The sequence below is a fragment of the Saccostrea echinata genome, unplaced genomic scaffold (genome assembly GCF_033153115.1).
Source record: "Saccostrea echinata isolate AGI-Se365-2 ecotype Australia unplaced genomic scaffold, CSIRO_AGI_Sech_v1 ptg000029l, whole genome shotgun sequence".
Classification (NCBI taxonomy): Eukaryota; Metazoa; Mollusca; class Bivalvia; order Ostreida; family Ostreidae; genus Saccostrea; species Saccostrea echinata.
Genome location: NW_026889778.1, coordinates 10,119,289 through 10,191,377, shown reverse-complemented (window position 1 = coordinate 10,191,377; position 72,089 = coordinate 10,119,289). Strand labels below are relative to the sequence as shown.

Sequence of the window (72,089 nt, the reverse complement as noted above, 5' to 3'; positions counted from 1 at the left end):
GGTTTATACATTTGACATATGCATTGCCTGTTTCAAGACCTTTCCGATTGTATTCTCTGGTTTTTGATATTTTTTTTCACATGTGCATTACTTGTGACAAGACCATTCGGATTGTATGATGATATTTGACCTCATGACCTCGATCTTGAAGTTTGATGTAGTTTTGAGAAGCTATAACCTACACACACAAGGCAGGACTCACAAACAAGACAGTTACAATATGCCATAAATAATGGCATCCCATCCAATAAGACACCGAAAGCGGGGGACCACAATTCTTTGACTTTGCTTGTTGTAATTTCGTTCATTGACACGTACTTCTTCTTTTAAGATACTTACACCGTATTTTCCAAACATTCGTTTTAATTTCTGAAATTTTTCTTACATTTTTTCTTACATTCCTTAGTAAAACACTCTTTTCTTTGGTTGTTCACTGTGACTTTGGCGAGTATTCAGAACCCCAAAAGTTTTGCGTGCCGAATTTATCAATAAGTCTGCAGTGTTTGAAAAGATATCATCTACCTGATTTTGTTTAAATTATTGATATCAATATTACTCAAGATATTTATTTTTAGTTTATCTAGATCATTCAGATCAATATTTTGTCAAAATTCTTCTTTTTTATCGTTATTTCAAGTTTTTATCCTTATCCGAAGATTTTTGTTTTTATTTATCATTTTCCCGCCTGTATTCTGACAAATATTAGTGTCATATGAAGTATATAAATTCACATCTATTTCAAAAAGAGGTACATACGTACATGTATATCAGAGTATAACCTTCTAAAATTCAATATACAAGTAAAACAAAAGGAGCATATTTCAAAAATTCAACTCTACAATAACCAACCACACTTGATTTTGTTGTAGTAAATTCAATTAACTTGAAAGTCTTCCATTCATGAAATACATATTGTTATATTTACAATTTTTTTTAAATTGTTTAGAAAATTAGTCTTTGTCTTATCTATTGACTTTCGTTTCCTAGGTACATCTGTCTTTTTAATTTCAAAACATTTGAAAGACAGAATAAACTGGGATCATTCAAGTCGTATTTTTGATTTCAATTCAATAAAATCATCCTTGACAGACGTTCTTGCATCTAAATCTCCAATCAAACAAATATTGCTAATTTCACTCTCTAAGTTTAAAGACTTACGTTCAATTTCTTCAAAAGCTTCCCTGGTACTATATATAGAACTTTCTGGGGATATGTAAACAAAACTCCGAAAATCAAATCGTCATCTGAATTAATTAAAGAAGAATTTAATCTTAACCAGTGAACATACTTAAAATTTATGTGAAAAATAGTTACATAATCTTTAATAGACTTTTTATATCCAACTACAATACCACCAAAACGTCTGTTGAAAAAATTGTCTAGTTTTGGCATCAACAAAAATTCAGTAAGATCAGTTAGTATAGTATCGTCGATTTTTGTCTCATTAAAACATAGAATATCATAAGAAGAAATAATTGTAGAAAATTCTGGGTAGTTTAAAAGTCTATTTAGACCACAGATATTTAGTCCTAAGATGTTAAGTTTACTAGCATTTTCAATGGATGTAAACGTTAAAGACCGAAAACTTTCCATTCTGTGAGAAGAAATAACTGTTGGAGGTTCACTTTGAGTTTAATTAAGGAATGTTTTTAAGTTTTATGTGATTTATTGGTGTGTAAATCACACAGACTTGTCACGTAGGCATATTTCATGAAGAGCGCTAGCGCTTCATGAAAAATATGCCTACGTGCAAGTCTGTGTGATTTACACACCAATAATTCACACTAAACTTAAAAACATTCCTTATATTTACATTTTACATATTCAAAAGCACCAATAATGTACTTAATATTTGAATTTCTTGCTGCCCTATATCGTTACATTTTTATTTACGTCTCTGTAGCCTCATTGTGACGTCACTTTAGCGCGAGTTTCACCGTGTATATTTCTACGCATGAGTATACACAAAAATGACTTTCAAATCAATTTCACAGTTAGCTTAATAGAAAAACACAGCAAATGTAAATATAATATATTATCTTCACAATCCTAAGCTCAAATAAAAAATATCACTTGAGAATGATATCTGTATCATTACTACATTGGTCATCATATCTCAATTTGTTTTGCATCGGAAATATGCTTTCGGACTCTTTCACAGTCCTTGAAATTTACAAATTTTGCTACAATTGTTCGAGTTTTTGCATCTTGTTTCCGCCCCATACATGTACGATGAACTCGATGGAAAGGAATTTCATCTGTTACACCGAGTTTTTGATTATGAATTTTTTAAGCGATTGTTCGCATTGTTCAGCACTTTTTTTGGTTCATTAATACCTATGAATATTGTCTCTGATAGATCTTGCTAGCGCTTGTTACTCATTCTGTTGGTCTCTTAGGTTTGTCAATTTATTTGTTATCTTTTAGTGCCGCATCCTTGTTGTCAATATTTTCGATTTTTTTGTTTTGATTTGTTTTTTGTTTTTGTTTTTATTTCTTCATTTCTGGCACTTTTTATGCAACCTGATTAGAGATCAATACACTTCTGTGCACTTCAACTCAAAATATTAAAAACATGCAATATGGATATCCGTTATATAATCATAACAAATATTTATATTTAGATAAAAGAGACACCCATAGAACGCCAACTATATATAGTTAAAGTTATCAAGACTGAATTATGACAACACAGCACTTGTCTTTGCAACAATTTTAATCCTGAAAAAAAAAATTCTTGTCATGTCGAGATAGTTATTGCAACAAAATCTGATGACTTATAACCATCATAGCTAAATAAGATAGAAGTTGTGTGTCAACAAAACCAGAAAGTTATATTGACTTGGCGAGTACGTTATCCCGACTTGACGTGATATTTTATGGTGACAGAAAATATGTGGATATCATAAATAAGCAAACATAAAAATGTTTCACCCTATGCATGTTTTCTATTTCAGCAAACCGTCGCCGAACGTGGTCAAAAGTGAAAGTTTGAAATATTTCTTTCTTTTTTGTCTTTTTCCTTTGTTTTTAACAGTTTGATAGATTTTCAAACAGCTTTGCAAATCTAGACTCTATATAATATGTACATCTCATCAATGGAAATCTAATTTTGATGTTTAGGACTGAGGTATAAAGGGATGCTAAATGACTGCAATTGAATTTAGCAATTTTTTCCCTTAGACCAACGAGATTGCATTTTTTAAAAATTGATATACATTCATTATATCGAAATGCAGATTCATCATAACATTGTTAAATGCGTATAACATCAATGAAAGGTATGAACCTTTATAAATACTGTATGTGCAATGGGGAAAAAGAAATATTTATTCTGTAATGTATAATTAAAAATTCCGACTGTCTTAAATCAATGTGAATTAAATATGAATTTTAAATAATGTATGAGAGTGCGAACCCAGGTGATTATGCTGTTTCTTTTAACTCCAGGTTAAAAACTCCATGAGATACAGAACATTGTGTACATCAAAAATAATGTATTGATTAACAAATCTTTATTAAGTTTGACTCTAGGGAATATCTCAAGGATTCAAATCATTTAATCTTCATATTCAATATGACGTTACTTTATTATAAAAACATGTGATGACAAAAAATCAAAAATTGAATATTTTGGAAATAAAATAAATGGTATATTAGCAATGTAATTTTTCTCGACGTATTATTAACTTAATTCACGACAAAACCTGAATGCATTCAATGTTTATGCAAACATCGTAATGTAGTTAATATCTTTATACAGTAGGCATTTAACGTCGAATAGATGCATAATGAAATTTGCATAACGACAGAAACGACTAGATCTTATGTCATTTTCGGGGCAAAACATATATTTAAATTCACATTTTGCAAAAGGCATGTTCCTTTGCGGGGTCAGCCTAGCCTAAAAAGGGGGAAGAAACGACATTTCTCCTCCTTATGCTACCAAACGTTTGGGCGTGCTCCGATAAATCCATTGTGTTTAATATTTTTCTTTCAATGTATGGATAGGCCCAACCTGTGGTACGTATACATGTGTACATGGATTCACGATGCAGAATTTTTTTTCCATTAAAACTTCTAAGGCTACGATGAGATTGAGGATTCAATGTTTTCTTCAAAGATGGCGACCAAGGGACATGACTTCTGAAAAGTGTGGTTTCGGCTATATTTTACGCCAGTGATAATCGAATGACTGAATGATTCGAACAATGAGTTTGTTGAAAGTACAATGTATTGCCAGTCGTTGCCAATATTCAGACAGGAAGGAATTATATTCGTAATGTATAGACTTCCTAAAGTAACCCTTATCATAAAGAAATGGTTGAATTCATTTAGAAGAATCGGTTTAGCGGTAAATATCTACAAGAATGTAATTCAAGAGAACTAGCATATCTTAAATCTTATCAGCGTGGTTACCTAACATTTAGCTATATATTTCACCAGGACTTCTTTCTTATATGTTCTTTAAAAATCGACAGTGATCGATCTCAAAATGTATTCAACGGCACATTGCCCCTAGCTACATGTAAATGATGTTTCCTACCTCCAACGCGAAAGATTTCCGTTAAGTAATTGCAGTTTCAAGTAATTCGATGAGGGATTATACGAATCTCTCTGAGAATTTTGTTTTTATTATGATCTTCCTAAACAACAACTCGTTCACATAGAATGTTGTCCAGTTTACATCCACATGCTTCGTCATCCCAAGCATAATCAGATGAGGGATGCAATGATAAGCAATGGTCTGGTCCTCCGTAATCAGGTTTCGAGGGGGCCCAATCAGTGAAATCTATGGTCTTCAACGTGGAATACCAAATCCAGCTGCCCTCTTCAAAGACGTCAATGCCGCCCAAGAAAATAGAATCTTAAAATGTAAGGTTACATACTTATGAAATCACCCCAATTTGAATCGCTAGTTGAAGGTTTATACAATAAACAAACTTTTCCCCTTGTTTATGTTTTGAAAAGAGAAAAAAATGCAAAAATGGTCGATACCTTGAATAGATGTTCTAGTTAGACTTTGTAAGAAAACGTTTTCTTCCATGTTTTCAATTTCAGCCAACCGGGCACCGAATGTGGCACATTCAACCTTAAAACAGTTTTAAAACTAATTATTTTTGTTTGGTCAATTTTTCACCATTTGAGGAAAAACTATGTGACGTCATAGCTACGTCAATTGGGGATTATTATGCACTTTACGGTACAAAGTTAAAAACACCACAAAGAAGGTGGATTATGCTTTCAATCCAAAATATATATCAAATCTTTGTTGTTGTTTTTTAAATTCAAACCGAACAAAGGTTACAGTGTCCCCCTTTTTTCACCAGAAGTAGAAATGAGGGGTGCACAAAATCTACTAGGTAAATAGTATTCTTATTTTTTAGTTTTACAGCCTTACACCCATATGCCATCGGGGAAAATATGATATAGTTAATTAAGATTACAGTTATTCGATAAAATGAATTAATTTCTTTAATTGTATTTATTTATCAAAGACATATCCGATTAATATGTCAAGATGAATGAATTTGTATGAATTTTGAAAAAAAGGGCAATATATATGCATATGATTATAATGAATTTATCATCATCATCATCATCACTCTGATAAATATCATGTTTTCTACGATTATAGAGAGCAAACAAGATTGGATGACCCTAATATTTGAAAATTCAACCTATCATTGGGTCTAACTGTGACTAACATATTTCATAATTATTAATAGGCCAATATTTTTTTCATATCACTTGTAAAAAATTAACTATGGGTTACCCTGTGTATCTGCTGAATACATGGAATCCGGAGGATGTGACCTGTCGACAGGGGATACTTACTCCTCAAGGGCATCTAATCCCACCTCTGGTGTGTTCCAGGGATCCGTATTTTTGCCCTGTTCACGATTTGTATTGTTTACAGGCTTTGTGTAACTCTTCATTTTTCATTGTCTCATCTTTATCATATAAAGGATTGACTTTATATCGGGGTTGATGTGATATCGATTTAGTATTTTAAGTATATTTTTTGAATGATGTTTCTTCAGGATAAACTTACTTCAACATATACAAGACTGTATTTGGAGATATATTTATGCTTAAGATAGTCCAAAACGAACTATCTATCAAGTTCAATTTTGACTTGAGCTTTTGTTAGAATTTCTCTTTTCCTATCTTCTTTGTTAATGGGTGAAACCACATTTGACTCTCAATAATTCTAAGGTAGAAGTATTATATTTAAGACTTTTATTTTATACAATTAAGAAATAATCTACACATACTTTTCTTTCGGTTTCCCATGGACACTGTTCTTACATTTTGTCTAGCAAAGTCGCATTTTTGTGTTGATTATCTTAAAACATGTTGTATGTATAGAATGCAAAATAATAGTGAAATAAATAAGAAAACAAGAAGTTCTGAATAAACCCTTTATGTATTAGATTTAATTTTATATACTAGTACCTGGGCCTCAGTCCAGCTTCTGTGTCTTTGCAGAATAAGGTACTGTGAATTTCCAAATGTAATCCAATCAGAATTATCTGTAAAAAAGCATACAAAATCAACTAAGTATATACTAGAATGTACATGTATATTAAATTTGTAGGTGCGAGATACATTTCCGATATTACACTCTAATTATCCCTAAAAATCATTTTATGAAAAAAAAGTAAAGTATGGGTGTTCGAATCTTGTTCTTCATTGGTTTTTGACTTACAAGTCAAGGACAAGGGACAGTCCACCGATACATATTTCTTGAAACACCATGTAAACTATGTTTTCTAATTGTGTTAAAATTCAAAACAGATAAATTTGTTATATTTGCAATTTATTTCCAAAACGATTATATAGGAAAAAACATCATCTGCTACATGTATCTTGCACAAGTGCCTGGTAAGGTGCCTAAATTTTGTGAGTAATCATTTTAAAGTAGCAATAATTCAATTACAATAGCTTCGGGAAAATATATATATAACTGAGGAACGTATCGTCAGACTTTAAGGTATTCCCCCCCTAATAGCCTCAGATTCAGTGACATTGAATACATTAAAGATGTGAAAGGGCTGAATATTCAGTATTTTTAGATACGATTCTCATTTATTATCAGTAGCATGTGAGAGTTGAATGTGTCCCAATTTTATGACCTTGGTCTTTCCTTAAAGAGTTATCTCCCTCTGATTTTAACTAATACTAATCAATTTATTCGGTAAAAAAATGATTTCAATTGTTGTTTTATTTCTAATGACTTAATGCATCTTTTCACCACAACATTTATTGATATTCCTATTATTTGAATTTTTATTTAAAAAAAAAAAAATTTCCCCATAGACCTCAATACAATCTTCTTTGATTAATTGGTGCTAAGTTAATTACATTTTTGAAACTTTCTCTTGGTACATTATTTTCCATTTTAAAATTCTTCAAAATTATTATCATAGTATTATATACATGATTGATATTTAAGGATAAAAGGATTAGGTCTAATAAGGGATGGAAAACCTTAAGAAGAAAAAATAATTACAGAAATGTAGTTTTAAAAAATGAATAGATAAGAATAACACTGGGTATAATTATGTATGAGTAATTATTTCTGTATATCCCCTCAAATTTTTTATATAAATTATTTACATGGATATCAATAATTGCATTAATATTAATTAATTTATTGCTGAATACCTGATTGATTTATGGAAAACTGGACGTATCCTGGTGAAGGCGTCAGGTCACTGGTTTCCACCTGTCCTGTACATACACAGCTCTGATTGTCCTTATTGTAAAACACAGAGAGACAGGCAGAATAACGGAGGCACGATGTCATACACCTAGAAACACTGACAGTTCCTAGAAATTCTTGTAGAACATTCACTGTTGGGTATTTGTTCTTATTTTCTTTTACGTTTTTAAATCTTGAGGTAGTTTTAAATGCAGCAGTGCCTCTGAAGTTGTTGATTTCTAAATAAATCACAAACAAAAAATGGTATATATTCATTTTGATCTTTGGTTTGTGAATACGGTGCAGGAAAGTTTAAAAGTAATCTTCCACTATCCACTACAATCCTCTATCCTATATTTTCGTTTGCCCCCTAAATAGTATTTCTCCATGCACGGTCCTCTGCTATCTGTTATCCTTCTTCAAGTATTTTTAAAATTCATCGCTTTTATTTCAACTGCATTCCGTTTTTTGAAAATGTTCATCGATACTGCTGCTATGTTATCGAAGATTCATGAGCATGAGCATACTAGTACATTGTTTTAGGATATAAGATCTAGACTTCTAAGAACACAGAGATTATAGATATATTACATTAAAAGTTGAGACTTTATCAAGTTAACTTATCTATAACAGTCTGAGTCTATGGCTCGATGAGAGTTCCATTCATGTAATACATGTAACATCTTAATATGTTTATTTAGTAAAATTTCACTTTTCTTCACAATTATATTTATTACACTTATTTATCGTGTATACTATAGGTAAAAGACGGGGGGGGGATAATCGTTCTTTTCAAAACATACCCCACTTTACATTATAATGTAGGGTATTTTTTAAAGAACGATTATTTAAAGTTTTCCCCCAATTTTCCTATGGTATACATGATAAAAAAAAGTGTAATAAATATAATTTGTGAAGAAAAGACCAATAAACCCTGGGCTTGAATATTGGGGGAGGGGGGTGTCTTTTCCACAATTACTTGTAGTTTCAAATCGTTGAGGCATGTGACACGTCAGGAACGTAGTAAATTAATACATGTGCGTACAATGTTGCAGATTGTAAGAATATGAGAATGACCATATAAATAAATAGAAAGTACATACAATGTGTTTTAAAGGGAAATTGTTGGAATTTTGAAACCCTTGAACATTGCAAATAAATCATTTTCTTTGAAGCTCGAGATTCGACAAATAATTTCTATACAAAGTTCCTTTACATTTAGTATGCTTAGAAGTTTATTATCCATTTATCTGTTTCTTATAGTGATACTTTTTCAAATGGTTCAATCTAAGGTCATGATAAAAGGAATATGTATTATAAAATGAAAATCATCTTCAAAAATATAACATGAATATATTTTATTCAAAATCCATGTTTTAAAAGCTTATTTAAGGGAATCTATTTTAATTTTTCATAACTCTTTCATGTGTATTCTACCTTTTCAAAACAGACTAAATTATTAAACATATTTTTTATTATGAATTTATCTTTTATTTACATAAAAGACTGTGTAATTTTTCTACATTTGCATGGGGCTTTATGAAATCACCAGATCTTTGTTCCCTATGGTTTAGACCACTATTTACATACATATATCAAAAAAGTGATATATGCGTTTTAATATATATTCAAATCAAAGATGCACAATTGTTTGCTCAATTTTCTTTACTCTTGACGTTTCAGAATTCCTAAGCCGATATGATCGCAACATTGCTTCAAAGACTTAGGAAACATCGTTGTATGATCTGCTAGTAATCTTAAATCGAAAGTAATTATTGGTGTGTCAAATTGCTATCATCGATTAGCGTACAGTATCTTTCATTCCAGAACCAGCAGTAATGGATCTCTGTATGAAAAGGTCAATCACGCACATCCTTGATTATCACAAAAGGTGCACTTAGCGGGGGGGGGGGGGGGCTTGATAAATTGATTTGTTCAGGAACAACCCTAACCCTAACCCCCACAAGTTATTTTTAATATAGCGTGATTATTTATGCTTGTTAATATGCCAATATGTCTTTGTTTTAAACTTTCAAAATAAAAAAATAATACTACATGGAGGATTGACATATTTTAAAAATACCGTTAAAAAATACAAACAAAATAATATGCATCCCCCTTATTTACCATTTATATACATGTATTACGCACACATGCACACAATCGATAATATGCACACCCTCACACACACACACACACACACCCACACACTCACACACACACACACACATATATATATATATTAATGGCATTATATGAAGAGTAGCTTTATTCTAATTTCATTAGACAGATAACGGTCTTTTGCAGAAATAAGGTCTCAGGTGCTGGAACGTATGTCTTTTTATGTATGAAATTTTAATCTCTAAACTCTTATCATTACAAACACAATAAACTAGAACACCCACCCCTCTTTTACATAGCTACTTCGTGAAAAAATGAGTAGGGGACGGAGTCGTGGGTTCCTGGACCAAACTAGAGGAAAACGGGATGTTCCTAAATAATTATTTCAAAGAATCGATTACTTCGATAGAATAAGAATTCCACACTTCTGAAATGTGGAATTTCCTTATAGAGTTAATATTTTAAATGCAACAACATTTTTCCATGGCATGTAAAAAAATAAAGATATGTCCAATAAGATTCTTCTTTAACTTAAAAAAATCTATGTAACTTTTTTTTCTTTTCTGGTGATTTATGATATGTTGTTACCCCGGGTAGTGCGGGTATCTGCATGGGTATCTGAACCTCAATAGCATTAAGAGTAACAGAAATTTATAAAATATCCAAAATAAAATACTCCCCAGGAAACAATGATTCCCTAGAAAGAAGAGTCAGATAGTTTTTTTCCCATGTCCTATGTTAAGAAAGAAAGAAAGGAAACAAAGAGAAATAAAAAAAAAAGTCTTTACATTGAGTATCACAGGATATATACAAACATTGCACATAACTGAATTTTTTAAATTGAAAATTATTTAATTTGTCAGGATAAAATAAATTACTTGTTAATGAAGATGGCTATAACTTGGAAGCGAATGGCGTGCGAATCCATATCATATTTTATTACCATAAACATAATAAAGCAATCTGTTCAAACATTTCTTTTGTGAGGGGGGAGGGGAGGGGGAGGGAGGAGGAGAGATCCAGGGAAAAAAGGTAAAGTTTTCTTGCTTTCATGTTATGATGCCTTGCTTAACCCGTCTGTGCAGGCAGGAGTGAGTTAATGTGACTACATGTATATCTATGTGTAAGAATCGATGCATTCATGATAGAGGTAGAGGGATGAAATATGTGGAGATAACGAACAATATTCGACTTAAAAGTCCATTAAACATTACAAAATAGGAGCAGAGCAAACACGGACCTCTAAGACATCAGAGGTGGGATCAGGTGCTATGGAGGAGTGAGCATCCTCTGCCGACCGGTCACACCCACCGTGTCCTCCTCGTCATGATCGGAAAATAACGGAAAAATCCATCGACAACTCAGTATGTAAATAATGGCCTAAATATAAGTATGAAAATGTCAGTCAGCATTTGACTTAATGTTAGATTGTATTGGGTAACAAGGTCATTGTATCGACCATAGAACTTATGAAATGTTGACTTTAAACGAGATTGCTGATATTCTTGTTTCATCAACTTGTTTGTCAATAACTTACCTCGCTTTAGAAATTGTTCATACGTAGAGCAGGCTCTTCCGTATCGAATTAACTGACAGATATAAACCCCGTATGGATTCGATAAGGGTATATATTTTTTTTGTTGCATAAGTAAGGGAAATTGACGATTGAAAAGTCAAAGTCATCACGTTTATTATAAAGCTTTGTTGTTAGATTACCATTAACGCCTTTATCTAATAAAATATCCAAATATGAAACAGATGTGTCAGACTGTGGTATCTTTTATCTCAAGCTCACCAGGATATATCGTGTCAACTTAAGAATGGAAATAATCATTGTTAATTGACAATACGTCGTCGATATATCTAAATGTCGAGTTGAAGGCCAAAGCAAGTGTTTTCTTCTTTTCACGTAAAAGATTTGAAACAAATTCTGCTTCATATGAATGCAAATATAGGTCTGCTAATAACGGGGCGCAATTGGTATCCATGGGAATTCCAATAGATTGTTGGAAGACCTGGTCTCCAAAATCCACATAAATATTGTCAATCAGAAACTCAAGCATCTTTTTAATGTCAACTTCGGAGTACTTGTGTGAACAATCCGATTGTGTTTTAACAAAGTAATTTTGCAAATGTCCAATGACAAGGTAAATAAATTTACGAGTATAATGCACATACATATGGATTACATGCATGTTAAGATACATTAAAGCTAATATTCATACATTTACCGTCACATAGAGTAAGGAAAAATCCATGCTGTCTTAATTTCAGTCATACCAATTCATTGGTAGGTTAGCTTTAATATTGTTTTTTTTAAAATATTTAATTAATTTAGCTTTAATGTTAACTGGAAAATATGCCAATTTGTTGCAAAATGAAATTTATCTTATTTTGTGAAAAAAAAATACAAATAAAAAATAAATGCACTATTTTCCGGTTAAATCCTGAGAAACAGTGTGATTCAATGAAGGATAATACAGAAACTCTACAGAGACGGTCTTGATATGATTTATTTTCAAACAACAACTCGTTCACATAGAATGTTGTTCAATTTTAATCCACAAGGATCGTCATCCCAAGCGTAATCAAATGAGGAATGCAATGATACACAATGGTCTGTTCCTCCATAATCAGGTTTGCCGGGGGCCCAATCAGTGAAACTAATGCTCTGCAGTGTTGAGTACCAGATCCAGCTTCCCTCTTCAAAGACTTCCGTTCCGCCCAAGAAAACAGAATCTTAAAATAGAAGGTTACATACTTATATTTTTACATTTGATTTGTATTTTCCTTTTAAGTAAATAAGAAAATGTTTGGAAACGTTTAGAATTCATGATCAACACGGATGAGGACTGTATCACGAATTTAAGATGGTGTATGAATACATTTATGTATTTTTTTTCATTGATTTGTTATGTAGCATGATCATATATATCCTGTTTTCATTTTTATTTATGTAACTGTAGTAAAATTGAAAATGCATAGGCAAGAGATATTTTAATATTTCCTCGTTTTTAAAATTAATACTCGCACTATATTTTTATCCAGAGAGAGAATGGCCAACAGAAACACCATTACTGTCTGTATTTTTTATCCTTGATTTAGTGAACACTATAATCACATTTAATTCTTATTTGTATGATTTATACCAGTGTATGTCCAATTTTTGCGGTATTTTGCGGAGAGGAGAAATCCGAAAAATTACAATTGCAAAATATTCTTGAAATATAAAGTTACTTTGTAATCGCATCATTTATTCCAAAACGCTGTAAGTGGTGCGTACGTTAAGTTTTGTCCAACTGTAACCCGTTAAATCGTAACTTATAACTGTATATAAAGTTGTTTTTAAGCTTACCAGGGTATGGAATACATTTGTTAATGTTATGAAAACAATTCACAAAAATAAACTGAAACGTAGAATAGTACCTTATCGGTTCTGATTCACCTGATGTAGGGTCATATTAATCTTAAATATGTAAAACGATCCAGTATTCTTCCAATTTAACGTCCGGTGGCTCTTTTCTCACGAATAAATTTTGTGCGGTGTAACGCAACCGCAGAAATTAAAAACGCAAAAATTAATTTGCTACCCTTTCAGGGGTCAAACCGCAAAAATTTCCAACCGCACAAAATACCCGTTATACGGTAGTTTGCTACATTATTTCTTTTTACTTATATGTATATTAGAGTAATTTGTGTTTATGAAGTTTTCTTTTCTGTCTCGATATCGTATCGATTTCGAATCGTGATTGTTCAATGGACTATACCCCCCCCCCTCCTAAAAAGAAAATAATGTGACTTTTTAACATGTGAATTACTTGAATACTATATCTTTATAAAGTTTTCCCTATAGTATCATATAGTGTCCATATCAAATCATGTTTACTCAACCCTTGGTTGGTACCGTCCTTGTCGTGGTATATGTGTGTCTATGTTTAGATACTTTACATTGACGAAGATTATATTTGCCATTAATATCGTCGATATCGTTTCGATATCAAATCATTTTTGTCATCGCTCATGTAGTTGTATTTCTTTATGCAAGACTTGTGCGTAAGTACTTTCCGAGTACTAAGTTTGCCCTGTCGTCGATATCATTGATATTGTATCGATACCGAATCATGAAATGTTCAAAATATGTTTATATCAACCTTTACCCTAACCGTAACCTAAAACCGTACCCTAAACCTAACCCCTGACAATAACAATCCCTAACCCTCTATTTACTTACATTTTCATGTCAAAAATGAATCAATATCGACATCGCTTGTGGTCTTATATAATTATATTATACATTTACTTGAAAATAAATGTTACAGATTAGAATCGCTAACGAAACATATCGTCATGATATTGTCGATATCGACATAGTACTCAATCTTATATATGGTACCCAGCAGTGTTGTCAAATCGGACGATTTTTAGTAACTGTGTCTTTTATTAATTTTCAATCTAAAGTTGAAAATGATTACATGACAAATTATAATCATTTTCAGCTTTAGATTGAAAATTAATAAAAGACAACCGGTTACTCGCTTTCTTTTCCGATCTAGTAACCGGTTATGATGTTTTTCGTTAGACCTATAAATATCCTTGTTCGCGTTGTATACACTCATTAGTGACTGTAATATACACTATATGTAACGCCATCATAGTCATTACAATTTCAACATTTATCTTATTTGTAAAACAGAAATGCACTGCATGTGAATTTTATTGATAATTACAAACACACACTATCTTCTTAATAAATTTGTTCTCAAAACACCCCGTAAAAGTTGTCTGTTTTGCGGGATGTCCTTCACATATCGCTGCTTTCAGAGTTAAATTTCAGTCTGCGGTGGTTTAGCATATATGTTAATTTTATAATTATTTTACATAAATAACACATCAGAGATTTAAAATTAGCCAATAAATTGTGAAAAACTAATCAAAACAAATGTATCGTATTGGTTAAACGCTAGGTCTTACTTTAAATAGATCTAACGGTAAATAAAATGTGGGGCATGAATATACAAAATTAAATTTTTTCTACGGATTTACTATATGAAATGACGATTTATCCGAGTAACCGAGTAGCAGTTTTACTAACCGATACTCGCATCGTTTGATGATTAACCGATTAACTGGGTACTCGACAACAGTGTATCCAGTAATTCCAATTTATAGTTCTGATTTGGATCGATATCGATACGATATCGAAATGATATTGTCCATATCGTCGATATCGACATAGAATTCGTTCTTGGACTTGTGTGGATTGCCCCCTCTTTTTCCGAAAATAATGTTTGCTTCCTCTCCACATAAATTGTTTCATTCTATAAATTAATTACACCTTATTTCCAACGACAAATAGAAAACTTGGATCCTCAAATTTAGAGCTCTGAAAATTTGTAGACTTGTATGTTTATAAATAAATCTTACTGGGGGCACAATCTGTAGATTAGAAAGAAAAAACTTCTGTCAGAGCCGTCTATTGCGTCACTCTCGAGAAAGAAAAAAATATTTTTTTGTAATAGGTAGTGTTTCAGGAATTATCTATAGACTTGCAACATTTGATTCAAAGCAAAAAGTTCCTTGTTGGGAAAATAGGAAACAAAGAACGTTAAAACAACAGCGTCTTCTACATGTGCATAAAACAGCACCTACAGCTAGTACTTTTTAAGCCATTTTTTTTCTTTTCTTCTTTTTTTCATATTCCACATATAATCAGACGCAGATCGTGAACATACGGCTCTAATTCACAAACATGTTAATTCCTTGTAAAATACAACAACTGAATATTGTATTCTCAGTTAGCCAAAGTGTGATGCAAAGTATCATGTTGTAAATTTTCAATTTACTAGGTGGAGGTAAAATCAAAATTAACAACATAACTAGTTTCATGTTGTAAATTTTGCATTTAGTTCCACCTTGTAAATTTAAATTTACAGAGGAGATCTGGGATCGGGGGCCGCTTTGAGACTTCCAGTGGGAACAGGGAAAAGCCTTGGCGGTTGTCAATGAAGCTTTCTAAATTCTTGGAACTTGAAAGACAGAACTTGAAAGAAAGCCTTTTTAATAGAAATATTAATTCTAAAATTGCATCGATCATATTTTAATAAAGACTTTTCAATTAGATCATGACCATGACAATAAATTCTATTTATCGAGGGAATTACATGAACACAATTAATTTCATATACATGAATATACGAGTTCATGTTCAACAAAGAAATGACTTAATAATGCTATAAACTATTCATTATTTTGCATGTAAATGTTGTTCAAGAAGCAAACTACGTAATATGTACTATACATGTACTCGTATATGAAAATTATTTAAATTTTTCTCCACATTCAATTTATTATTAACAAGTAGAAAAGTTCGTCTCTGATTTCTATATTATTAGTCCCCTACCGGTGAAACCGGAGGGGACTATAGGTTTCCTCTGAGTCTGTCCGTCCGTCTGTCTGTCTGTCTGTCTGTCTAGCTGTCCGTCTAGCTGTCCCTCTGTCTGTCTGTTTTTTTTTTTCTAAACGCTTGCAGATATTGAGCTGATTTTTGGTAGGTGAGTGTATCTTGATGAGTTACAGATCAAGTTTGCATTTCGTTCCGCTTTAATGATTTTTGACGGAATTACGACCTTTTCAATATTTCAGGGTTTTCCGCAATTTTCTTCTAAACGCTTGCAGATATTGAGCTGATTTTTTTGGTATGTGACTTAACCTTGATGAGTTATAGATGAAGTTTGCATTTTCCTTCCGCTTCATTGATTTTTGACGGAATTATGGCATTTTCAATTTTTAGTGGGAACCAGATTACACTTGCCGGTAGGGGACTAGTATTGCTAATACAATACTCTCAGAATGCTTGTTTTAACTGAGCTGATGTGTTTAAAGTGTTAGAAAAAATACTTATTTTTGTACTATTTTGGTACTTCGACCGATAATCACGATCGGGGAAGGAGGGGGTGGTGGTCCGGACTCCTCTGACCCCCTAGTGAATCCTCTACTGTTTTATTACTGTCTTCATTCATGTCTAATAGATGTCAGTGGTAAAAAGAAAAAAAGTACAATAAAGATGTTAAGTAACTTTGTATTTCTATAGTTCCCCGAAAGTTTTCTTTAGTTTGCAGTCCTCTGTCCGTGTCAGAGTTTCCGAAAATGTTAGTTAGTATCGAATTTTCGGCTGTTGTATGCAGTTTGCATAATAGTAAATCTGCTTGACTGTAAAAAAAAAAAAAGTGAAGAGAAACTCGACCGAATTTCTATCTGAGACCATTAATATAAGCATTCAATTAACATTTTTTGACATGCATTTGTCATCACATGGTTATGCTGACATATTTTCAGAACACGCTAACACGCGTTATTCAGTTTATTATATAATAGTTTGATAACTCAATGCATGAAAAAAAAAAGTCCAATACTTCAAGGAAATCCCCTATGTTTTATCAATAAACAAACATTTTCATTAAAAAAAGTGACGATCTAACAGAAAAAAAATCAGTACTTCAAACAATGATACCTTGAATAGCTGTCCGAGTTAGACTTCTTAGGAAAATGTTTTCTTCCATGTTTTCTATTTCAGCCAACCGGGCACCGAATGTGGCACATTCAACCTTAAAAAAAGTTTCAGCATTAAAGATAAAATACCGTAAAATCTGTATATTTTTCATGATTTGAGGAAAATTGTCTGTGACATTATTTACAATAGTCTAGCCGAGTTATTGTGAGCTTACTGGTACAGATTTAAAAAAAAGAACTAAAACGTGGGCTAATCCTTTCAATAAACAGATATTCAATTTGCAGCATATCATTTTTTTTCCCACATGAACTAAACAAATGTTAATTTTCCTCCTTTTTCGTCAGGATGACTGACCCAGAGTGAATAAGAAAGTTTTAGAAACACATCCCCCCCCCCCCAGTGGCAATATCAAAAAAGAATCAAATTTAAATTTAGAATGGCTGTTGTAATGTGAAAAATTGCTTATCTACTAGTCAGGGGCAAACATAATTATTAATAAACTTAGTTTTATCTTAAGGTAGTCCGATCCTCGGGTTCTGAAATCAGCAGTTAATTCAGAAAGTAATGTGTATTTACCCGTGGTAAAGTATAGTATGGGATACAAATGATAACTTTTTACAATACAGTTTCTTAGACTTCAAAGAACCTTGATTCATACTGATATGCATGAAATGAAAATTGTTGCACGAAAAGATTTGAATTTCAAGCTTAACTTTGACCCTTTTTAATTAAATAAGAATTTTAAGAGTTGTCCTTCCTGGCTGAGGAGCGGATATCCTTAAATCGGACCTCAATATCATTAGGGGTAATTCAATTCTTAAATAGTATTCTAGTGTACCAGTTTTGATGCTGTAAAGCAAATCATTATAAATATATTGAACTGTTCCTACATAAGTACGTCTAGAGAAGTTTGACCCTTAACCTTTGACCTTGTGACCTCAAAATATACAGGGGCCATCTCCTCCTCTGGAAGTACCAGTGTACCATGTTATTTGTCTGATTCTCAGGACATTGAGCGGACTATATCTTCACATGTCTAGGGTAGAATGACCCCTGACATTTGACCTTGTGACCCCAAACTCGGATCATCTATACTTCTACCGGAAAATAAGTGTAAAAAGTTTGATGACTATGAAATAAAGGATTCTTAAAATATCTTCCTATGTCTTGAATTGCTTGGCCCTTAACTCTTGACCATGTGACAGCAAAATCAACAGGAATCAACAACGTTTGTTGAATCTCTTCACATTTAGATTAGATTTATCAATTTTATTTGCATAAGTGTATTTCATTTTTGCACAACATGGTTTCCACACTTTTTTTTATCCATAGTCGCTTATAGCTGTAGAAGTTCACCCAACCGAAAATCGACCGTATTAATTTTTTTGAAATTTTAGTTGGAGACTTACGGTAAATGACATTGATGACATGTAAGTATACATTTAAAAACAAAACAACATTTCTTTTCTACTTTTTTTAAATCCGTAAAATGTCTATATATCCGATTTGGCAGAATATAAACTAAAAACCAAGTCACATTTCCAAAAACGACAACGGCTGACGGTTTTTGAGGCAAAAATAGGATTCTTCGGGAGACAGTCGGCAGTTCGTCGGCCGTTGTCTTTCCCGATTGTGACCTTTTTTTTTCGTCGGCCTGACAATTTTGTGTCCGTCGGGCCAAGTTATAATTCTTGCTGCGTCGATGGCCGATTCCTTCAATTAAAGCAGTCGTTGAATAGTCCGTCGTCCAACCTTCGATCATCGTCCGACCATCGGCAGACAGTTTGTTAAGTCAGTCGTCGGTCGGTCGACATTTAGCTTTTTTTTCAGCCAACGATACGAGAGAAATTTGATCGCCCGACCATCGACTTAAATGTGACCTAGGTATAAGAGTCGTCAATTTGTATTTATTCTGTATTTTTATGCAGTTTAGATTTATTTTTTCACAATAGGACCTATTGGGAAGAATAATAATTTAATTTAAAAAACGCAAAATCCAAGCAACAGATACAAATATACATACCTGAGCCTCAGTCCAGTTTGCAGTTCTCTGCAGAATAAGGTACTGTGAATTTCCGAGAAGAATCCAGTCGGACATGTCTGTCACAAAGCATACAATTTTAATCTATATTTTAAATAAGTTGTAGGACTTTTATATTGAAGGATTATTTACATTTCGAGCATTGATATTTGATTTCTTCCCTACATGTAGTTAAAATCATAAAATATTACCTAAAAATGCGTGTAGAGTTTGTGAATTTTCATTAACATTGGTTCCTTGACTTACGAAATACAACTGTATATACATGCAGTCCATTAACACATTCACAATGTACTTAAATTGAAACATAACTTTATTATTTGCCTTTTCCGTCCGTCTGTCTGTCTGTCTATAACTGTGTCTGTTTGTTTGTCCGCAAAAACTTTAACCTTGCCAATGACTTTTGATTGGTTGGAGCTATGGCTTTCATATTGCACATGTGTATTCCTTGTGACAACGCCTTGTTAATATTTTGCAAATTCTATGTTCAATACAATGATCTTGTTTGCAAATGAGGTTTGTCGTTAGGTCAAATACTACTGACGTCATTCAAACGAAGAAGATGGGCGAAAAGGCGAGCGAAATGCATATAGTGCTACAAACATAAAGGTGAAAAATTAAATGTCAATCATAACGAAATTTTCTTTGATATTTCACCTAACATTAAAGTATACATGTACTTTATGCAAAATCTCTACAATTTGTAAAAATCTCAAAAAGATTTAAATTATTTGTCTTTAAAATAGCATACACACACTAAAAAAGGGCTAAAAGGACCATTTTCTCATACTATAAAAGATATTTTTGAAATTTTATCCTCAAAGATTGCGTAAAAATATACGTTTTTTGTAAACAAAAACATGGTTCAAAGAACCTTAAAAATACTCTTTTATTACACAACATTCGCATCTTTCCGAGAAATATTTGTCCATTTAGTCAAGGGTCATATGACAAACTTGATTTTAATGCTCGTATTCATCAGGAGCTCTAGAGCGTAGCGGTTAGCGGGTAAGCGTGTTAGTCTCGCTCAAAGGAAAATGATACTCGGGATTTTTATTGTTAGGGTTCGAATCCGGCGAATACCATATTTCTTTTTAAACAGAATAATTTTTGCTGAAAAATTGTTCCTCAGAAAAGTTTTGTTTATTATAATTTAAATTTCAATAATCAGAACTTTACTCTAAATACTAGATTCACAAATTGAATATGATTTTTATAATATTTTTGAAGTTATAGGCATTATGCACGCCTTGTTCACCCATCTCCTTTTCATACTGAATCGACTAGTACGTTTTTCTCTTTTTATCCGATCATTACAAAGAACACACGGTGGTGTGCCCTGTCGACATGTAATAAGCACTACTTCATGACATCTGATCCCACCTCTGGTTTCAGAGGTCCCTGATTGCTCTGGTCACACTTTGTATTGTCTCATTGAACTTTTGAGCATGACTAATTTTCGTTATCTTCATATTTCATTAGAAAAAGTTTTGTCGGACATATTCATCTTCTATTGAGGTAGGCTGTCGATAAAAAGCAATTAGAAAAGTATTATTAATCTTTATTGAATACTGGTGTACAACCCCCTCCCCTCCTCCCCACAAGTTTAGCTAAATACCTGATTGACTTTTTGAAAACTGAACATATCCTGTTGAAGGTGTGAGGTCGTTAGAGTTTACCTGATCAGCACAGACACACATTTGATTGTCATTGTTGTAAAACACAGAAGAACAGTTAGTATAGCGAAGACATGATGTCATACACCTAGAAACACTAGCAGTTCCTGGAAATTCTTGTAGAACATTCACCGTGGGATATTTGTTCACGTTTTCTATTACCTGTTTAAAACTTGAAGTAGTTTGAAATGCATCAGCACTTCTGAAGTTGATGATTTCTAAATAAATCATAAACAAAAAATAGCATGCATTCATTTCGATCGTTCAGTTTGTCAATACAGATCAGGAATTTTTAATGGTATTCCTCCACTATCCCCTATTATCTTCTATCTTTCTCTAAGTATATATTAACTACATGTATCCTCTATCCTTTAAGTATAAAATCAACTATGTATCCTCTATCCTTTAAGTATAAAATCAACTATGTGTCCTCTATCCTTTAAGTATAAAATCAACTATGTATCCTCTATCCTTCATCAAATATACAGTCAACTACATGTATCATCTATCCTAGCATTGCACTGTACCCCTTGATAGTATTTCTTCCGCATCGTGCACTATTCTCTACAATTATGTCATTATCTTTCAAGTATACTAAGTGTTCATTTGCTGGTATAAATGAACTGCATACCTTTGTTTTTGAAAATATTTATCGATACTGCTGCTGTGTTATTATAGATTCATTAGCACACATTGTTTTAGGATATACATGCTATAAGTACAAAGAGTTTACAGATATATCTCAATTTCACAATTACAGGGCTTTTATAATTCAAATTATATCAACAATTCAATGGGACAATTATCGATTTATCACGAAAATCATATTTGCTGACAATTAAGTCTAAAGTTGGAGATACATCTGTATGTTTACATTTATCACTCGACCTCTAAAGACAGTCGGAAGTCTCTGAATAATATGTATGTACATATAGATGTAAATTTATGTATAGTTTTACTATTTATTGAGGTAAATGACCTTTCTTCGTTCCCACATGCATTATTTTTATAAAATTTTCAAAATTATTCATTCAAACATTCAACTGATGTATAAATAAAACAATATTGTTTCTGCTCCAATGTTTAGCTCTGATTGAAACCTTAATGCACTCATGAATTCAGTTCTGTAGTTTATACGTAGTTTACTCTCGCTCTATTACGCCATCGACCCATAGTTGGCAATGGTGCGATATCGATAACGCGATGTTTTGATAGCGAGGTATAGATGATTCAATGGTGCTATAATGCGGTGATGCATCGCTTCATCGTCTTTGTGTCAATGCTTCATTACCATCGCTTCGTCACATCATACCGTAGCAATATCGCCCCATCTTGCCATCGAATTGCATTGCATTATCGCAAGTACCCTGCATCATTGTTATGGCACTATCGCATCATCTTCAGTGCAATTTGTCATCGAGCCATCGAATCTAGCCTCAATTTCGCGACGGTGCGATAGTGAATACATCTATTTCTAAATTCCATTTGCACTGGAACAATATACTAGCTGTAAATCACTTTTATTCGCGAAAACTTTAGTTTGGCTGTTATTACGCGAGAGGGTGTTTTCGCGAAAATTTCATTCTCACATATATCTTTTATTAGTATAGATTATATACAAAAATAACCAAATTCGTGAAAATGCTGTCTCGCTTATAAATACCAAATGTATGTCACGCAAAAATAAAGTTTCGCGAATATTTTGTGATTTATAGTAATTTGAAATAATCATACATACGAGTGGGTTACTATTATATACGATAAGAAACGGTTAAATACGATATTCATTTGGCGCAATGGTTAGCCAGGGCGTTTGCTCTAGAGTCGCAGAGTAAGGGGTTGATCCTTACGTTGCGGGTTCGAATCCCACTGTGGAAAGTGGAGATCGGTCCTTCGGATGAGACCGTATATAAACCCATGTCCCGTGTCGCAGTTGGTGCTGGCACGAAAAAGACCCCTCACTGCCCTGAGTGCCGAGTATAGGCGGCAACTGGTGGCGTCTCAGTATGAGTGAAAAATTCTCGAAAGGGACGTTAAACAAACAAAGAAAAACAAAGAAATGATATTCATTCCTTCGATATGGCACTGTACACACACGATTATCCTTACGAATAATGACGAGTTATACGAATATATACATGTACGTTATGTCAGATGCATATAGAAAGAGATGTTTGAAATTCTTTGACAGTTGGTCGATCAGGGCAATAGGTACAGTGCAGAGGTTTCGATTAAATTCAGTCTCTATATGAGTTAATTAGTCCCCTACTGGTGAAACCGGAGGGGACTATAGGTTTCCTCTGAGTCTGTCCGTCCATCTGTCTGTCCCTCTGTCTGTCTGTCAGTCTGTCCCACTTGGTTTTCCGCACTTTTTTCGTAAACGCTTGCAGATATTGAGCTGATTTTTGGTATGTCATTGTATCTTGATGAGTTACAGATCAAGTTTGCATTTCGTTCCGCTTCATTGATTTTTGACGGAATTACGACCTTTTCAATTTTTAAGGGTTTTCCGCTTTTTTTTTCTAAACGCTTGCAGATATTGAGCCGATTTTTAGTCCCCTACCGGTGAAACCGGAGGGGACTATAGGTTTTTGGTAAGTGACTTTATCTTGATTAGTTAAATATCAAGTTTGCATTTCGTTTCGGTTCAATGAGTTTTGACGGAATTATGGCATTTTCAATTTTAAACGGGAACCAGATTACATTTGCTGATAGGGGACTAGTATCGCTAATGCAATACTCTCAGAATGCTTGTTTAACATGGTCTTTAAATTTAGGCTTCTGTAGCACATTCATTTTTAGTTTCTTTTCCTTTCTTCTCTTCTTTCCTTCTTTTAATTTTGAAAGGGTTAACATCGGTTAACATCAGATAATACGTCTTTTACAATCAGCTCGAACAGGCATAGTTCAGTCGCACAGTACTGACGTATTGCACTTGCCATCAGTCGCCTCTTTTCGTATCATATTCGCAGGAAAGTCGTACTATATTCCTATTAATTCGAAGAATATTCGCAGTAACTCAGAGGAAACTTGCTTAGCTTGTGGGATAATTAATCGCAGTAACTCGTAGGACATGTGCAGTGTCACAAGCACATCCAGTACAAAGTTTCAAGAATGTCAAAGATTTACTACGAATATGTGTACGAGTGTGCACGATAGTTAAATGAACGTCGTAATTATAGTGTTTTTGTGACGTTACAATTAAGAGACCGGTCAGAAAATATGCTATTAAGAGAAAAAGAGGTGTGAAATGTAGGCTCTTGAAATTTTGAACACAAGAATTTGAAAATCTCACATTATGTCTTGTATATTTATTTATTAAACCTAAGTATATATTATGTTTTGTAGTACTCCATAAAACAGGAAAATTTCGTAAATTTTGACATTTTGAGTTGACCCCTCTGGAATCCCAGGTGGTAGAATTTTATTTCTTTCATATAACGTACGCACACAATATTAAGTATTACTCATCACATATTATAACATGAGCAAAACATCTATTGTAGTATTTGTATAATTTACTTTGAAGTGTGAAAAATTAGCAATTTCTCTTATAATCCTAGTATAGTAAATGTATCTTAGTACAATTCTCTCTTATCCTTGGACTTTCAGTAGGGCGTGACATTCTCAACGCTACATAATTAGCGTCTCTCAAATGGTGCCCCAGATTCTCATTGGTTGCTAGATCATCAATATTCATAACGTAGCACAAATGCAATAAAAGAAAAGAAAACGCAGAATTGTGGAATGTTTGATAATTTTATTCTGCGTGTTGTCTAGTTTGCAAAAATATGCATGAGTAAGAGTTCGTATTTCAAAAAAAAAAAAAAAAAAAAAAAAAAATTGCAGGGTATATTGCTACATAAGCAGGTGAAGTTGACGATTAGAGAGTAAAATGAGACTAAATACAAAATCTAATGTATTCCTCATGTTGCTTTGTTTCTTTTTAAGTGGAGTTCACTGTAAGTCCATTGTGAATGTTGATAGAAAACTCGAGGCTCTGGAGGGGAAGCTGATGATTTTGAGTGCATCTGTACTCAGTTTGATTACTGAAAACGAGTACCTGAAGAAGAGAGTTATCAACCGAAGAATCTCGTCAGAAAATTATGAAAATGATGAAAATTATGAATGCAGTGAAGAGCTTACTTTAAAGACGAAAGAAAAATTAAGAAACTATCAAGAAGTCTGGGGGTTTGAAGAATGTCGACTCTGAATGGAAAAAAGGAAAAATGTGGCGCAAAAGAAAGAACTAGTGTTTCTTGAGGTCAATGGAAGGACTGGTCAGAAAAAGAATTGGGAAGGCTCGTTTAGTCTTTAGTTTGAGATGGCGTGTTCGTGTTTTCTAACCAACAAGATTGTTTTAATATAAAATCATGATCAGTCTCCTTTTCAATTTATCAGTGCATCGACCTTCCTTGTCGACGGAAGTAATCACATTTCATGTCTAATGTATGTGTCAAAGGACAGCCCAGGCTTTTGCCCGCTTATCATATGTCGTTGCTGTAAACAAGAGAAACGGTTACAACAGGTCCAATGGTATATTCATTGCCCCTGTTTCAGGAACTTATATTTTCACATGGGCGATCAAGTATCATGCACGCGGTGGTGTTCGCACTCAACTAATGAAAAACTCTAATGTAATACATTCTATTTCCACTATGGAAGAGTTATACTTCTTAGTGCGCTCTTTTGTGAAAAAGTCGGAAAATGTACAAATCTCGCGGGATTTCAGGGACAAACGTAACGTAAACATGTAAACAATATCATATGTTGAATGTCGATGAACAAATCCTAAGAAAATGCAAATGAAATATTTTATTGTTGTGGACTTTATATACATCAAGAGTAGGAATGACAACGATATCAATTTATATCTATTGTTGATCGTATGTATCTAATTATCGTATGGTACATGTACATCTAAATACAATACACATGCCTCGTATTTTTTATTAATGGATGATAAATTTAAGATTCTCGCTCTCTTACATATGTCTTTTAGTTCTTCTATTCTTTAATTGGAATGACAAATACATTTGACATTAAAAATTGGATTGAGATTGACATGTTTTATATTATCCGCAACGCCATGCTGTCCCTGTCAGACGACCAAACACGCCTCTAATTTTGAAGAGTACACTAATGGAAATAGAACGTATTAGAACGCAAACAGCAGATTCCGCCGGTTCTACTCTTACAGGGACCGTTGTAGCAGACTTGAATCAGGGAGACCACAGTACCCGCTAATGCTAAATCGCCGCTTAAGGAAAGAATTATATTATTAAGCGGTTGAGAATGTCAACTATTAATGCAATAATTTATGACATTGAGCGTTGCACTGCAATGCTTAATGTTATATCTATCATTAAGCGGCCTATTATCATTAGCGGTTGCTACAGATCACGTTTTTGTTCAACTTTTGACTAATTCAACTGGTACTGTGCGAAGCATTGAATACAGTAGAACAACATTTTCTGGATTGCTCTTACGATAATGATGAATGTGCCAGAAACGTAGAGGATTATGACTAGTTTCTATTGCTATAAAGATTTTCAATATTTTCCACGAGGAGAATCCGGTATTTGCCTCACTAGAATAGGTTTTCCAATAAAATACACATGCATTTTTTTGTATAAATTCATTTAAAACCGCATTACTCATTTCATCTCATAAAGATTATCTGATGATGTTCTTTACAGAAATAGTTGATTTACATGCATTGTTGAATAAGATATATACTAGAATTATTATTTCGACCTTTATGCATTTGTCTATAGCTATTGAATTCAAAGATTATATATTCGAAAGGCTTTCAGAATAGAAACATGTCTGTAGATGATACTTCTGATTTTTGCTTTTCTTGGCCGTTTCAAAATATAAGTAGGCCTTTTTCTGTTTCCAAATGTAAGTGTCATGGATCAGAAAGGATTCGAAATATTCACATAAAACACCCTACCCCGCCCATTTCTGAATGATTATTTTGATCCAAATACTCAATATCTACTATATTGAAATGGATTATGTATGTTAAATGTAAACATTTGTATTCTTCTAGGTTTTAAGGGCAAATGATTAAAAAAATTAAAGTTTTGATTGATTTATATTTTGGACTTATTTTGGTCGAAAAATGATGCAGATACCAAATTCAAAAATCAACTCTCTATGATGTTCAAATTTCTACATGTACCTCTTTGACTTAATATTTTAATTTTCAAATTAAAGTCAGTAGACGACTTCATCATAATTCTATGCCATTTTTCATCACTTCATGGGACTTAACTGTGAAACTTTAGATCAAAAATTGAAGTCCAGACTAAACTTATTCAAATGTTTTTTATTAACATAAACATGATGGCTTCAGTTGTTATTTTTATGATTTTTTGAAAAAAACTGGTTTTATTAACTTTTCATAAGTTACTTTATTTACTGCAAAATTGTATTCTTTAAATGACTTCTCTCGTTAAATTTATACTAAAGAAATAATTTGCTACCAGCAAATTTTTGTAGTCATTCCATGTAGCACCCTTAACAATAAGCAATGGAATTAACTGGACTGAAATCTCCACTTTGATTTTGAAAGTGTAATTTTGTACAAAATTGACAGCACCCTGCCCCCCCCCCCCCCCCCCCGAAATTTGAAACTGTGCTCATTTCATGACTTTGCTGAAACAAAAAAGGATGACAATCACTTCCAACTTGTGACTTTTAAACCCACTTTTGGGTGAATTAAAAACAATGAACAGCAAATTGAATTTTAAAAAAGAAAATTCAATTTACCATAAAATATTTCTCAGTTATATCATTATACTGTAAATACTAGTTAAATTTCTGAAGTGACAAAAGATAAGACTAATGCATGAAAAAAAAATCAGAATTATTATTCGTAGATCTTCATTTGAAAAAAAATCATTCTAGCATCATTTTTGGAATAACTATTTTGTGACTTAAGAAATTGATGAGATATATGGCAGTTATTTAGACAATACCAAAATAGATATGCTGAACCACAAAAATTCATTCCCGTCGTTTGTAATCTAGAGCAGATCGATAAATATGTTTCCTACCATTGTTAGCTCACCTGAGCTGAAAGTTTAAGCGAGCTTTTCTGATCGCATTTCGTCTCTCGTCTGTCTGTCTGTTAACTTTTCACATTTTTTCTTCTTCTCCGGGATCACTGGGCCATTTTCAACCAAATGTGCCACAAAGGATTACTGGGTAAAGGGGGTTTATGCAAATTAGGAACCACGCCCTTTTTCAAGGGTAGATAATTATGAATTAAGATAATTAAGAATTATAGAATATTTTGTGGCACCTTCTAAAAATCTTCTCAAGAACTATCTTCAATACATAGTGTAGATTCAAATTTGTTTAAATCATGACCTCCGGGGATAGGGAGGGACACAATGGGGTATCAAAGTTTTACATGAAATATGTAAAAAAAATACTTGAAAAATCTTTTTCTCGAGAGGAACAAAGCCATGAGTAGTCATATTGATAAGAATGCATCCTCAGGTAGTGTAGATTCAAGTTTGTTCAAATCATGACCCCCAAGAGTAGGTTGGGTGCACAATATGGGGGATCAAAATTTTACATAGAACTACATGTATATAGGGAAAAATCTGCCAATGATGAGGAACAGGGCCATATTGATTCCGGTCAGCGTTGTGGCCAATGGGCCTCTTGTTTTAAATTCACCCTTTTAAAGAAGTTCTATAAGTTTTATAACATTTGAGCTAAGCCCGTAGAATCTGCAGTCTTCTGAAAATATTTTACATATGTTGCTATCGCATCATCGTCATCGCATTGTTGCGCCATCGCATCATCGTCATCGCGCTACTGCACCGTTGCGTCATCGCGCAATCGCTTCATCGTCATTGAATTATTACCATCGGCCCTTTCGTCGATGCTTGATAATGCGATAGTGAACTCTGCAGCCCTATCCTAATTCCATACAAATTCGTTCGTGTTAGTAATGGTTTATTTTCAAACAACAATTCGTTCGCATACAATGTTGTTCAATCTAAATCCACATGGATTATCATCCCAAGCGAAATCAAATGATACATGAAGTACTAAGCAGTGATCTGTTCCTCCATAATCAGGCTTAGTGGGAGCCCAGTCAGTGAAACTAATGCTCTGCAGTGTGGAGTACCAGATCCAGCTTCCCTCATTGAAGACTTCCGTTCCGCCCAAGAAAACAGTAGCTTAAGTATAAGGTTAAACAATAATATAGTCAGTTGATATGCATTTTCCTCTAGAATAAGTAAGAAACAATATAGAATTTATTTTAGCATTCATGATCAATCTTGAATACAATAGCACCAATTTCATATAGTCCAATCCTCACGTTCTAAAAATCAGAAGTTAATGAAACACTAAAAAATGTCTCTGAATTCACAAAGGAATGTGTATTTAGTCTATTTACCCTTGATACTTCTCCAAAGTATATCTTTATCCTTAATCATAAGGATATCAAATTTTAAGATATAATTCCAGGAAACGCAATAAAAGCTATGGACCATTTTCTAATTGAAAACTGATCAACAGGTATATTTTAGGACAAAAACTTTCGTTATCCAGGTATTTCAAGAAAATTGCATGTTTTTAAACACATACATGTACTAGTATTTTCTACTTGTTCTTCAATTAACTTTAATTTTCATATACTAGTAATATGCTATTCAAAATAAAGGAAATCAGCAAGGGCAATGCGCTAACAAATCGTCATTTAAATTATCAGTGTAATGACTCAATGCGCATCCAAAAATATAAATCCACTGACAGATTAATGAAAATTCCCTATGCTTTTATAAGAAACAAACATTTTCATTTTTAAAACAGTATTTGAAGTTTTTAACAGGGAAAAAAAAGTTTAAATAATGGATACCTTGAATAGCTGTCCGGGTTAAACTTCTTAGGAAAATATTTTCTTCCATGTTTCCTATTTCAGGCAACCGTGCACCAAATGTGGCACATTCAATCTTTAAACAAAGTTTCAAAATTAGGTCAATATTCAAGGGCCTCTGGTCAAAATTTTTTTTGGTGTAGTTTAAATAAAAGTCGGTCGGCTTGGCTTGTTAAAGTTATAGAAAAAAAAGTAAAACTCATCGATTTTTATGCACCCTGTTGTAATTTAAATGAGAACTTGTTTACAATAGGACCTATAGGAACAATAAATCACACAATGTAGTTTGAAAACGGTATAATTAAGCAGTAGATAATTATTCATACCTGAGCCTCAATCCAATTTGCGTTCCTCTGCAGAATAAGGTACTGGGAATTTCCGAAAAGAATCCAATCGGACATGTCTGTCACGAAACATACAATTTTAATCATGGTATGAACAAGCATTGTATGAAAAATAATTGAAACGGAACAAAATGTAAATTAGATCTATGACTCATTAAGCTTAACTCACATACCAAAATATCAGCTCAATATCTGCAAGCGTTAAGGAAAACATAATTGAAAACCAATTAATTTAAGCAGTAAATGCATTATTTGGTTGTTAGTACGGGGATTAATGTCGCAGCTGTTGAAAAAAAATACATGGAACTTTTTTTTTTTTCTGCAATAGGTGCGACGTTAATTCTCGTACTATCAGAACAAAGAAATACATTTTATTGTTTTATATTTATATCTGTACAAAAAACATTCAAAGTAAAATTAAATATGTTAAATATTGTATTAAGAATATGCCTGTCATTGTATGCATGATTGATGGAACAGTCATTGCTCGAGAAATCTATGCAGGTGGCTTGCTTAGTGTCGTTTACTGACTGATAAACGGCAATGGTTTTCATCAGAAATAAAGGAAATAATATTCAGTAGATGTAAATAGAGGGATATCTGGATACCCTAAAATTTTAAAAGGTCGTTACTGCGTCAAAAATCATCGAAGCGGAACAAATTTAAACTTGATAAATTATGTAAGTCATCGTGATACACTTACAGGCCAAAAGTAAGCTCAATATCTGTAAGTGATTAGGGAAAAATAGTGGAAATGTAAGTGGGACCGACTGGCAGACAGACGGACAAAGGGATAGACATAAAGACGATCCCGAGGAGAAAACCTATGGACCCTACGGTTTCACCGATATAGAGGATTAATAATTTGTTGTAGTCCTTTCATTTCAAAGTTTCAGATACATCTCCAGCATTGATCTTTGCTTTCTTTCTTCATCATTTTTTTAACTTCAGAATCATAATTTTTTTTTTTTTTTAATTTAAAAAAAAATGTACAATGTGTGAAAATCATCCTTCGTTAACTGTTTTTGGACTTACAAGGGATTGAGGAGTACATATGCGTGCAGTTCAGTGAAGACACATTTTCAATGTACATGTCGTTGTTGGTGCATTTTCGTCTTCTTCATCAGAATTCGAACCAATAGGCCAATTTCAACGAATTGGATCAGAGTGCCCTTTAGTGAGGATTCATTTTTTAAATGATGGGCTAAGCATTCTTTCAAGGGAAGATAATTAAGAAAAGGTGAAAATATTGGGTTGTTCACTTAAAAATCTTCTCAAGAACCACTAGGAAGAAAAGACGAAACTTATGTGAAAGCTTCTTGACATACAGTTTTTTTCTTCAAATTTTGACCCCTGTGGAAGGGTGGGGCACTGTTACAACGCAAAATGTAATAACAACGCAAAATGTAATAAACGGGGATTATTACATTTTTGCGTTATTACATTTTGCGTCGAGATCAACACAGAATGTAATAACGCAAAATGTAATATCATGAATTTTGGATTATTACATTTTGCGTTGGGATTAACGCGAAATGTAATAATGCACTTTTTGTTTGTTACATTTTGCGTTACTTAATTTTTGCGTTGAGGACAACGCAAAATGTAATAACATTTTGCGTCACTTAATTTTTGCGTCGAGGACAACGCAAAATGTAATAAAAGAAAATGTCATAAAACAAACAATCATTATTTTTTTTTATTGTGTTCAACGCGAAACATCATAAAATTGATTGAAACATATAACAATGGGGAAACTCGCTTCACTAAATAGACAGACATATCTATGACGATGAGACAAAGTTTAACGTTATGGCTTTTACGAACAGTATTGAATCTAATTGTTTATTTTTATGCCTCCGTATCGAAAATTCGGGGGATATATAGATTTTGCCCCGTCCGTCCGTCTGTCTGTCTAGCTGTCTGTTTGTCCGCAAAAACTTTAACATTGCTCATAACTTTTACTTGGTTGGAGCTATAGCTTTTATATTTCACATGTGTATTTCTTGTGACAAGACTTTTTTTCGGGTACCATCATATTTGACCTTTTGACCTTGACATTGGAGTTTGAACCAGTTTTACAAAATTTTATCCAAAATTAACCTTGGCCATAACTTTGAACAGTTAATGCTAGGGGTTTCATGCTTCACATGTGTAATCCTTGTGACAAGACCTTCCTTTGGAGACCAACACCTTTTACCCTTTGACCTTGACCTAGGAGTTTGACCTACTTTAGAAAAACTTTAACCTTGGTCATACATTTTGTACAGTTGATGCTAGGGCTTTCATTTTTCACATATGTAATCCTTTTGACAAGATCTTCCTTTGGATACAACAACTTTCACCCTTTGACCTTGGAGTTTGACCTACTTTTGAAAAACTTTAACCTTAGCCATATCTTTTGAACGGTTGGTTCTAGGGCTTTCATTTTTCCCGTGTATTTCTTTTGGGAAGGCCTTTCATTGGGCACCATTAATTTTAACTATTGACCTTGAATTGATTGATTTACTTTTGAAAAACTTTAACCTATTCCATATCTTTTCAATAGTACTGCTAGGGCTTTTACATTTCACAGGTATATTCCACGGGACAAGACCCTACTTCGGGTACCAACATATTTGTTTGCATTTGAGAAATTTTAACCTTCTTTATAAGTTGCCATACGGGGGCATCAGTGTTTCACAAACACATCTTGTTTTAACGCTGTTTCTACCATTTTTATTGAATACTTATAAAACATTAACTTAACTTTGATTGACATGTCTATTTATAAATCAGTCTGTATTATATATCCATCACTGCCATTCTTAATTACCAAAGATTGACCATGGGTCAAATAAAAACTCTTGATATGCATGAACGACGTGCATGTGTACATTGGTATACATACATGGTATGAAATTAGAAAAGATTTCTTTTCTAAATTTCAGGCACGTACCTATCAAAAAGCAAAAACAAACTGATACACTGATCAACGAAATAACCCCCCCCCCCCCCCACACACACACACACATATATACGTTAGCACGCGCGTTTCTAATTTGCAATTTGTAACAGGGCACACTGGTTGATCAAAAGTTTTACCAAGGAAAGACATGCAAAAAACTTTTAAAATCTTCTCAAGATAAGTAAAACTATGATTAGTCGTATTTATATGGGAGTATTCTCAGGTAGTGAAGATTCGAATTTGTTCACACCATGATCCCGGGGAGGGTGGAGTCACAAAGTTTTACATAGTTTACATAAGAATAGATAGAAAATAACCTTCGAAATCTTCTCAAGAACAGCAAAACCATGATTAGTCATATTTATATTGAAACATTCTCAGGTACATCTTCGCTAGCCAAGGGTGTTTGATCCGCTACTCTCCTCACAAACCCTTGGCATACGGTGCTATTAAAAGTTGGGGTTTTTTCTCGAGTTGTGATTGGAGTTGATCGACATCGTTCGACCAATCAGCAATTGCTTTTGCAAATGATGATATTTGCCTTCGGGATATATTTTGATTCTTTAGTCTCGAGAATGAAAAACACAAGTAAACAACGATTCGTAAGATAACATGTAGCCTGGTTCCGGCCTACCCATAATGCTACGCACAGTACGTAGCATTATGGGTAGGCCGGAACTAGGCTAGATAAGCTGATGAACAAATATTGTGATTAGGAATCTTATTGTTGATGTAGATTTGTACGATAAATAACAAATAAACATTGCTCGATATCTTCTTGTTAATTATTCTTTAAAAACTTACAATTTTCAAATACGCCTTTTGTTTTTGTCGATGACGCAATTTGTGCGTATGTTGGAAGATTCGAGATCACGTGTCGTAAAAAATCCCAACTTTTGACTGCACCGTATGCCAAGGGTTTGTGAGGAGAGTAGAGGATCAGAAACCCTTGGCTAGCGAAGATGTCTCAGGTAGTGTAGATTCAAAATTGTTCAAAACATGACCCCTGGGGATAGCTAGGGTAGTGTGTGCCCACAATAGACGATCAAAGTTTTACACAGGAATATTTTTTTTTTAAAAAGTATTCTTCTTAAGAACAGCAAAGTCATGATAAGTCATATTTTAAAATATAGAATCAACTTCGGAAAGTTCTTTTCTTATTCAAATCACGACCAACAGAATAGGAAGGGGTCACAAAGAGTGGTCATTTTTTTCATAAGAATACACTGAGAAAATTAAAACCCTCTCAAGAACAGTAAAGTGTACGAAATCCAATTAGGATCAATCTATGGAGAAAAATTTTTTAAAAGGCATTATTACGCCTTTTCAAAAGGTGTTATTACGCCTTTCTAAAAGGCGTTATTACGCCTTTCAAAAAGGCTTTATTACGCCTTTCAAAGGCGTTATTACGTCTTTCTTAAAGGCATTATTAGGCCTTTCCAAAAGGCGTTAATATTACGCCTTTCTAAAAATGGGTTATAATTAGGCTTTTTAAAAGGCGTTATTATGCCTTTTCAAAAGGCGTTATTACGCCTTTTTCAAAAGACGTCATTATGCCATTTGAAGAGCCATTATTATGCCTTTGACAGGCCTGTGCTTTTGAAGGGGGGGGGGGGGGGAGGGGCTCCCAAAAAATTGACAAGCAAAAAAAAAAAAAAAACAAAACAAAACAAAACAAAACAAACAAACAACAAAAAAACACCCACCCCGAAAACAAAGCTAAACTGCCTAAACTCGAAGGGAGTCTTTTTCTAACTTTTCGGTAAAACTTTTTAAAATGCAAAATTTGCCAGAGTTTGACCATACTGCAACAAAATGTTCAGGAACCAAGCAGCCAATAAATGAATTTTTATATTTAAACTATAGCAAGACTATTCTCCCAAAAAGTAGGGTGGGGACCCCCCCCCCCTTTTGCACTACCGGTCTGTTTGAAAAGGTGTTCTATCCAAAAATGGAAAGGCGTAAAATTTGCGCAGCAGTAAATTCTATTCGCGACTATCAGAAAATAGGAACATAAACTCTCACTCTCTCTCTCTCTCTCTCTGAAACTTTAATATTTTTCATTTTCAATGCAAAGCACATGATTTCCTTTTACATGTAATTAGGGTCTATTGTTTAATTTTAGAATTTTTTCTAGAACTTGTGTTTGATACATACGGAAGCATTAGAAAAGTTTAGTCAGACAAAGTCGTCTTTATATAAAATATAAATTTAAAGATGATTTATTTCCCAAATGCAATAAGAGGAGCATTATTATATTTTAGTATTACAAAATATACCTGATTGAGTTTTTGAAAACTGAACATATCCAGGTGAAGGCGTTAGGTCGCTGGTCTCCACCTGCCCAGCACAGACACACATCTGAATGTCATTATTGTAAAAGACAGAGGAACTCTCATTATAACGAAGACACAATGCCGTACATCTAGAAACACTAGCAGTTCCTGGAAATTCTTCTAGAACATTCACCGTGGGATATTTGTTCACGTTCTCTTTTACATTTTTGAAACTTGAAGTAGTTTGAAATGCATCAGCGCTTCTGGAGTTGATGGTTTCTAAATAAATCATAAACAAAACACGGTATGCTTTCATTTCGATGGTTCAGTTTTTCAACACAGATCAGGAATTTTGAAGGTAATCCTCCAGTACCTCCTATTATCTTTTGTCTCCTCGATTATACAGTGATTATGTATCCTCTATCTCCGAGTCGGCTTTTTCGTTGCCCTTTCACAGTACATGGTTTTTTTCCCGTTATGCACTATCCTCGACTATTTGCAATGCTCCAGGAATATCTAATATTTATTTGTTTGCTGGCATAAATTTAACTGCACGTCCTTCTTTTTGAAAATATTCATTTATGCTGCCTATTCATTATGCATGCACTGTTATGTTTCATTGTTGTAGGATATTGAAGAGTTTATTGATAAATCTCATCTTCATAACTTAAGCTTTTACAATTCAATTTAAAATATACAGTAAACATGCAGCTCAATGGGTCCATTAACGATCTCTCATGAAGTTTAAATTTGCTGAAATAAGTCTGATGTTGGATATACATCGGATTCTGTATGTTAACATTTATTATTCTGGATTTGTTATTGACCTCTAAAGATACCCGGATATCAACGTGATATAAACATCACAATTTAATATATTGTTTAATTATTTATTGAGGTTAATGGTCTTTCTTCGTTCACACATGCATTATTTTTTTAAATAAAATTTTCCAACTTTGTTTATTTAAAGATTTAACTAATGGATAAAATAATTTCAAAGGAACCTTTACTCATTGCAAATATTGTTTCTGCACCAATGTTTTAAATCAGTAGCACTTGAGGTAATCCGATCCTAGGTTAAAGATGCTCTCAAAAATATCTATGAATTCTCATAATGTGTACTTACCCACGGTAATACTTAAAGTTAATCATACTATATATAAGGAATGATAGTAAATCTCAAATAAATATTCAGGAAATGCAGATAAAAACACCCACACTGCATTGTGCTTTTTCTAATTGATAATTGATCAACATATATATATTTTAGGATAAAAAAAAACTATAGGTATCCAATCATTTAAGAAAATTGCATGATTTTATTTACATGTACATGTATACGGTACTTCAGTTTCTTCTATTTACTTCTTTTTTTTTTTGATAATGCATAGTGTATAAAGCGTTTCCTATCATTGCAAAACACCATGAATTACTTCTAATTTCATATCATGGCAATAAACACTGGTTGAAGGTAATTACTTTTATGGGATACAAAAAATCAACTTTTTATAAGACCGTTTCCAATTAAGACTTAGTTTCAAAGAACCGAGAATCACACTGAAATGCATGAAATGAATATCCTTGCACTTTCACAGTGTATTTTTTATCCTTTTAAAATACTTAAGAAAAGAAGAAAAGTTGTTTTGTAAAATAAAAAAATAATGTTTAGACTCAAATTCAGAAAATTCATGCAGAGTAGAAATTTGAGAAAGCAAAACCAACTCACCAGTATTGTCAGTGTTTGCACAGTAAAGAAATTGAACACACCCGGTAAAACATTTAATAAACATTAAAATTAACATAGCTCATGCCCTGTTTATAGACACAGATTTAAAGAAGAGTGTCGTTAATTGATAAACCATTCTAAGAATATTCATGTAAGTTCACTTCATCTCAAAAACTGAAGTAATTTTTAAAATGAACATAGAAATTCTTTTTCCAGGTGTCGGGTAATGCAGTCTTATGACAGCATCCAGTGAGTTAACTGTTCATATTTGTTTAAATTTCCTAATTTGTAGAAACGATTTAAATCATTCTAATGATTCTTTAAATTGTACAAATGATTTTCAAAATGTAAGCGATTTATTATTATTATTATTAAATTGTAATGTACATATATATGTACCAGAGACATACATGTATATGTCTCTGTATTTACATGTAGGAATGATTTTGAAATATTTTTAAAATTATTTATTTAATTTATCTATTAAAATATTTCTTGATTTTTTTATCTGTAGAATTAAAATGGCACATATATACATGTACGTTCTCTTATTGAAGACTTCAATATCTATTTAAAAAAAGAACAGAAATAAAAAAAACAAACAAACAAAACAAAATACACGTAGAACAAACCATCCCCTCCCCCCCCCCCCCCCAAAAAAAAAAAAAAAAAAAACCCATTACGAATACAGTAATGTAATGTGTCTAACGTGCCAATTGTTTGGTGGAGAAATTGGCAAGTCACCGCTTTCAAGAACGTTAACTCTTCCACACAAACATGGCGAACCAAAAAAGATGAAAACGGAAGGTGGAAAACCCCTAAATGGATAGCTGAGAATTAAGAATTCAGAATGGCACACTTCGGAAAAGATGTAGACAATTTTAGTGCTACAAGAACCATTAGAATTGTTGGAGCTGAAACTAATGAAAAATTCACGGTGAGAAAAGAAAAGGCCCATTGAGATCTGTCAAGTGTCTATCGTTAGCCTGTTAGCTAGTCCAGCTAGTCCTGGGATTGGAATTTATGATTTTAACTTGGATATGATCGAAACTCCAAATCATTTGAGATAATTAATGATATAAAAGAAATGATATGGCAAAGTATCCACAGATTTCTGAAATTTATAGTTGACAGTAAAAAAAAATTCGAATAGTCAAAGCGAAAATACTTCTGAGGACTACCTGCATCGCCAGAATAGTTATGGGCCTATTAATCAACAGTAACAAGTTTCAGACACTTATCTGCTAATTTTAATACATTTACTGAAAACAAATTTACTTGTTTGGTGTACAGTGGTGTAATTTTGATCCCATGGAAACCAATATTTTCCCAAAATTTTGGGTTGGGTTTGAAGGATTTTTTTTTTTCAAGATTTAGGACTTAGTTTTGCAGAGGGAAAAAGACAAAAGTAGGACCCTGAGGGATTAAATATGATTCCTGGTCTCCTTTGTTAAACTTAATTTGAACTTTTCTTCAATCATCATGCCCACAAGGTAATATAAGAAAGCCTAAAACAGTTATGTTTGTTTCCCCGTAGCCAGACCAACTCAGTGGCATCATACAGCTGAGTGGAATTTTTTTCCTACCAAATTTGTGTTTGATCAATCTCCTGATGCAATATATTTTTTACTAAAACTGTTGATCGTGGCTTTACTAAAAATATAAAATATGTCAACTAAATCAACATTCACCTTTAATGAAGACTTAAATGAGCTGTAATGGTTTTGGCCGTGAATATAGACCTGGGTATAGCTCAGTGGTTAGAGCACCTGCAGTTTAGTGATGCAGGGGTTCCAGGTTCAATTCCCTGTCCAGTCATACATTTTCTCCTTTCCTGTTACATAATTTGGTACCTTTTACCATCCATAGTCTTGCAGGTAAAAGTCCTTAGAGGGGCTAAAGAACTTGGGTTGTGTCTTTGATGGGGAATTAAAACATATTAAGAAGAGAGGAATGTAATGGTTTTGGCAGTGGATATCAGTCTTGGAGAAAATATTTGGCTGGGTTGGGAATGGAGACCTGAGAGACCTGCATCACTTGTCAGGTGCTCTACCAGCTAATCATCATACAAAATGGTAACAGGAATTTAATTGATGTTTGATAAGTGTACACACATATTATTTTTTCAGACATACATCATAGAAGTTGCTGTTGGACACTACGTCTGGAGAGTCAAGCATCGTTACAATGACTTTCACGACTTACATGATCAGGTAGACCACACACTAGTTCTAAACTATTTATGATGTCATTATTTTGTCAAAATAGAATTTCTAGGTGCCGATGAGTCCTTAATATTTTGTATAATGTGCTTTTAGCTTGTATATTCCTGTAAAGTGGACAAGTGTCTGCTACCACCAAAGAAAATGTTTGGGAACCAGAGTGAATCATTTATAAAGAAGCGACAGGCAGACTTGGAGGCTTATCTTCAGACCATGCTGTACTACCTAGCTCATAAAGTCCCATCTGCCCTGGCCATCTTCTTACAATTCGACAAATATGTAAGATGATTCTGTATATTTATGGACAATTTTTTTTCTCTCCATATTTAATTCAACCTATTCACAGCTTTTGTCATATATGTGATGGTAAATTACATGTACAGATAGTTATATTACATTATTGAAACATCACATTACCAAATAAAAAAAAATGTGAAAGTTCCATTTTTAAAGAGATTGTAAAATGAATTCAATTTGTTTTAAGAATTATTTTATAATTTCAGGAAATTCATGGCATCACACAGTGCATGGCAGAGGAGTTATACAACAGAGGTGAATTTCACTAACTATATCTTTAAGTCATGTATACAACATAATTCTTTTTGGTTTAATTTCCGTCAAACTTATCAGTTTGTTTTGAATAAGACAAATAATGCATGGGGGTACATTTAGAGATGTAAATACATATTCTATCATGAGAAATAAAAAATGTTTTAAATGTTCGATACACTGTTGGCCTTTTGGCTATACAGATGAACTTCAGTATCTTGAACACTGATATCTGGAACACCATGGATATGTCGAAGTGATTTGGAAGTCCCAACTACTCATTCTTAAAGTATTTTATCTTCAATATCTCGAATCCTCAAATATCTCTAAATTTTTCCTTGGTCCCATCGAGATCGAGATAACGAGGTTTTACTGTATTTGTGCATTACTAATGAGGTCATATGATGAATAGGTGACATCCTTCTACAGTCACGGGACCCCTACTTGGTGACCCCCCTTCAGATGTACTCCCTGACAGAGAGACTCAAACTCCCAGAGCCCACCTGTGGTAAGCTGTTTGTTGTGTTCACAGAAAATACCATGCTTTATAATCCACATAGCTCAATAGAGTTCCAGAGGTCATTTATTAAAATTTTTAATTCTTGTAATTTCTTCATATACATGTAAACATGGGGAAAAGAATAGAAATGGACACCATTCTATCTGGAACTCTATTTCTTTGTTTATTTTGATAACAATGTAGTATATATGCTGACTGCTTAAAAATATAATTTAATGTTGCACATAATTAATTGTAGTCATTAAATCACTTTTGTAATTTTCATCATCAGCAAGCTAAAAAAAAATCTTTCAGTGAATAAGTACACCTCTTATTTATATTGCAAGCATGAATGTTATTAAGTGAGTTTTAAAGTGTTCATATTATTTTATTTAGTACAGTCCTATGTTATTTATTATTTTTTATATTTTCTTTCATATGCATGGGTTGTGGTTGATTAATGTAGAAGGTATGTTGAATTTATTCAGCACTCGTACTCTGTTCTGAATTACATGTATATGAGATATTCACTGAACACAAGATTTCTAATCATATATGAAGCACATTAGAATCCCCCACCATATTTACCACCAAAGCTGTCATTTTGAATATGTGTAGCTCATTGAAAGAAAATATGTAACTGAAGAATGGAATTGAAGTCGGGTATATAAAAAGAATGTACATATACTAGATGACGTCCTCAAAAGTACACATTGTTCATTGGGGGCAGGCACCAGTACATAGGGCTGTGGTCTTTATTAGTATTTTCAGTGCAGAGTTTGCATTGGATCTATACACAATATCTGTTATAAACAAAAATTTGTTAAGTACATCACAGTGACTGTAAATTTGCTTTGTGTTCAAAACAGATAAGTTATATTGTGATGCTGTTGTGCTTTGAGGCTGGTACATTTAACTTCATCCTGCTAAAATTGCATGTGTATGATATACAATGTATTTTCTTAAAGACAAATTACAAGAAATACACTGTCCTGCTAAAAATTTTCATCCACCTGCAGGTGAAGATGAGAAGGGAACAACGTTTTTTTAGGAAATGAGTGTCTGGGAAACAGATCTGAAATAATTTTTTTTTTATCTGAACATCTGATCTTGGTAAAAAAAACCCCAAAAAACAGAACAAAAAAAACAGCTTTATGATTAAAAATCTGTTTTTGTGATAAATACATTAGTAAATCTTTGCTTCTGTATATTTCTTATCTAACTGATGTAAATCAATACTGAAATAATACTGATTTGACAGGACAGCATGATTTTAGTTTCTCCTTCACCAGTTGAGAGAAATTTGAATGATTCACACATTGATCATGATCATGTTGATGCCTTTATATAGTTGACCTGATTAGTTACAGATGATTCTCACAGACCTGTCATCTCCTGACCTTGAATGTGCAATTCCAACAGAATTTTATTCAATTTTAAGATAATTTTTTGTAAAATGTGATCTATCATTTTCTTACTTTCTTGAAATTGGAAAAGTAGGTCACTGTATTACTGTAAATAAAAATAGGAATTAATTAAAATACAAAGTCATGACCCATTTATGTGCAGATACAGTGTAGTTATTCAGTCAATTTTTTGGTTGTAATGTCATTTTTGAAAGCTACTGGAAAAGCATTAATTTCAATCACATAGTTAGTTACATGTACCACTGTAATCTGTTATCTTAATAATACATTTCTAGGAAGGTTCTTACTACTTTAACAACATTTATTTTTATCAATTTTAGAGAGTGGTGATGTGAAAAAAGACATTGGACATATTCTGGATTTTATCACAAGAGTTAAGTGCTTGAAGGTAGGCATTGTATTAAATGTAGCACATTTATTTTCATTTACTAAACAAAATTTGCTTTGTGGATACACATATACCTGTGTTAGGAAGTTTTACAGAATTTTTTTTCTAAGAAAAAGTGTTCATGCTTGACTCATAGCCACAGAGGTTTAAAAATATGGAGGTCTGAGGTCCGTACCTTATCTTTGTGGATGGACTAGCTATCACCTACCAATAGTCCGTAGCATTACCAGTAGCATTAAGCAGAAAAAAATATTTAAAAATATAAATACTAAAAAAAAATGAAGATAGTTTTTGTATTCATATTTTTTCAAGTTAATTTTATGCAATCATTACGGATTAATTCATTGCAAATAGGGATTACAGTCAAGCTCATTAATCCAGACCCTTGTGTTCCCAGTCATCTGGATTACTGAAACATATTTGGTATGCATGAATTGAATATATAAAGGATATTCAATGTTTTGTAGTTGAATATGGAATTTATTTCACAAAAGAGACAGGATTTTTCGTTATTTTTAAGAGTGTGAAGCACGAGTGAATATATATAAAAAAAATCCTGTCTCACGAGTGAAATAAATTCCATATTCAACAACAAAACATTGAATTTTCTGTTTATTACATTTTCTTCGATTTTCCCTTTGCCTCTGTCTTTTTGTAACACAGTGTTATAGGCTGTGAAGTCATAGTTGAGCAGTTGAGACGTCATAGCTAAGTGATTGCAAGATAGAAAACATTGTAAACATAGATTTTTAACAAGTTATTTTAACGATGACGGACCTAATTCATTTCTGCAGTAGATTTTTTATTCAAATTTTAATATGAGGTAAAGTGACTTTAATCAATAAAAAAATCATATGGTCATTGATGTAGATTTTTAATGGGGAGCGTTTCAAAAATTGGCGATGGAAATCGATAATTACTATAGGAAGTAATGGGGAAATGCCAGTGTAGGGTATAAGAGTGATCATTGAAAAAATTCTGCAATAGAATTTTTATTCATATTAAACTTAAAGGACAATGTTAACAAGACAATTTACCAGCAAATTATGCCAAAAAATAAATGCCGCGCAGGTCATGGGCTTAGATTTTTCAGGGGGGTATGTCAAACTCAGGTGTAGGGCACATTTTGGGGGAAATTTTCAATAAAGATACCTTGGCCAAATAAATCATTTATTTATAAAATCAACAAATGAATATAAATCGAAATATTTACAATATTTTTGAGTTTGAATATCTTTAAATGAATTAAAAATGAATATTTTTTATCTTTTGCAATACATAATTAAGTCAGTTTGATTCAAGGCATATGCGCGGATTTCTGTGCAGTGGTGCGAAATTTTGAATTAGGTCCGTCGTCCTTAAGAAACTTTGGCAGTATACGAGGGGTTATCAAAAAGTTTGTGGACTGATTCGATAAAATTAATACTATGTAGTCTGTGCTTACAAAATTTATAGGGAACATAAATCAACAAAAGTTTAAGAAATGTTGAAAATTTTAGCTCGATATATTGATAATTTGCCAAATTATTCTAAAATAAAAAAGACATTATATGATCACCCGGCGCTGTCGCCGTTTTGTTTCATGACGTCCGACAACGTCATTGTTTCTCAATGACCGCTCTATCTACTTCATACACTTATCTTGATGAAATTACCTGGAGTAATAAGTAAGACTTAATCCCGTCTTGTTTATATGACTTTACAATGTCATGAACAGCTGCTTTCAATGCATATAATATAGTAAATGGATCTATACATAGGGAAAGATCCGAACTTGATTATGCCAGAATACTTCGCTTGTTGGAGTTCATTTTCTACCACACATGATCAACGTCACTTTTCGACGTGACTGACTTTTGACACAATAACTACAAATCGACATTAACTGTGCATCTTTCATCTCTCTGAATCTTTTTGGGTATTTAAAACGAGTACTTTGGATGCATTTTATTTTTCTGTAGCCTGTTTAAACATTCCCTAGGTCTATACCAGTTTTTCCAGGTGCAAAACAATGTAGAATGTAGGAAAAAGAAACCCCTCCCCCTTTTTGACGTCATTTTCAAGCCCTTAATTGTTTGGACACTCCATATAAAACTTACGATAAAATTTCATAGAACTTACAGAATGGGGTAAAAATTGCAAATTTTACGGAACAATTGCGTCGTACCAAATATCTGAATTAACGGGATTTTTTGAGGACAAATGCTCGTATTAAAAGAGTTTTTTTTTCAGTTACACTCAAGTAGAAAAAAACGTCATATTTGAGGTTGCGCCGCCTGGACATACAATTGCTTACAAAAACATTAACAATTTATTAAAAAATAAAACTTATGATTTATGGTTTATCCTATAGATAGAAAAGATGATGCTAACTAAATGTGTAAAAATTCATTGATGTACCTAAAGCGGTTTTAATTTTATGGCGCTAGTCCACGAACTTTTTGATAACCCCTCGTAGTCTTTGTCAGGATGGTTTATTAGGGGAAGGAAAATTAAGAATTTTGCCGCACATATGATATTTTCTCACACTGTGACAGATTATCATTTTTATATCCTTTCACACTGTGACAAGATATCACTTTTATTCAATAAATAAAATACAGTATTTCTTCACTGTTGAAAATGTAATAAAGAATTTTGTCCAGAAGGAGAAGAATCAGATTATTGCCATCCTGACAAATGTGGCTTCACTGTGCGTAATTGGTTTTATTAATCTTGTGTGATATTTATTACAGGTAGCTGGTAGCCGTGAGCGGGTAGGAACCAGTAACATTGACATGACACAACTAAAGTTTGACCTCTCTCTGTTCAAATCCTTACAATGTCTTGAGGTATGGTACATACATGTATAAGGGACTTTATTTAACAACAAATGGATCCGTAGAATCTTAAAGATTTTAAAATATATATGATATCCAGTGATCCCATGGTAATCTATAGAAGTAATTCATTTATAGGGATGCTTTATTTATACATGCTTTTGCTCGGGATATAGCTGTTCTGATTAACAAGGCACCAATGTAATTAATAGCGTGATAGTAGGTCCTTTAATAATGGATTCCCCCTAATGATAATAAGTATTGGATGTCAAGAGATTTTAACATAAGGACTTACAGTACAGTTTTGAAATAATTGGACAAAAAAGCAGTTTTTCGTCACACATACACATACTTTGATATAATATATTACTTTATAGAGACTATGTTTATGATTTGTGTGAGGCTGAATGGAATGTGAATTTGATTTACAGACAGAATGTTGTCATGTCAGTAATATACTGGGAATAGAAACAATAAAGGAGACACTGGAAAAAGTCAGTATACAACAGGGTCTGACCTACATAAGGGTAAGTACACAAAGGTCAGTAGGTCATCGGGTATTTGGAACAAAAAGTCATTGTATACTCTTGATTTTTAAAAGAAACCAATGTAAACAATGTGTTTGTTGCTCTTAGAAAAATGTTCAGTATCTGGAAGAGTTCATTTTCATGTAGGGCAGAACACTTGTGTGTCGTTGTTTTTTTGTTACTGAAGGATAAGTAATGTATGTTTGTGTGGCTCAAATGCAAAAATTCAATCCTGCAAGATTTCATTTTACAAATATTGGCTTATTTTATACAAGTAGACAACATTAAATCACAAATGTTGTTGTGAATGTTTTCCTAGGACTTGGTGCTAAATGGCTTGAAGCAGTGGAAGGCGGAGGATGGGACAGTGCTGGTCACCCACTGGGACAATCTGGTGGAGGCTGACTTCAGCCGTAACTCCCTCAGGGAGATTGATGACAGTGTGGTAAGTCTGTGAAAGTTGAGCCCTTATACTATGGATGTGGGATATATTGCCAATACGAGGGTTGTTCAAAAAGTTTGTAGACAATGACGTTATTGTCAAACTGAATGGTCATAGATATACTTATTGTATTCCAAAATATTTGTTATGAAAATCCAAGTCAGGATACTTTGGTTTTGGTTATTTTAACTTGTATTTTTGTAATCACAGTATTTAAAGGTTACAGATAGTGCGCATGGCCCAGGGATAAAATGTCAGAAACTTTGAAATAAAGTTTTCCGATTAAAATTATTTTTTATTGGAATATATTTAGTTCATTCAATGACTTGAAATTGATTTATATGATTTTTGAACGGTGTGTACAATTTGAGAGACAGTACAAGAAGTGGAAATCTATTGATATATGATGAAATAGGATGTCCCTTTTCATGATGTTGTTATAAATCTAGCGCAACATATGACTGGATTGTGCAGCCTGTGTATATGAAGTGTTTATATTGATAATGCTCGTAAATTATTGAAAATTGTTTTGAATTTTAAAAGTTTATTGTGTTATGGTCTATATGTTAATATTATCGCAGACATTTAGCAGTGTGGTATAATAAAGAAAAATACCATGTGTCAATGAATAAGTGATAAAAATTCAAAATGCTTATATTTGATGTTATCATGAAACTAGCTTAACGTCAGACTGGGCCTTGCGGCTTGCATATACATGTGCAATCTGTATACATGTACATCGTAATCTTTCATAAAATAGTGTGTATTGTTTTAACTGTTATACATTTTCTAATTCATGGTCTATATCAAAATAATATTGTACACATTTGCCATTCATTATTAAGAAAATTCTAACATTTGTTTCTGATCTTTATGGACAACCCTTGTATTCTGGGATTTATAAATATTTACCCAGTAATGACAAAAGTTATCATCTGTTGACTGTCTTCACCAAACTTACACATACATGTAAACACATTGGCAATGCAAATAAATATGACTTCTAATTCAGCTGTGAACTATGTAACCAATGAACAACAAACAATCTCTATTAATAAATATTCAGAAACAAGATAGGGTATTTTGTTTTAACAGCAATGTATAAAATACATGTCTATCCAGTTTACTTAAACATTAAGAAAAATGGAGAACAGTGCAATGAATTGCAATATTATCCAATTATATCAGTAACTCATTAATTTTCTGGTACGGGATGAATAATATTTTTGGGGTTGTCAGCGTGAAGTTGCAGTACACTTGTCAGCTATAAACATGTTTTACTTTGGATTTGTCTATTAAGAGCAGGTTATGAAGAAAATAAATTGATAATATATAAATAAACTGGTGAACTCAATTCATGAAAATTGACTTATCTGTCACGTTTCATTTCCTTTTAGCCATCTTTTAGAAAATTAATTAAGTTCTATTTTTTTCCCATTAATAGAAATAATGTTAACTGGATATTATCAGTTTAAGATATTGATGTAATAGAGCAGTCTAACCTTAGCTCTTTTTGGTGATTGGCTAAAGCCATTTTTGACTGTACTTTTAAGCCATTTTTGACTGTACTTTTTAGCCAGATTTGACTGTACTTTTTTAGCCAGATTTGGCTGTACTTTTAGCCAGATTTGACTGTACTTTTTAGCCAGATTTGACTGTACTTTTTAGCCAGATTTGACTGTACATTTTAGCCAGTTTTGACGGTACTTTTTAGCCAGATTTGACTCTACTTTCAGCAACTGATCCCTCGTGTGGAGGTGTTGGACTTGAGTCACAACAGATTGAGCGGTGTCCAGCATCTGAATTGGCTCAGTCAGCTCACTCAGCTCGACCTCTCAAACAATGAGATCAAGGAGTTTGACTCACTTCACACCAAGATAGGAAATCTCAAAATACTCAACCTCTCTGGGAACAAACTCGAGAGCCTCAAAGGTCTTGAACTTATTTGAAGATAGAATCAATATTTTTGATAGCAACAGAATATTTTTTTTTAAACATACAGAAAGTATTTTTCTTTAAAAAAAAATCATGACGTTTTGTGGCTTTGAAAAAGACTGAAAACATAAGATGATTAAAAAAACAAAACAAAATTGATTTATAACATTTAAAAGAAAACAAAATAATGTCAATGCAGTGATATTGAGTGTATGAGTATTTTATTGGTCCATATTCTGCAGTGTATTTTTTCATAAGTAGACAGTGGTTGCTGTGGACATGTTACGTTAATGTTTACCTTGCTTCACTGTTCATCTTTAATTAGGTTTGTCCAAACTTTACTCCTTGGAAACATTGGACGTAAGGAATAACAAGCTGTCACAGGTGATTTGGTTTTTATTTACATGTATGTATTCATTGACAAGTGCAAGCGAAAAGAATGAAGGATGAACATTATGCATTTTGTGACAAAAAAGGGGGTGGGTGGGAAACTGAATTATTCATAGTAATGTAAACTAGTGACATTTTTTTGTAAACAAAAATTTGGGAAGCCATGTTAAGAACATCCTGTTATTATGACACATCTTAATGTTTGGTGACAATTTTGTGTACTTTGTGTTTAAGGTGACTGAGGTACAGTATGTGTGTTGTCTCCCTTGTATCGAGAATCTTTATCTTCAAGGAAACCCAGTGAACCATGTCCTGGACTACAGAACCAAGATCCTAGAACAATGTGGGGACAGAGTCTTAGAGGTGATAAACCTTCAGAAAAAAGACTTATTAATCCCTCATTTTTATTCTTTTTTATTGAAGTTAAACAAGATGTAAAAACAGGATAGATCAAGCATCCAAATATGATAATGTATATTTGTAACAAGCTTTTACACAGTGGGATGTATTTGTAACAAATGTTGATAGTAGAGGTATGACTTTGTCCTTTATGAAATGAAATTCTTTGTACAATATACATGCATTTTTAGTCTCTTACTAAGTATTCACTGTATATGTTGAACAGAATGAATGCTAGTAGTTAGCTTTTACATATATAGCTCCAATGCAGTGGACTAAAAAGGTCAGCAACAAACAATTATTTCCCCAATATTTTGTACAATGCTTTTACTTTTATTTCACCTTCAGGTAAGATTAGACGACATGAAGCCAACACAGAAGGAACTGGACACGGTGGCAGTACTACAGGCCATCAGGAAGTCTAAAGAAAACAAGGTTAAAATAGGCACCAACAGGAAGGTATAGAATGTCTTCACTTCTCTCAGAAAAATTAGACTCTAGGAAATTCTTCATTGACAAATAAAATAAAAATTAGAAGTTGGGTAAATGCAGAAACAAAAATAAAAATATGTTGAAATTCTTTCAACAGCTGTCAGCAAGTGAACTGCAGTCCAGTGGTTCTAGACAATCCAGTCTGTCTGGTACTGAAGAAAAGCTTCCAGCTACACCAGGTAAAGAGCTGTTCTATGTTAAAGGACACTCTTATGATAAATGTCTTCATGTAATTTTTTTATCCCCTGCTTTCGCGAAAGCGAGGGGACAATAAATCTCATTCGTCTATCAATCTGTCTGTCAGTCTGTCTGTCACAAGAACTTTAACCTTGGACATAGCTTTTGAAGGAGAAGAGATGGGGCTTTCATATTATACCTGTACATTACCTGTGACAAGACCTCTCTAAATATACTTTGATTTTTGACCCCTTGACCTTTGACCTTGAAGTTTGACCTACTTTTTAAAAATTTTAACATAACTTTAAATTGGTCATAACTTTTGAATGAGAAAGGATTGGGCTTTCATATTACACATGTATATTACCTTTGACAAGACCTTTGTAAATATACTATGACTTTTGACCCCTTGACCTTGAATTTTTACTTACTTTTCAAAAATTTAATCTTTGGTTATAACTTTTGATTAAGAAGAGATAGGGCTATCATATTTGACATGTACATTACCTGTGACAAGTACTTTCCAAATATCCTATGATTATTGACCCTGTGACCTTGACCCTGAAGTTTGACCTACTTTTCAAAAATTTTAACATAACCTTAAATTGGTTATAAAATTTGATCGAGAAAAGGTAGGGTTTTCTTATTATACAAGTGTATTACCTGTGACAAGACCTTTCCAAATGCACTATGGTTTTTGAACTTGAAGTTTGACCTTCTTTTCAAAAAAAATTAATTTTTTCTTTATAAATTTTGATTAAGAAGAGGTAAGACTTTCATATTTGACATGTATATTACCTGTGGCAAGACCTTTTCAAATATAATATCCTTGACTTTGACCTTGAAGTTTGACGAAGACAGTTACTATATGCCATAAATAATGGCATCCAGTATGACATTGAAAGCGGGGAACCACAATTCTTTGAATTTTGAATTGATTCTTTTAATTTCAGTAAATAAAAAATAATGATAAATTATACATTTGATTTTTTAAGGACTTAAACTTACATGTATAATATTGTGAATGGAATTTGTTAAAAAAAATGTATTTCTTGGCAAATTAAGCTACTGATGAGTTTCAGTATCTGTTAATTCTCTGCTTTTCCATTTTGTTTTAGAGTTAGGCTGGAGCACACATGGATCTTTCAATGCCACACCCAGTGTTTCAGATGTGGATTCTCCCAACTCATCACGTACTGGATCTGATGCTAGTCAAGTCAAGGTAAGGATATTCTTGTATTTTGAAAATCATATAAACCATACTATTCATCAAGCATTGTGCAGTATGAAGCTTTCTCATTTCTCAGGGGTTTTTCCATATGCCTGCTTCTTACTTAAGGAATTGTATGCAGAAATTCTTAAAATTCAATGCATGTCCTGCTAGATATGATAAAGTTCTAATCTTAAGCACATTAACATTTCTTCTCCTTCCTTTAAAGTCTAATCTTAATCTTCCTAGAACTCACAATTACAAAACTCTCACTTGGATAATAAATAGGGATGTCAACGAATAGTCGACTATTCGACTATCAGTCGAATGGACCAACGATCGAATAATAAAACGACATTCGAATATTATTTTAACTAAATAAATGCAATAAATGAGTAATAGATGAGATGGAATTCTCATAAAAAAAATGAGAAACAGTCTTTTCTCATAGACAGTCGATAATTTTCCTCAACAAAAAAAAGTAGATTTTCCATGTACGTATAGAAAGTACAGCAATTATAAGTGCTTCACTACTGCAAGAATTAATTGTCATTAACTGCCTGTGTTGTTTTTGTAATAAATTACCAACCAATATAATGGGCTTTGTTTGTAAAATTATTAATTGGACTTGATCTTATACCATGTACCAATTATCTTTTGTTATTTTAAGTTTGCTCAAATGCAAGGAATAAACCTGTTTTGATACATCGATATGTAAATGAAAATAGAAATAACAGAATATGTTTATTATGTGACTTGAATGATGTAGAAGATGAATTCCATTTTATATTAAAATGTCCTGTATTTCATGATCTCAGAATACAATATATCAAACAGTATTATGTTAAAAAACCTGGAGTCTTTAAACTAATACAATTGTTAAGTGTTCAAAATGTCAAAGAAATGTCTAAATTGGGAAGATTTTTGTTCAGCGCTTCACAACGAAAATTAGAACTACTGAACTGTTTGTAGCATATAGTATGTACAGTATGTAAATATTTAATATATATAACAGAACATCTTCGCTGGCCAAGGGTTTCTGATACGCTGCTCTCCTCATAAGCGGAGAGTAGCATATCAGAAACCCTTGGCTAGCGAAGATGATAACAGAAAGATTTGAGTAGTTCTATATATGTATGTGTCTATAAGTATATATACAATATAGCAAGTGTACTGAAATAAGCATGCATTACTGTACATTTTGCTTATATTCATTGTATCATACTGTCTGATGTGCTATATGGCATAAGGAAAATAAAGAATTGAATGGAATTGATACATCGATAATTATTAAAACAATGCGCTTACATTTTAAACTGTTTGAGGACATTTTGATAGCCCCCCCCCCCCCCATTTTATTTCATAATAAGCTTTAAAAAATATAGGCTGGAAATTTTTAATGCTTACTAAGTAAAAAATGACTGCATGTACGGGCCGATTTGTAAATTCTATTTACGGGGAAATAATAAATTTTGGAGAATTAGGTTTCTAAATTTATTTCATAGAATCATGCTATCCACGCGTTACGTTGCATTAATTTTGATGTTACTTTTTAAATAGATTTAAGTTAAATCAATGAAGTATGAAATGAAATTTTATTTTCATAAAATGTTCCGAATATTCGACTATCGTTCGAATAACGCAATCGAATGATCGACTAAGGAAAATACATATTTTGACATCCCTAATAATAAATGGAATATAATGAGGTGAGGTTTCAAGCTTAAATAAAAAAATGAATTAAAAAAAGATTCTAAGTAAAACTTTTTGTAGGACTGAATAATTATGTAGTACAAATCACATTCCCTTTTTCATTTTTTTTGGACCCCCCAAATTTTTTTCAAAATCAATGCTCTTGATTGTTCATAATTTCCGAAATGTTTATTTCCTACATTGTGTTTCTATGACGATAATACAGGTGCCCCTTTCCACAAGCTGAAATGTGTATAATTTTATTTTTGGTAAAGGATCCTAGCCGCCATTCCAGTAGATCCAGTTTATCAGGAAGTGAAGGGAACCATACGGGGTTGGTCTTAGTTTCTATCTTTTATCCCTTCAGCAATTTTTTTCTTACCTTCCTTAGACTTTCCATTTTGAAGAATGTTGAAATCTCAAAATACAAAATTTTATTCTGAAGTTTTTTTTTCTGAAAAGCATATTATTTACAAAAGTGAGCTGAATTTGCTGTGTTGCTTGTGATTTGAATAGCTTCATCAGTAATCATCTGTATATATATATTGTACTGGTTTGCACTTTAATCATTTTGCACTGAATGTCATTAAGAATGAAATTTAACTTCTGAAAATGGAATTAAAATGGAACTTCTCAAAAAGACTTTCAATGAATGAAAGATGATTTTGTTTACAATGATTGACTTTTGTATGATATAACATCTACTGTGTACTTTTGTTGTAGGGAACAACGGCCCCGATACCGGACGTTGTCCCAAGATGACTTTTCTAACCCCCCCACAATAGCCATCAGCTCACTACCCACTCAACAAGATCAAGAATTCATGGCCTGGATACAGCAAAGACTTTTTGGCAAAGATGCTGAACCTGGTGCTATTGTGGAACAAGTTCTGAATGTTCTTTGGTGTGGTGTCATTCAGTTCACCAGACAAGAGTCATTGGTTCCTTGCTGTGCTGTTCTGTCTCAGAGGAGAATCTTCATCTTACGACTGAAGCCAGGAGAAAGTGGGTACCCTGATGTGCCAGACATTGAGACCTTTTATATATTACCCCTTTGTAATGTACAGGAGATAGTGATTGGTCCATGCTACAGCTATATCAGACTGGAGGAGTCTTTTGTTGGAGCTAGTGGTACATTTGTACTGATAGTGGCAGACTCTGATGATGGGAAGTCGTTCTCCGACAGCATCACATCAGCTTACAGCGATGGGGACCTGGGGCCTCTCAATCTCTTAAACTGTTCACAAAACTCTGACTTAGCCTCCCATATATTTTCTTTAGAAGATTTGGAGGGACTTTGCACAGGACGAATAGCTTATGGAATGTATATCACCATTGCAGGGGTAGAGCAACCAAGTCTCCTGATATTGTCAGAGAACAAAGTTTACCTTGTCCACATAGACTGCCTTTTCTGGCCAAGGCCTTCTTTCCTAAGTGTGCTAGAAGACATAAAAAATCCTAACTTTACATTCCTTCAACATCATTCCATAACAGCCAAAATGAGTGACATTAAATTGAATGTGAAACTTAAGCTTTCCTCCAGATCCAAGAAAACATCTGCTATGGATACTGCCCCTATACAATTTGAAAAATATGGTTTGTCCATTATATTCCATGAATTAGTGGGTCCAGTTGGTTTGCATCTCTACTTCTATTCAACCAAAGCCAGGGATGGATTTTTGGATCGATTGACCAATTTGAGAGCTGAGCATGCACATAGGTTGTCACCAACTATAAGAGAGGAACCAGAAGGGGGAAATGAGTCTTCTGACAGCCTTGACAATACAAGCTCAACACAGCTTGCTGTTCCTTCCCAAAAGGAACCTCAGAATGACGCCTTGGTGGAAAAAGAAGATGACAGTTTAAGAGAGGAAATCACACCAGATGCCGTAGAACAAGAATTTCTTGCTGGAACAATGGCAGAGACTGAGGAGCAATCTTGCAAAAGTCGTGCGGCTACTGTGTCTGGGGTTACACTTAAAGTCTCACCAGCAAAGGAAGAAGTACCTGAAATAGATTATCTTACAGATGAACTCTGTGAGCAGCTGACCAAAACCATCCAGAAATACTCTCTAGCAAAGAAGATGCCATCTAAATTGAAAGCTCTGAGAAATATGACTGGGAAAGAACTTGTGCAGTATTTCCATTCTGACATTGCAATGATTGGGGTGGATTACGAACAACTTCACTTCGTACTTTGGTCTGTCGTAATTCCCTATGATCGTCCTCATTCCGAAATCATTTCCTGTGTGATGCTTAGCACCAAAGCTGTGTATTTTGTGTCCAACCAGTTGGTCAAGTCTCCCATGAAAGAGAGACAGTCATGGATGACCCACACTCGCCACAAATCTGATTCCATTGTCTTAGGTCAGCAACCTGTTCAGATGGACCACCACCATACTTCAGGAATCATTCACAACAGTCAGCGAGGTACAATCATCCGACCGTACCACATTTTGAAGTACTCAGACCTCCATCAGGTCAATGTTGGGTTGTTTGATCAGTGTGTACGACTTACTGGTCATGACAGGCACACAGTAAATACTTTAGTAACCCGTGATAGTGCAGTAACAGAAAAGTTTCTAAATCAACTAACTACGATGCTTTCAATATTCACATCTTCACCCATGTTGGACAAGAGTTCATCTGACTTAGAGCAGGATTTCTACAGGGCCTTTGAAAGGAGGACTAAAACAGTTGTTGATGGAATGGAATATGTACACCCCAGTAAAGTTCAGTTCATCTACCCTGGGGAAGATGTTATGTCTGATCTCTTGTATATAATTACTGAGCATCTCAAACTGCCAGTCACTGCCAAACGAAAGGCTGATATTCTGATGTATTGGATTGGTTACTTAGCTACAGAGGAACACCATGCAGGATCAGTCGATCATGTAGAATCCCGTAGTATGGTCTTGACCAATCAGTATCTTTGTTTCATCCTGGAAGATGTCATTAACTATCCTATTCCTGATTTTGCACGAGGACTTCCAAACTCTCCCAGGTACAAAGTTACCAACACAATGAAAATAAGTCATTTGAAGCGAGTACTTATGTTCAAAGACAATGAACACAAACTTAGTTTGATATTCTCTGATGAACCTGATGAAATCAATGTGGATACGTCATCGGACCATTTCAGTTTGGAAAATAATTCTAATGGTCGTCTGTCGCCCCCTGAAATAGAAACCACAATTCTTGTTCAGAGTCCTAGAGACATTAACAAGTTCATGCTCCTTCTGAAAAACCAATGGAGGGAAGTTCAAGATGGCGAAGAACTTGAGGTTCACCTTTTGTGATTGCATTTTCAGCACTCTCTCTGACTTGTTAATTTGTGCAATAGTTGACATTCGTTGAGATAGTCTTGTTTATACACCAATCCTGTTTTTGCCAAATGTATATCACTGTTATGAACATGTGCATTGTATGTACTGGTCAGTAATCATGTTATAATGATACTTGTTATTATGGTTGTATGAAAGATTTTAAAATAAAATTAAAGTAAAAATAGAAACCACATGTGTTATTAGAATATGAAATGCAAACAAATGTTGTACTTTATAAACAAAACTAAACCTGTGGATAGAGAATTGTCGTTAAGTCAAATAATATGGGAAACCTTAATTAGTATTGCCAAATATCTTGTAGACGTCAAATCGTAACAATATGGATTCACAAGTGGACAGTTGATCAAAAGTTTTTACATGTATTTAAGCAATATAAGACTCTTTTTGGCTTTACAACGCGAAATGTAATAACAACGCTAAATGTAATAAACTGGGTTTATTACATTTTGCGTTATTACATTTTGCGTCAAGATCAACGCAGAATGTAATAACGCAAAATTATAAAAAAAATTTACTAGATTATTACATTTTTCGTTGGGACTAACTCTTTTTTAAAAAATAGACAGAACCATGACAATGAGGGAAATGTTGCGGCTTTTACGGATATTACTAAATTTAATTGTATATTTTTTTAACTCTGTTTCTAAAATTTAATGAATACTATTAAAAATTAACTTTGATTGACATGTCTATTTATAAATCAGTCTGTATTATACATCCAATCAATGATATTTTTAATTATCAAAGATTGACCATGGGTCCATTAAAAGCTCTTGATATGCATGCACAATGTGCATGTGTACATTGGTAAGCAAATTGATGTGTGTGTGTGTGGTGAGGAGAGGCAGGGATGGGGTGGGGGTGTTTACTTCGTATGTTGATCATTAAATATCTAAGCATGTGTAGAAACCATCCATTTTATTGCTGGAGAGAGAGAGAGAGAGAGAATTTTGAGAATTTTATTTTTGCTGGTCTGCAATGTACGTGATTTGTAAAACAGTATGAAATCATAATTGTCAATAAATCCCCCCCCCTTCCGCTATATTTACACCTGCCAGTACGGAAGTCTACGTATATGTTAGATTCTGTTGTTAATTTTAGACAAAGTAGGGTACCTGATGAATATGTTTAAAAATCATATCAAAGGAAAAAATTGAAATAACAATTATATAAGAGTCATAAGCTGAAGCAAGATGTGTTTGTGAAACACTGATGCCCCCGTATGGCAGCTTACGGCAGAGGTTAAAGTTTCTCAAATGCAAGGCAAACTCCAAAGTCAAAAGATCAAAATTGTTGGTACCCAAAGAAAGGTCTTGTCACAAGGAATACGCCTGTGAAATATGAAAGCCCCCAGAACCTGTCATTCAATAGTTATACCAAGATTAAAATTTTACAAAAGTAGGTCAAACTCCAACATCAAGGACAAAACTGTTGATGTCCAAGGGAAGGACTTGTCACCCGAAATACACATGTGAAATACGAAAGCCCTGGCACCAACTATTCAAAAGTTATGACCAAGGTTAAAGTATTTCAAAAGTAGCACAAACTTCAAGGTCAAAGTATCAAAATTGTTGGTACCCAAGGTAAGGTCTTGTCACAAGAATAACACATGTGAAATACGAATTCGAAAGCCCTAGCTTCAACCGTTCAAAAGTTATGGCGATGATTAAAGTTTGGTAAAATTTTGCAGAAGTGGGTCAAACTCCAAGATCACGGTCAAGAGGTCTAAAATGTTGGTAAGGAAAGTCTTGTCACAAGGAATACACATGTGAAATGCTCCAACATATCAAAACTTATGAGCAAGATCAAAGTTTTTGCGGAACAAGAGACAAACAGCTTAACAGACAGATGGACGGACAGTGCAAAAACTATATGCCCCGAATCTTCGATTACGGGGGCATAAAACCCTTATCAATACAATATTCTTGATTTACAGAAAAGCAAATTTAGCCAAAAGTACACTGTAAAAACAGTGTTTAGATCCTAAACACAAAACTAAACGCCAATTTTGTTTCACTTTTTTTTACACGTTTAGCTGTAAACATGTCTCATTTCTAAACACGTTTAGACTTCATGTGTTTAGTTGCTAAACATGTTTACTCCCTAAACACTTATATCTAAACACATAATTTGTTTCACTTTTTTTACGCGTTTAGCCCTAAACACGTCTCATTTCTAAACACATCAAACTTTAAGTGTTTAGTTGCTTAACATGTTTAGTTCCACAACACTGGATCCAAAACGATAGTTTAAATTATAAACTACAAAAAGAAAACCGATATTTTTTAAGTAAAACCATATTAAATAAGTTTCCTAGAAATTCATTAGCATATTTAAGCACTGGTATGTACATATACAGAAAAACTTTTTAAATTGAAAAGTGTCCATGTTACTGGAAAGAAACAATAACATCACTGAACATTCAATCATGGATTTATTCTAAAGAATTTTAAATTAAATATACAAATATGTTTAATTTATATTTATAATAATTAATTTCAGTACTAATCAGCTCAGTAAGCAGTTTTTCCTCTTGTCAGTAACAAAATGTTGATCAAATTTATTAACTTCCAGCAAGTCCTTCAATAGCAACACATACATTATTTCTATTCATCCATGACTGTCAGGAAGTAATCCATTTCCATTATATAAGAATGTTTTGGGGTATTCAAAACTACCGAACAGTAGACTTCACAAAATTCAGTTTCTTGTAGGATGTAAGAAGTGCTGAATAATGTGACAACTTGGTGATGACACCAGTTACTCTGATACGTGTATTTTTGCCTTATATTATTGACCATATCCTGTAAAAAAGAAATTTACATGTAAATTATACTAAAAGTATGCTCCTCACTGAAATTTTACATTTATTTGATAGCTATTATTGTGCAACTTTTAATGAAACACTATACATGTATATAGTACTGATGATATAGATATTTTAATGACATTTTATATATACTCCTTTCTAGCTTTCAGAAATGCAAAATAACTGAAGGAAATCTTGATCTACAATTACATTGTAACTGCATGTTTATTTACATTGCTCATCGCGGTCAATTTATGTAAAATAAAAATAGTAAACAGACCTTTTATCGTAGTAATGTTGCCTTTCAAATGCATTTCATAATCTCTTCATGGTTATCACTTCGGTTATCATTCACATCCTTTGATACATCTTCTTCAGCTTACGTTGGTATTTTCTTTGTTTCGATAACCGCTCTAATTAACGTTCAAATATATATGCGCGTCATTTCCGGGAAGATAACTCTGTACTTCACAGAAAAGTGTTCAATTTCTAAACACTTGTATCTAAACACGTGTTAGATCTAAACGCATTTAGATATAACACATGTTTAGACAAAAGTGTTTAGCTGTTAAACACAATGTTAAACATGTTTAGGTCTAAACATGTAATGGAAGTGTTTATTTTCTAAACGCAGTTTTTACAGTGTATACCTCAAGATTTTCACCCATTTATGGGAACTCTACATTAAGATCTTTGGTGGTCACAGGTATGGGCGGCGGAAAGGGTAAAAAAGACGTTAATGCAAAACTAACAACTAATTTTAAAAACATACTGAAATACAAAACAGACCACCTTAAAATAAAATCAACAGACTCGTTTGTCAAATCAACAGACTCCGATGCAAAACCAACGATCACCGATGCAAAACCAACATTTATTCACTGAATTTACGCTAGATGGCGTGCAAAAAAACAGACATTACCTGAATTAACGCTAGAGGGCGCACAAGTTTTTCTACGTCATCATTAAATGTGTACTTTCATAGGAACGTAAAATCCCGCGAAATTGTCTATCAGCATCCATTTGGCAAACCCCGGATAACAGCATCATGTCGGACTCTCAAAATTCAAACATATCAGAGGCAGCAAGATTTCTACAAACGGCTGTAAATTTATTACAAGAAACCAGTAGCAGTGGTAGGGTAAGGTCTACACCGACAGGGAACCAGCAGACGAGCTCGAGCCTCCTTGAACATAGGCAGTTATTCAGCCGCAACATGCAACCACGGCCAAGACCATACCTTAACACGAGACTGGTTAGTTAGTGTTGTATTCAACATTTACCGTTTTACCAGTAAATGATAAATGATAAGGATTTTCAACGCACTGAATGCAATGCTGCTAATGGAGAAAATGTGGGATTCTTACGAGATGCAGAGTCAATCCGATAGCATGAACTAAGACAGAAATATATGAAGAGACAGTGTGAACCAACATTTTAGGTTAAAATAAAATAAATACGTGTTTTCAAACCCAGAAAGACCAGTGGGGGTACAACGTAAACAAACCGGAGTGGCATACCTTTCTCTCTTATAATGTATAGTGGGGTATTTTTGTGTGGAACGATTATTTTGGGGATTTCACGATTTTTTCCTATGGTACACATGATGAATAAGTGTAATAAATATAATTTCTGAAAAAAAATGTCGAACAACCTCGGGGTTGAATATCGGGGGGGGGGGGGGGTCCTGTCCACAAGTACCTGTGCATAAACTGTGCATTTGATGCATAACATACTCTAATTGAACACTAGGGTCACTAGAGTGTATAAGTGGGTGTAGTCTGGCTAAGATATGGGTCAAGCGAGCGATAAAATTCTTTTTTACAACATCAACTTCTTCGTCTATTCTGTTGGTCGCCATATCATAAGAAAGTACCCTCATAATCATGACGTTCATAGCAATTTACATCTCGCGCGCCTCTTTGCACGCCATCTAGCGTCAATTCAGTAAATAAATGTTGGTTTTGCATCGCTGATTGTTGGTTTTGCATCGGAGTCTGTTGATTCTGCAAACGAGTCTGTTGATTTTGTTTGAAGGTGGTCTGTTTTGTATTTCAGTATGTTTTTAAAATTAGTTGTTAGTTTTGCGTTAATGTCTTTTTTACCCTTTCCGCCGCCCATACACAGGAGGTCTTTCAATAATTTATGTTCATGAAATTTTTCCTACAGTGTAACTAATTGCTTTTGCAATGGATCCATTTATGTTTCGAATTAAATGAAAAGAATGGAGGCGTTCAAGGCGAGCTAGGACAATCCCCCGCTCTTAGAAAAGACATTTTCTCAATTCTAAATGTTCATAAAAAGTTACATTTTTCAAAAAATTGTATTGTCAGTAATATCTTTAATTTTACCAATTTTCTTCCTTTATTTTATTGAATAAATTATTAACAAATAATTTATTTTTCACTCATGTTTTTAAGGTATGTGAAAAGGAAAAAAAAACTTCACGCATGATTCGAACTCTCTCCAAAGCTCGGAGTATTCGCGAGAATGAACGCGTTAACTATTATGGAACGAAGTCTTCTTGCCTTCGATGTGTCCGGGATGATTTAAATAAACGAGTTTGTTGAAGCACGCCCGTGACGGTGATAAATGGAAATATCGGCGATTTTTTTTGCATTTATCACCTGTGATAAATGCTTTTAATACCAGTGCAAGAGCGATAACTCGTTGAGATCATGAGTTTTAAATAGAGGACGCAATATTGACCCCGATTTTCATAGTCTACCGAAAAAGCTAGAAGGGCAGACATGTTGCAAAATTTCATCTCTAGTCTGCACACCCACCGTTCAGCAAAATTATTTCCATTTTTGTGCATTATTTTGTTCCAAGGATACGGTTTATAGACACTGTAACTGTAAGTAATTTATGCGAACAATAACATGATGCCCCTAGTTATAACGGCTTGAATTTATAATCGTTGCACTTTGTGGTATCTGTGACTGTACATCATGCGGTGATGCTGAGGATAGAATGACATTAAAAGTCCTTATTCTGGGGCATTCATTTATACGCAGATTTGAGAACTTTGTATCAACTAGTTCTGACCATCGGGTGACGCCGAATTTAAATCTTAATTCAGAGGAGCTACAGATTTTCTATTTAGGTTATGGGGGAGCGTCACTGGCTCAAATTCGTGCGCAAGGCACTCGTTACGTAAGAGACTTGCATCCAGATGTTGTTTTGTTACAAGCTGTATCAAACGATTTGTGTCGGAGAAACACATCAGTGGAAGACATTTTGCATGAACTTGCGGACTTCGTAATTTATCTCCGTGATGCGGAAGATGCATGTGAAAAAAGTAGTGGTGCTTCAGACATTGCATAGAATTCCCCCGAGAAGACGTATCAGGTTTCATGTGGACACAGAGTGCAAGAGAGTTGATGAATTAAATAGACGCATGTCCTATTACTTGCAGAATGTAGAGGGAGCAGCATTCTTTCGCCTATCTGGTTTATCATAGGACGGTATTTCTGGCTGATGGGGTCCATTTGAATAATCAGGGAAATAAGGAATATTATAATAATTTGAGAGCTGTTATTGTTTCCTTGATAAAATCTATCAATAATGGTGGGTACATGTTTGTGCAGCATTTATATTTAGTCTAACGATACATTTTTCAATTTTCATCTGTTTATTTTCAAAATCCACATATGCAGTGGTGATTTAATGTAATCTAATATAATGATGCATATATAGCCATATAAATATTATATTATTTAATTTATACATTTATGACACCCCCGTAAAGTTGGGGTTGTTTAATTGGATCCTGTGTATTATTTATTAACAGCTTATTTAAGACTAACCATAAATTTTAGTTTTAGCAGGATTTTACACCCCTATATGGTCGGGGTTTAGTTTTAGCAGGATCTTGCACCCCTATATGGTCGGGTTTGAATTATAGCAGGTTTTGCACTCCTTTATGGTCGGGGTTTACTCAAGGAATATCCTTCACCCCTATATGGTCGGGGTTTACTTACGCAATATCCTGCACCTCTATATGGTCGGGGTTTAATTTTAGCAGGATTTTGCATATGTATGGTTGAAGTTTACTTAAGCAGTATCCTGCACCCCTATATGGTCGATGTTTAATTTTAGCAGGATTTTTCACCCCTATATGGTCGGGGTTGAATTCAAACAAGATGTTGCACCCCTATATGGTCGGGGTTGAATTCAGACAAGATGTTGTACCCCTATATGGTCGGGATTTTATTTCAAAGGATTTATCCCCCTAGATATTGGGTTTGTTTAACTGAATATATTGCATAAAATGAATAAGATACATATATTCCAATAGTGTTGAGATTCCTAGAGGTTTCTTATCTATAGAATTGTCAATGATGTAGATATTTTTGGAATTCTGCATATATAATCACCTTGCATTTATAGAGCAGAATTTAAAATATAAACAGAAATGATATAATTTTAGACACAGTTATAATACACTCCACTGTCATTTATTCTTATTCAGTGAAGTATCATAATTGCAAATAAATGTAGCTGTAAGGTTAGCTAGAATTATATTACCAATATGGATTGGGCATTAAATGATTTAGATTTTAGAAATATCCAATGATATTAAACTTCATGGAGTGTATATTTAATTAAGAATTAAGAAATTCCATTGGTGCCTTCATTGGTCTTTAAGAGCTCTGAAATATTTTTATTGATAATGTTATTACATAGTGTATATTACATAGATGATTTTTTTTTACAGGAAAATTGGGAGACGCTATTTGTAAACATATGCTAGATATTTTGCACTAGGTTTGTGTTGAACGTGGAATATTTAATGACAAGACCGCGGAACTCTCATCAGGTTTGACTCTAAGGGATAGAATGGAGACAGTTATATCTATGCTTATGTTTTACCTCAAGATACATTGACTAAGCTATGTAACAATCCCAGGATAGGTGTCTAGAATGCTAAATACAAATTACGTAAAATAACTAAAATAAAGTAGATGAAGTTATGTAGCTGATTTTCGTAATCTTGAATATCCGCTCCCCAGCCAAGAAGGATAACTCTTTAAAAAAAAATGATCATTTAATCAAGAAAGACTCAAATTAAGCTTGAAATTCAATGTTTTCGTGCAACAATTTTTATTCACGCAACTCAAGTTCTTCGTAGTCTAGAAACTGGGAAAAGTTGACATTTGTGTCCCATAAAAGTATTTAAAAATCTTTAGATAAATCGAATTTCCTTCAAGCTTGCTTTGTAAACCATGATATGAAATTTGAAGTGATATTTGATGTCTTCCGACGATAGCACATGCTTTTTTAAGTTTTTACACTACAGGTATGTGTTATATAATGATTGAAAAAAATATAAGAAAAATACCATTATGATATGAGTATTAATAACATGCAATTTTTTTTCCAAATTCCGGGATACCTATAAATGTTTATTCAGGTACCTTTGGCTAACAACAGGATATTATTGCATACTGACAAGCAATCGGTCGTGCAAATAGTCAATTCTGCTAAAGTCAGACTATTGGTTAGAAACTTGTAGTTAATATCACTTATCTCACTATTATATTTAAGCAGAAGTTCATTAGTTAGTTATTATATCAAATTAAATTGCAGATTATATTTTGCATTGACAGTGGCTTCATTTTTGGACTTTGAGTCCTCGTACATCTCAGGTCAGTATTGGAAACAATAAGTTTCAATAATTGATTCACACCTTTTCAACAATGTCACATTGGCATCATTAAGCTAGATGGATGAACAAATCCTTAACAATAGGGTCTGAACTTGGTACACCTAGCCATGGCCAATTTTTGGTACATTTCAATGGTAATCCCCAAACTACTAACGTGTTATTAGTTATCAAACCCTAATTGCAATACTATTCATTTCTGTAACATAAACAAATACTGTTTTAGATCACACTCTTTTCAGCAGCAGTATTATAGGGCATTCCTGAACAAATTATTAAACAATTAGGCAGGTGGAATCCATAACTATATATGCCTCAAACATTGGTGTGAGATCTGTATAATTAAAATATTATAGCTCAATTTCAATTTTGGCTTAAACATATTATGCGTCTATCCATATAAAAATGTTAGTTTTTGTAGATTGTGTGTAGTCTGGGATATGGCATTCATAGGATACTGAGCTACCCAAAGTGACACCATTTGTCCTTGAGGAAAAAGCCCTCAATTTGATTAAAAAAAAAGGTTTGGAGTCAGGGAAATTAGATTGAAGGAATTTGACTCTTTGTTTTAGAATAAATTAAATGCACTTGCGTTGTACATTAAGGTTTCAAGGACCTGGGCACCTCGCCTGGATCATTATTGACTCATAGTATGGAATGTTCCTGCTTATGCTGCAAGTTATTAGTCCAAAGTATGTCAATTATTTGGTCTGATATAAGATGAGTCTTGATTTATTACATGGAACAACTAACAAGTGTCTATTATACATGAACACTTATAAAAGGTTCACTTCTATATGAATAGGGATCTGACCTATAGGGCCGGGCTTGGTTTTTTCTCTTCAAAAAGCTTGCCGATTTCCGTTCTGATTAATGACATTAGGCTGAATACATGTAACAATTTGTTTTTCATACATCTTTATTTCAGTGAGTAGAGGTAGGAGGAACACTTTCATTGATATTCTGCGTTTGTTATCTCCAGATGTAATAATTGATACTTTAATTTTCTTTACTTCTCATTGTACATAATGGTAATGTCTACTGTCTCTGGAATTCTATTCTTTATGTCAAGGCTATTTATTTCACAACACATTTCCGTTGGATGTAATAAAAACATGCCATTAATGTGTGCAAATTATATAGGCCTAAATGAAATCCAAGGGAGTACAGTTACTGATATATGTAGCCCTACTGTTTCAAAACTTAAGATCTTAGAACATTGACTGAAAACAAAAGTACATGTATGTTATTCTAAATATATTAAGCTTAAATAATTCAAGCAGTTCGTAACGTACTACATGTAACCCAGATAAGCACTAGTAGCACAGACAGAATAAAAGCAATGTGATTAAATTCTAAGGAATATATACAATTGAAATTCATCGCAGCTCAATCCTGCCGAGAATACATACATGTATCGAGTAACACAGAGTGAGTTGTTGTTGTCCTCGGAGAAAGTGTGCTTATACTGAGAATTGTTCCGCCTGACTGACAACTGGACTTTGGAATGTTACGATTTGATCTCTCTAGTGTTTCTTGTATCAAGAATGGGAATGCATAAAGAATAGATAATTGAAGGAAAATAAACTAGCCTATAAAAAATTTAAAATAGTCTTTGAAAAGGCGAAAATCTAAAACTATAAAAGTGTGGCACCAGGTGGATTCGAACCCCCGACTTTAAAAAGAAAGTACCCACGATATACAGTCTAGACGAACTCCAAAAACAGCGTGAACTCTGAAAACGAAGTCTTTGGCTCCATCATGCATTGCGGCAAAATGGCGTCCGATGTAAACAAACGATGGATTGTCGTTCGCTTTCTCTAAATATACGGCTGCATAATGGCTGTATTAAGTGCATTGTTACTTCATTTTATTTTTTGTTGAATGGATAATAGCATTTATTAAATTATTTTGTGTATAGTGACTTATTTATTGCTTCAAACTCTTGCATAATAGTGAATTGGATATACGACATCGAATTCAATGCTGCCGGTAAGAAATATTTTCTTATTTAATTTATTGTCCCCTTGATTTAAATTTTATGTTGTTCCTACAATAAAGGTGCTTTTATTTGTTTTTGAAGACACCCAACTTGTATTTATTTTAATCAGAAAATGTGCATTTTTCACCACGGAGCAGAGGTATTAACAGGTTCATTTTTAGAAAACATGTTGTGCCCTAAATATGTAGAAGAGTGGGTTTTAAAGTCTTCATATTGATAGATAATAGTTTTAAAAATGTGTTCATAATAATATCTGTTCGTATATCATAAAAAATCGGTAAATAACGATGGTAAAAACTTACGCGTCCAATTCAGATGTCGTACACAAATAAAAAACCGGAATGCTAATTTATGTGTAAAATTCAGTCAAGTTTTTAACAGTTACAATATATATTGTCCCATTTTGCAGATATATCTCTTTTTTACGCATATTTACTTCTCAAAACGTATCATTTTCTCTATAATTGACCTGACTTGAAACGTTAACTTTGAAAGTAAATATCTCGTTTATTGCAAATAAAATAAAAAATCTGACAAATACGATCTCTTCCGAAGTCTTTTATTTAGCATTTCTGATCATGAGTACTGGTATAATTGCCATACTTTCCAAAACTTTGCACGGATAGTTTTTGTAGACCCATCATTTTTGCCGAAAAATCGCCATTTTTTGTGTATGTGCGATTGCGCGGACTCTTTTTTCGGAGTCTTTTTCAGTCTCAATTTCTTACTTCCGGAAACGCTGTTTTTGGAGTTCGTCTAGACTGATATAATAGTCAGCGCATATATCAATTGAGCTATTCTGACTATAAGAATAAATGGTATAAATTTGAAGCAGATTGTCAAAATCAAGTTTACTTATTTTTTGTAGTTTTTTTTTTTTTTTTTTTGTGAATTTCGACCCTAGGGCAGGGGTGCCCCTAAAAAAATCCTATCTTAAATTATTCCTTACATCCCAACCTATCAAAATATCACAATTTTATTTAGGGGCAGGCCTGCCCTGAAGGACTTCTAGGCCAAAATTCATACAAAAATCAACGCTTTAACGGCCAAAATTGTGTTTCGGCCAACTTTGGAGGTTAATTGTAAAGTTGTAAATAATAAATTTTAGTTGTAAAATACAAATTTGAAAAATATAGACATATATACGGTAGAAAACAACAAATAAAGATTGATTTTGAAATGTCATTTTTTCCGGGAAATTGTTGTCTTCTATAGGTCAATTCTTTTGTAATAGTGAATACATCCTTTGAAATTTAAAGGTCAGGTTGGTGAAATGGAATGAATTAAAAGCTAACATGTATACACCTAACACGTTAGTGGCGGGTAACTTGTATAGACAAGTTCATTTGGCGGAATTCGGGAATTACCACGAATGAAGAATTCTCTCATGTCTGGCTCAAAACTCTGGGTAATCTATCCTCAGTACTTGGGAGGATTAATTTGGGGTTACCTCAGCGGTACCTGAGGGACCAGCTTGATCTTTGTGGGTACCAAAGGCAAGTTTTGGGGCCTACCCCTGGGGGTATTATCCCCATGTTGTTGTTGTATTCCAGGGGAGGCAGGTAAAGAGTTAGGGCCCGAGTCAGAACTTGAATTCATTCATTTGATGTGGCACTCACTCTTGTTGGTACCAAGAGGTCTGTTCCCACCACAGTCACCTGTGGGGGCGCTATCGCGCCAAGGATCTAGGGAGGTCATCCCGGTAGGCAGGTAGTGATTCCCTGGGTTCCGCCGGGGTATTTACATCTATGTATAAATAGATTGTGACAAATATTTGCCACAAAATGTAATCATTGTTTCACAATAAATGTGTAAAATTAATATTTGTTACTATTCATTGCATCTGGGATTAATCAGGTAAAAAATAAATTCTTTACAAGGATTGGCAGAACCAACAGTAATTATCAGTAACAACAGTAAAAAATATCAGCAAATAGAAATTTTCAGTACCAGCAGTATAATATCAGTAAATATCAGAAATTATCAGTAAAAAGTGGCATTATTTAGGCCAGTAGTGGCGGCAATAACTCAAAACAAAAGTGTGTGTGTGTGTATGTTGGTGGATGTGGGATCTTTACCTTTTCGTACTGCTGCAGTTTGAAAATTGTGTTGTTTTGGTGAAAATGTCGTCAGATTAGAAAATAAAATTGAATCATCAGGGAAAAGTTAGAATATTTTCACCAGTTCATTGATTTGCAATTGACAGAAACAGATACACCCTGAGAGACACTACAAGACGTAGAAGACCAATGTTATGTAAGAATGATTTAATTGTTAATGATATTATTGATTATATGTGTGGATTATACTTTATTTTCAGAATGTCGGGGACCTATAAATCTGTCTATCAAAGGTTTTCTACCATACGTGCAACTTGAAAAATTAGTTGAAAGCCCTATGTTATGTGATATAAACAAGAAGCTGTACCAGTATCTAAGGCCCTACGTCTATCTAGACTGCGCAACTAAAGTAATTATGCTGTTGTTGTTTATATATTAATACTATGTATTGCTCTGATTTTTATACATTTACTTATTTGTGTTCTATGTTAAAATAAAATTATCAATAAGCACACTTTGTTGTTATATAATTAAAGTATGAAGGAAAAATAGCATATTGCCAGTCGAAGGACTTTTGGAAAGCCCTAATAAATAACGTGTTTTATAACATTGCATGTTGATTTTCAGTTATATATTGATAAAAACAAAGTCCTATCAATTTTCAATTTAATGGCATAGTAAGCATTAGTACACACGCTTTGCTGGGATTCATGGAAGAGTATATATATTGTGTATATAAATAAATGTATCTATTCAATTTGTTTGCAGCGGTAAATCAACTCGAACCTTGAATTCAGGTATTTTTTTTTCTTTTGCCTTTTTTCTTGCATCACTTAAAACAGCCTTTTCAGAGATATCCCATTCATTTTTGTAGATTGGTCTCCAGTACATCAGTACTACTTCTGAAGCAATGAATTCAAAGACGACCCTGTTTCTTGTTTCACTCTTGTGTATGATCATCTTTACCAGAGCGGACTCTCCAAAACCAAAGACCTTCCGCCATGACTACGTAACCTATAAAAATGTATGCCGGGAAATGGATTGGGTTCCAAAGTGTGATTGTCATAAGGAAATTAAGGGAGGTAAATTATTTATGACAAAATCTTTATTTAAGGAATGTTTTTTTTAGTTTTGTGTGAGTTATTGGTGTGTAGATCACACAAACTTGTCATGTAGGCATATTTCACGAAGCGCGCTAGCAAGTCTGTGTGATTTACACACAGTGTGCTTCATGAAATATCCCTACGTGACAAGTCTGTGTAATTTACACACCAATAATTCACACTTAACTTAAAAACATTCTTCATATTTACTTTTTAAATGCTTAAATGCTCCAAAAATAATTATACTCAATGTTTGAATTTCGCTGCCCTATATCGTCAATTTTTAAATGTCTCTGTAGCCTCAATGTGAGGTCACTTTAGCGCGAGTTTCTCAATGTATATTTCTACGCGTGAGTATACACAAAAATGGCTTTCAAATCAATTTCACAGTTGGCTTAGTAGAAAACACAGCAAATTTAAATATTTATGCATAATCCCTGATACTTCACTATCTTGCAGTAAAACTTTCAATTTCAGTCTTCAAAATGTTCATAACATGAATATTCTTATGTCTTGCTTATTAGTGAGGGTCCTAATGCTGTCTGATTTTGTCGGTTTCGACAAATTTTAGTATACATGCACTAATATCTGTAGATGAACGTTAACAATTTAACGGCCCAAGCCTCCTGGGGTTTTAGGATTTGGACAACAATGATAGAGTACAGGATGTAGTCTTAGGAGCTAAACTTTTAATCATTTAGAGAAGAAAACCTTTTCATTATTGAAATATTTCCTTTGTTTCCTACAACTTGTACGATTTAGAGAAAATCAAATGCATTGAATCAATGCCTTATATCAGTACTTTATTCACATACTACTTTACTTCATAAAAGATATACATAAATACTGGGGGTAAAATTGTAAAAGATACTACAACTCTAGAGACTCGAAGATGTTTTGCAGTCAGTAATAACCTTCAACCCCTCTTGTCAGCAATGACCCCGTCCATCCAGTGCCCAACGTGGCATAATTAAGGCAATTATTTAAAAGTTCATTTATGTATATACTTATCTTTTTTTCCACTTATTTCCGAAAATAATGTCGAATGAAAGCCAATGATCATGGGGTTTTTAATTTCTTTGGAGGAGGCATAAAAATGCCTATGCTTTGTCATGGAACACTTGTGAGTAAATTGGCTTTTAATTAAGAAAAATATTATTTAATTAAGCAAAATCTTTTAAAACATCTTCGATTTTTTATTTACTTCTCGTCATCGAGCTACTGACGATAAGGCAACTTGTTTTTATCATTTAAATAATCGATGTCTTTCAAAATTCATAACCTATAGTTTTGGAATTCAGAGTTGTGATTATTCGATCATGAGCTAAAAATGCATTAGATCTATGAAGACATTAAATAAGGATTCAAATTATGAACGTGATTATCATGAGCAAGCTAAAATATTCTCAACCAAACTTCTGCTTTTTATGTCACTTGCATACGAGGTAGATTTAATTATGAAGTGCAACAAGCCAAATTGTGCCAAACTTGTTCATTTCATTATTTTTACGTGAAGAGTCCAGCCCTTTTAGGATATTTCGTACTTCTGAAGATCTGACAGTTAAACTGGTTGTATGTGAAAGATGGTGCTAAATTATTTCTTGCATTTACATGCATGCCAGATCAATGTTCAGTCTTACCTGTAACCCCATTAAATACTCATCTTTAAAACAACACACATAAACTAAACATTCGATCTATAGATTGATTCCATATAACGAGTATCATATATTTGATTTAGAAAAAAAAAGATTCTTAATGGGATAAAAGAAAGAATGCTGTTTGTCATTTTGTCTTTCACACACTAAATTTTCATTCATTTCATGTTTAAGGTTGTCAAGGAAAGTTTGTGGCATTTCATGCTATTCTATCTAAAAGATTGAACAATATACCTGTGAACACAATCCTCAAATTTGGAAATGTATTGACCAATGAGGGAGGAGGGTACAATCCATCAACAGGAAAATTTACAGCACCGGAAGATGGCGTCTACTCGTTCTCATGGACTTACTGTACAAACAAAGGATCTAATGTGTATGTAGTTGGGGTTGTGGATGGCACAATTCGCGCATATATATCCAACCATGGTCAGGCAAACAATTGGCAGAACACGTCAGGACACCTCGTCATGAAATTGAAAACTGGAAATCAATTCTGGATTAAAACGTACGCTTCAACATCTAAAACGATACATGAAAATTACACGTTCCTTTCAGGCTACAAGTTGTCTGGCTGTTGATATAGTAATAATAAAAATACCCTCGATATTTCAATGTTTCATGTATGTTTTATTGACTATAATTATTTTACCTTTAACGAAGTTATTATTTTATTTCTTTGTTCTTTTTTTTTTTTTTTTTCATTTTTATCAAAGTTATTATTGAACACCTACCTATAAAACTAAGATAGCAAGAAAGTTCTGGTGCGAAATCTAGAATGATAAATAAAATAAAACTGCGTAACTGGATGCATGCAGAGCATTTTTCTTCTACAAGCCATTTTCTAATTATCTCTCGGACACACAAAAACTACTGGAGATGCTAATTTATAGGTTATAAATACAAATACATATATATATATATATATATATATATATATATATATATATATATATATATATATATATATATATATATATATATATATATATATATATTATATATAGGTTATAAATACAAA

General features: G+C 33.3%; 2 protein-coding genes across 3 annotated transcripts; both read left to right on the top strand.

The window, feature by feature from the left end:
* The first annotated feature begins 38,030 nt into the window (after window positions 1–38,030).
* On the top strand, window positions 38,031–55,911 carry LOC133195587 (nischarin-like). The gene is made up of 17 exons (XM_061331469.1): window positions 38,031–38,191; window positions 39,384–39,467; window positions 39,573–39,755; window positions 39,980–40,028; window positions 40,438–40,533; window positions 42,272–42,339; window positions 45,075–45,170; window positions 45,590–45,685; window positions 46,005–46,130; window positions 47,864–48,059; window positions 48,388–48,446; window positions 48,687–48,815; window positions 49,200–49,310; window positions 49,441–49,522; window positions 50,639–50,742; window positions 52,698–52,756; window positions 53,146–55,911. The coding sequence occupies exons 1-17, from the start codon at window positions 38,105–38,107 to the stop codon at window positions 55,718–55,720; spliced, it is 4,200 nt and encodes a 1,399-aa protein (XP_061187453.1). The 5' UTR covers window positions 38,031–38,104; the 3' UTR covers window positions 55,721–55,911.
* Window positions 55,912–61,438: 5,527 nt separating this feature from the next.
* LOC133195586 (complement C1q tumor necrosis factor-related protein 3-like) lies at window positions 61,439–71,677 on the top strand. Of its 2 annotated transcripts, XM_061331468.1 has the most exons (4): window positions 61,439–62,147; window positions 68,568–68,716; window positions 69,182–69,389; window positions 71,243–71,677. In XM_061331468.1, the coding sequence occupies exons 2-4, from the start codon at window positions 68,645–68,647 to the stop codon at window positions 71,647–71,649; spliced, it is 687 nt and encodes a 228-aa protein (XP_061187452.1). In that variant the 5' UTR covers window positions 61,439–62,147; window positions 68,568–68,644; the 3' UTR covers window positions 71,650–71,677. The 2 variants fall into 2 exon arrangements, with proteins under 2 accessions (XP_061187452.1, XP_061187451.1); XM_061331467.1 differs by lacking the exon at window positions 61,439–62,147 and having other exon boundaries at window positions 66,749–68,716.
* Window positions 71,678–72,089: the final 412 nt, after the last annotated feature.

What these genes read in the sequence shown, in the direction of transcription:
- LOC133195586 (XM_061331467.1), top strand. Translation starts at nt 68,525, where the DNA reads ATGATATTATTGATTATATGTGTGGATTATACTTTATTTTCAGAATGT. An exon ending in ATCTAGACTGCGCAACTAAA is followed by an intron (nt 68,717 to 69,181) that starts GTAATTATGCTG and finishes TCATTTTTGTAG; the next exon opens with ATTGGTCTCCAGTACATCAG. An exon ending in TCATAAGGAAATTAAGGGAG is followed by an intron (nt 69,390 to 71,242) that starts GTAAATTATTTA and finishes TTCATGTTTAAG; the next exon opens with GTTGTCAAGGAAAGTTTGTG.
- LOC133195587 (XM_061331469.1), top strand. Translation starts at nt 38,105, where the DNA reads ATGGCACACTTCGGAAAAGATGTAGACAATTTTAGTGCTACAAGAACC. An exon ending in AGAGGAGTTATACAACAGAG is followed by an intron (nt 40,029 to 40,437) that starts GTGAATTTCACT and finishes TATGATGAATAG; the next exon opens with GTGACATCCTTCTACAGTCA. An exon ending in CTGATGCTAGTCAAGTCAAG is followed by an intron (nt 50,743 to 52,697) that starts GTAAGGATATTC and finishes TTTTTGGTAAAG; the next exon opens with GATCCTAGCCGCCATTCCAG.